Source organism: Tiliqua scincoides, chromosome 4 (genome assembly GCF_035046505.1).
Source record: "Tiliqua scincoides isolate rTilSci1 chromosome 4, rTilSci1.hap2, whole genome shotgun sequence".
NCBI lineage: Eukaryota > Metazoa > Chordata > Lepidosauria > Squamata > Scincidae > Tiliqua > Tiliqua scincoides.
In genome coordinates, this window is record NC_089824.1 from 1438227 (window position 1) to 1499174 (window position 60948).

The 60948-nt window shown below is 49.2% G+C and overlaps 3 protein-coding genes across 3 annotated transcripts in view; 1 reads left to right on the top strand and 2 right to left on the bottom strand.

Annotated features, from left to right (window-relative positions):
• Positions 1-5341, bottom strand: part of LOC136647504 (fucolectin-like) — a 10863-nt gene extending 5522 nt beyond the window's left edge. The window contains exons 1-2 of the mRNA XM_066623081.1: positions 5320-5341; positions 4361-4534 (exon numbers count right to left, since the gene is read on the bottom strand). Coding sequence (XP_066479178.1) covers positions 4361-4534; positions 5320-5341 — 196 coding nt within the window. The remainder of the gene's footprint in view (positions 1-4360; positions 4535-5319) is intronic.
• Positions 5342-29244: 23903 nt separating this feature from the next.
• LOC136647505 (fucolectin-like) lies at positions 29245-44286 on the top strand. The gene is made up of 4 exons (XM_066623083.1): positions 29245-29266; positions 30050-30223; positions 40486-40777; positions 44127-44286. The coding sequence occupies exons 1-4, from the start codon at positions 29245-29247 to the stop codon at positions 44284-44286; spliced, it is 648 nt and encodes a 215-aa protein (XP_066479180.1).
• Positions 44287-52243: 7957 nt separating this feature from the next.
• LOC136647506 (fucolectin-4-like) lies at positions 52244-55075 on the bottom strand. Its single transcript, XM_066623084.1, has 4 exons — positions 54893-55075; positions 54377-54518; positions 52810-53149; positions 52244-52388 (listed from the first exon to the last, which is right to left on the bottom strand). The coding sequence occupies exons 1-4, from the start codon at positions 55073-55075 to the stop codon at positions 52244-52246; spliced, it is 810 nt and encodes a 269-aa protein (XP_066479181.1).
• Positions 55076-60948: the final 5873 nt, after the last annotated feature.

Here is a 60948-nt window from a genome sequence, read left to right on the forward strand (position 1 = left end):
ACTGCCTGGTGCCACTGGCCTTTGGAGTCTCCTTCTCGTGCTACTCTGACGGCAGGTTCCAATGGGAGATGCTGATTGCACCAGGCAGTGCGGGGGGGGGGGCAAATTTCTGGAGGAAAAATCCATCACGGGTCACAAGCCAGGATGCGTATGTGCAGCCTCCTGATTTCAGAAGTGAGTTACCTCAGAAAGCCAGGTGCAAGGAAGGGCACCAGGATGCAGGTCTCTTATTGTCTTGTGTGTTCCCTGAAGCGTTTGCTGGGCCATTGTGAGATACAGGAAGCTGGACTACCTGGGCCTATGGCCTGATCCAGGGGAGCTGTTCTTAGTTTCTTATGTGTGCTGCCCTGGTCTGCTTGCTCACGAGACTTGAGGCCTTCCCAGTGCAAGGCTCTGGGATTTGACAGGGAGGCCGCAAAGACTGCCAAGCCCACAGACCAGCACCCTTCCCCACTCATTCATGTGGGAACAAATGATGCTGCCAGGCTCAGCCATGAGCAGGTCATCTCCGACCACCAGGCTTTGGGTAGGAAGGCAAAGGATCCCGGGGCCCAGGTGGTATTGTCCTCTGTTCTCCTGATGGTTTGGCCCCCATGCGGGGAGAAAAATGGGATGTAAATATCATCAGCAGTATTATCAGTAAACATACAAACAAACAAACAAACAGGCAGAGGACTTCGGCATGTGAGCAGAATACTCTGGAGGTGCCCATCGATCCCTAAACTACAGAAGCAGGAGGAACACCTGGTCCTAATTTCCATTGTTTATGTTGTGCACTTACTAATGTGCAGAGTGTGGGAAATAACAAGATGAGCTTGAATTTCTAGTCTGCCCATGAAGGTACATTTGACTTGATAGTCTAACTGAAACCTGGTGGGAGGACTCTCATGATTGGCATGTGGGACTGGAAGGACATCACTTGGTGAAAAAGAGCAGAGGTGACCGGAGGTGATGGGGTGGCACTGTGTGTCATGGACCCCTGCACAGAAATCCAACCGAAAGGAGAGGGTAGCCTTTCAGAGAGCAGCAGGTTCAGAGTTCGTGGGAAAAGAAAGAAAAGCTACATTTTGGTGGGAGTCTGCTGCAGACCACCAGGCCAAAGGGAGGGTGAGGAGGAGGCCTTCCTGAAGCAACTTACAGATACTACAAGGAAATACAAGTCAGTCTTAAGAAGAGCCCTGCTGGTTCAAGAAGTTCAAGAGTGGGTGTCAGTGAGCAATTTTCACAATGGAGAGAGGTGAAAAGCGGTGTGCCCCAAGGATCTGTCCTGGGACCGGTGCTCTTCAACCTCTTCATAAATGACCTGGAGACAGGGTTGAGCAGTGAGGTGGCTAAGCTTGCAGGCGACACCAAACTTTTCCGAGTGGTGAAGACCAGAAGCGATTGTGAGGAGCTCCAGAAGGATCTCTCCAAACTGGGAAAACTCCATTGCAGCCATGATGGGTATGCACAGTCTGAGATTAGCTGGTCGCTCATCATGAGGGCTGGGTAGGAATTTTTTTCTGTCATCCGAATTGACCGTGCAGGGCAGTTTTTTCACCTACCACAGATTGGTGAGGGAGGGAAGGGTGTTCAGTAGGTTTCATGCATTAAAAATTGGTCACTGTGTTTAATAAAGTAGCGCAAGTTAAACCCAAGTGGTGTCTTCCTTGGGGGGTGTGAAAGTAACTAGAATGCCAGATGCAGGGAGGTGGTAGCGAGATGCAAGGGTCTTGTGGTCTTGTGTGCTGCCTGAGACATCTGGTGGGCCGCTGTGAGGTGCAGGAAGCTGGACTAGATGGGCCTCTGGCCTGATCCAGTGGGGCTATTCTTATGTTCTTAACTACAATTCCCAGGAAGCCTTGCAGGTCTCTTGTTATCTGGTGTGCTCCCTGGGGCATTTGGTGGGCCGCTGTGAGGTGCAGGAAGCTGGACTAGACGGGCCTGGGCCTGATCCAGCAGGGCTCTTCCTTTGTTCTTATGGATCAGGCCAAGGGCTCATCTAGTTCAGCTTCCTCAGCCCACCAAGTGCCTCGGGGAGTGCACAGCAAGATACCTTCTTCCTTGCATTTGACATTCAGATAGAGGGTATCTCTAAAAGCAGGTGTAGAGAGAAACAGGACTGGAGAAGGGTTTAGAGAAGTGGCTAAAGAGTTGAGACTGGAGGCTGTTCCTTTTTTCTTGCTTATCCTAAGGCGCCAGGAGAAGGCAAGAGAAGAGAAAAGGCTGAAAACAGCTGTGAAATATCTACCAGCGTCATGAGATGTGCAGTGCAATCCCATCTTGCGCTGGAACAGGCAGGCCAGGAGGCCGCATGTATCCAGCGCAAGACTGGGGCCAGAAGCGGCTCAGCCACTTCCCCTTAAGGGAAACGTAAGGGGAAAACTCTTCCCCTTACCTCTGGGTAAGTCACCACGGCCCCAATGGGTCTCCTCACTTGTATCAGCTCAGGAGGTGGCACAAGTCTGAGAAGAATAGAGCGGCTTCAAGCCATTCTAGGCTGCTCAGGGAATGGGATTGGGATCCGGCATAATAGCTCCGCCTCTCGCCCGCCCTGGGACTGCCCTCCGCCTGCCCACTACTCTGCCCTGGAATGCCTCCCTCCCTGCCTCCTCCCTGCCCTCCCCAGACCCCTGTGTCAGCCGAGCTCAGCCAACTCAACCCTCCCTCCCTAAGTTGGCACAGAGGCTGGATGCAGCCTCCTTGGGCTGGCACACATCCCTGCACCGGCCCAGCCGACTCCCAACAAAGTGCTAACACGCTTAACAGCATGTTTGCAACCCTCCTGGGCCAGTGCAAAGCACTTGCAGTTAGGATTGCACCCTAAACTAACCTTTACTCTCTCTCTCCTTCTTGCCATTCACCTCCTGGAGCCTGAATTTTCCTAAAGCTGTGCATTAATTTAAAGCTGGAACTTCTGTTAGCAGATCTGTACTGTAGATAGATAGAGCCTTTGTTATTTTCATTGCTGTGTGTTATCCCTTGTATGTTTTATCTTTTGGGAACTTTTGTTCTCCTTATGTAATGTTATGATTTTAAATAAATCTTTTTAAAGTGAGTTCTTGATTAGCTGGGTGAATCCAAAGATATGCTAGAGCCTACAGTCCAGAAGCCTTCGAATGAACTTGGTTAATTTGGGGAATGAACATATCTGTTTAAAGGGTGTGTTGGCTCATTTGCCTGGGGCCAAGATTGGAAGGAGGGGGTGACAGAACTACCAGTACATTAGGGTGATAACAGGTCTGAGGAAGCCTTTTGGAGAGGACAAGCTGGGTTACCAAGAAGTTTAGGAAGGCTGACCCAGACTCTTGGCTACTATTTCAGCTGACGTCTGCTATGTCTTGGGAGACCAAAGCTGCAGTCCTACGCACACTTCCCTGGAAGCAAATGCACCCCAAAACTGCCAGCCTGCCTGGTTGCAATCTGTTGCTGCTATAATCTGCTTCACTTCGCCTAAGGCCGGGCCAGCAGTGGCTGTAGAGAAGATTTTCCTGCCTTGAGCAAGAGGCTGGACTAAATGGCCTTGAAGCCCCCTTCCAACTCTGTGTTTCTATGACACCCCTGAAATAGCCAGCGGCACTCTAATCAGAGTCTTATGACACCATGAGATGAGAGTGCTACCTACTGTCTTAGGCGCGACAGTTCCCTCCTCCCTCCCCCGCCCCAAAAGAGAGATTTAAACAAACTGTGAAGCAATTCAATTTGAGGGAAATGCAGAGATGGTAAGGAAGGATTTGGGAGGCACGTCTTACAGGGAAAGGCTAAAGGAGCAGAATATGTTGAACCTGGATAAAGGAGAGGTGGGTAGCATGGCTGGAGTGGTGCAAAATGGTAAATAGTGCTGGCTCCTGAACACAAGCAGCCCCTCCCGCTTGCCCTTGGAGTCATCCAGGCAGCAAAAGCAATGCGCAGTGAGAGGGGTTGCTTGCGCTTGCATTCAGGAGCCGGCACTATTTACCATTTTGCACCACTCTAGCTATGCTGCTGGGATGGGCTGAGGCTGGATAGGAGGACTGAGGAAGACAAGGGGAAGGTAAAGTCAGTCTTAGCTATTGAGACAGGATGGGAAGCAAGTGGCGACTGAATGACAGGAGGCAGATTCAGGGTAGCCACTGGACTGAGCTTCCCAGACCTGCACCACACATTTAAACTGGGTTCAAACTCGTGTAATGTGCTGGTTCCTAGGCAAGGAATGCTGGGAAGCGTAGTTCTCCAAAGGGCTGGGGATGCCACAGAATCCACATGCCCATAGCCAAAATCACCATGCCTGGACTCTTGAGGGAAGCCTTGACAATTAAACTGGATTCAAACCCATTACGAAGTACACACACAATTGGGGAATCTCTTCATCTGGGGAGACGTGTGGGCCTTCCCAACTCACCTTGACCTGAATTCTTGGACAAGCAGCAGTGCTGGTTGCTTTGAGTCGTCGGCCGGTCGGCAACCACGGTGTCTTCTCCGAAACTGCCACGGAGCCCCCTGTGCTTCACCTGAGTCCCGGCTATCCTGGGGGCAGCTTTATCTCCCTCCCCTGTGAGGGACTCTTCCCTCACCCCTGAAAGCCAACCAATCAGAAAGGTGTTAAGTCCAGGCGAGGGGGCAAAGGCCCAATCAAGAGCAAGTGATGGGCTCATTTCTGGCCACTGGCAGTTTGTGGTCTAGTTGCACAACTGATAGCCTCAGAAGGCACAACGCCCAGAGGGAGAGCCTCAGTGTCGCTTGGCACATGCCAAATGGTGGGAACGCAGTAAAATCTCCAGGCTTCCCCCTAACTCATGTTGAGGACAAAGAATTAAGCAGGTGGGTATTGCCAGTGTCTGAGTGTGAGCTGCCCAAAAGGGCACTGCAGCCTTTCCTAGATTGGGGGGAGCTCAGCTGTCCTCCTGGTGGCAGCAAATCTACAAGGCTTTGTGTGCATCCAAAGGAACCCCCCCCCCCCCGGGGCTGTAGTTGGGATTCTGTGATTTGGCACGTACAGTGGTCCTTTTCCGCACACAAGTGACGCTTACAATGACGTCCATTCTGGCACCCCTCCATGGTGACCCCCCTGCTTCTATGTTGCAGGAGTGCTTGATGGTCAAAGGACAAAGCTGAGTGGGCCTGGCCAGGGCGTCCCCCACCCTCCTCCTTTCCTGCTTATTCTCTCCACCTCGCTGTGGTGGCAGCAGGTCCAGCAAGAGCCTGTGTGCCTTTTCTGCTTGCCCCTTGAAATGCTGGCCAGCCGGACCACAGCTATGTCCCCAGACCTGGCCTGCATTGCCTGTTCCTCTGCTCTCGTCTTCTTTCTCTGCCTTCCACTAGCCCAGGGACCTGGACTCTTTGGATGGCTGAATTCTTTACCTCCAGCAGGCTCTTTTTCCATCTCTGCCAATCTGTCCCGAGATATTTAGAAAGACTGTTAGCTAAATGAGGGAGCTGGGAGCGCAATCCTGCTCAGAGCAGGATCTCTCTGGAGTCTGTTGTGGCTGATTTCTGGGGGTGCCTTGGCAGCCTGAAACTAGCAGCCTCGAGGCTTCGGGTAGAGGGCTGAGGAGGTCAGGTGAGCCTTTTGTTAAGGAGCATAATGTGTGGTTGTGCTGTACAGGGTCCTTATCGTCCCTTGTTTATTGCATTTGGTGATTCTGTGTCGGTTGCTTTGTCAATCTCACTTCTATTTCATGTCTTTGTTGCTCCTTACTCATACATGCCCTGCTATCCTATGTAATTGAATGAACCACTGGATACTTTCAATCTCCGTTGTGAATCTATTCTATGGCTCCGTTTGAGCCCCTGGGGGTAAAAATAGCCCAACTTCCAAATGTTGCCTCAGGGTCTGGCCCTAATGCCACAAGCATTCAGAACATCAGATTCCAACCACCGGATCATTTAGTTTCATGATTATGGACCTGGTTGTGGCACTGCAGATTTGAGACCCAGAAACTTAGTCCAGGGAGGCTCTGTGATGGATTTCCAATGAGCAAGTCTTGATGTAAGACTTAAGGATCCCCAGTCACCTAATCTTGCTCAGCAACCAACTCTCCATTTCTCTGGCAGAGGCAATAACCACAGTCCTTTGTGGTTCCCAGAACTTAATGAACAGCTGGAGGAGACAAGAAATGGCTGACTTGGAAGAAGTTTATTGGGGAGCATTGGGTACTCATTTCGGTCCCCAAAACACACTACTGGAGATCCCCAACCCTGACCAGTACCTGGCTCCCAGAGACACCCACCTCACAGGGTTGCATATAATCTGCCTGACCGGGAATGCTGATGGTCACATAGCTGCCTCTGCACCAGTTGCAAGTTATTGATGGAGACGGGTCTGGTATCTGTGATGGTTTCACAGCTGGGGAGAGACGGAGGCATTAACTGTGAATGAATTGACAGGAGTGGGAATGCATTCCTAGATGTTCCCCCTAAGGTACCTCATATCCAATCATACGAAAGAACTTGATCCCCCACCCCACATCATAGCAGGCCTACTTGAACTTGTGTGCAAAGGCAGCATTGAAATGCCTGAAATCATTCTGTAAATCAATATGATAGTCTGGGACTTCAGGACTGTGTCCTGGGAGAGAGGTTGATCTGATCTGACAAACTGGGGCGTGTTCAGAGGGAAGCTGCAAAGGTGATACAAGGTTTGTGAGGCAAATCCTGTGTCCAGAGCATGGGACAGTGCTGACTGTAAATGATTGGGGGGGGGGGGAACGGGGGACTGAGGTTTGTCGTAATACAGCAGATTTCAACCTGCTTTGAATGGTCAGGCAGCCAGGAGAACTGCAGTCGCCCAAAGGACAGGGATCCGGAGAAGGCCTGTTGACAAGTGCCGCCGCCTAGGGAGGTACGTGGGGCAGCGGCAAGAAACAGGGCCTTCTCAGTAGTGGCACCAACACTATGGAATTCCCTTCCCCTTGACTTAAGAACTGCTCCCTCTCTTGAAGCTTTTTGGCGGGGCCTGAAGACTCTTCTGTTTAGACAAGCCTTCTGCGTTCCTGGCCTTTTTAACATGTTTTAATATTTTTTTAAACATCTGGTTACAGGCCTGATCCTTTTTTAATTTGCTGCGCTATGCTCTTTCACCCAACTACTTTTTAATGTGACTACTGTTTTTATGATATGTCGTTCTGTTTTTATGTTTTTAAATTATGTTTTTTAATTTGTTTTAACTTTGTTTGTAAGCCACCTTGAGTCCCATGCTTTGGCCCACCACAATTCCCAGACATCGAGGTCGAAGCCTTGCAATTCAAACTGCTTGGAAGCCTGTTGAAGACTTCTGTCCTAGCCCAGATGCCACGGACTGGCTCTCCCAAAGCTCCTTGGGACCTGCTTCTGAGTAGAGGTGGCTCAGCTAAGCTTTAGGGCCATTCCGTTACCCTGCACATGCCTGATCGTGTCTGATCTCAGAAGCTAAGCAGCATCAGGCCTGGTTAGTACTTGGATGGGAGACTGCCTGGGAATAGCGGGTGCTGTAGGCTTATACCATAGTCTTTGGAGACTGAAGGTGGCCAACCAGGGCAATGCTGCTACTTAAGGTTCTGGAATGTTTGATGCTGCTGGAGCTTTGGGCATCGTGCAGCAGGTCTCCCCAACTCACTTCGGCTCAGGATCCTGGGACTAGCAGAAGTGTGTGGTGTCCTCCTTGGCAATGGTGAAACTAGAAATCCTGACACCTACGGGGGATCATTTTTAAACTCATAAGAAAGAAGACCCCTGCTGGACCATGCCAAAGGCCCATCTAGTCCAGCTTCCTGTGTCTCACAGTGGCCCACCAAATGCCTTCAGGAGGCACACAAGACAAGAGACTTGCATCCTGGTGCCATCCCTTGCATCTGGTATGCTGAAATAGCCCACTTCTAAAATCAGGAGATTGCACATTGCACATCATGACGTTTCCTCCAGAAATTTGTCCAGTCCCCTTTTTCTGGCCTGTCTAGGCCAGGTGCCATCACCACAAGGAAAGGGGACATGGGCTGACTTTGCACTCCCAACTAGTTTCCCTTGCCTGACACAGAAATGCACTTTCCATCAGCAGGGAAGCACAGAGTATGTGCCACAATTGCCACAAGCAGGAGATCACAGCCTCTTCCACACCGTACAAAGTTCAACCACCTGTCTTGTGCTGTTCCAGATGAGCAGGGTGTCCTGATGGCTGGATGAAGGCCAGCCTCAGTGCAGAGGGTCTCCAGGCATGTGCACTGCTCCATCGTGTTGGGGGAAAAAAGCACCCGTGTGCCACCCACCACTCCGGCAGCCCCACGGAACACCAGGGGGGAGAGAGACCATGGTGGGCGGTCTGTAGCCCTGAGCAGCAGCCCCGCTTCAGGCCAGAAACCACAGGGAGTGGTCAAAGGGAGGGTGGCAGGAAAGCTGTGGTAACTGGGCAGAGCGGGGACTGAGGAAAGGGGAAGCAGCAGACCCCAGGCGCGCCCTTCGTGGCTTTAGGATTGCAACCAGACAGAGGAGGTTGGTGGGGCCTGGAACGCCCTGCAGAGTTACGTGCCAACGACTGGATTTCGCAACCTCCAGGGGGGTTTGGGGTGCTCAGAGTTCTTGGCTCTCGAACCCTAAAGCCCTCAAGGCCCCCTGTTCAGCAGTACTGCCACCACCCTGTACGTGCCAGTGCCTCGGTCCAGGGGCACTGAGACCCCCTAGGCTTAATTCTATCCCTTGCAGGCACTGAGCACGTTCTCCAATTAAAGCCCCAGTCCTCAAGTTACTAGGCCTCAACGAGCACTGGGTAGCTTGCCCAACGGCTCTCACCTGGGTCAGTTACTCTTTGTCCCCAACAGACAACGAAGCAACTGAGTAAAAGAGATTTTAGTTTATTAAGTACCTAAGGCAGCAAATGCTAGAGGCATAAACATATCAGCAATCAAATAACAAAGCTAGCTGGCTATCTCTGTTAATCCCTATCTCTCGCCTGGGTCAGTTACTCTTGTCGATCTCTTAGCTCCAGCCTACCTGTGAGGCCAGGTGCCCATGGTGGACAATGGAGCTCATAGAGTGCAGGATGTTGCACCCAAAAACTCTGCCCAAGAAGAACCGCACACACCCCTTGGGCACTCATGATTATACTTCTTATGCTCATAGTGCTGAGGTGACTTCATGCTTATTTAGACTGTCCAATCAGAAACTTCTGAGGACAGAACCTTCGCGGAGTGGGCCTGGTTGCCAGTCCTCCTAGTTCTTACCCCTCCCAACTGGAGATCCACAGCTGCACTTCACCAGCTGGACAGGGCGCTGTTCTGCCTGCAGAGGTGCTGACATTCCAATGGGTTGCAATTCCTGTTGTCTGTCCTTTCTGGCCAGCAGAGGACAGACAGCAATCTTGGTGTTTGTTTACTCACGTTCTTGCAGCTGGGAACTGTGAGCCACTTCTCCGTTACTGGCTTAGTTTGGTTCAGGCTCCACATGCTAAGCAAGGCCCGACAGCTACATATTCATGACACTGGGGCAACGGCGCTCCTAGTCCTAAGTGCTCGCTTGCTCATGGCGGACCTGGGTCGGGCTTCACGTTGCCTGATGCAGAAGTGCGTTTGGCAGGACAAGGGAATTCCGAGTTGTCTGAACTCCAACTCTCTCGCACATCACTGCGGGTGAGCAGGAAGAGGAAGCTTTCCCAGGCTTGGAGCAAGTTCTCTGCCTCCTCCCTGCAGGTGCAACAAGCAAGTGCTCCTACCCTCTGCCGCAAGGCTCACCACAGAGTCTTGACTTTGCAGCTGGGAGGGCAGGGCTGGCGCCCTCCAAAGATTAGCTTTGTTGTTTTATGCTGATATGTTTCCTAGAAGTTTTTATACCTCTAGCATTTGCTGCCTTTTGTAACTTTTTGTAACCCTATGCACTTAATAAAGTAAAAATCCTTTTACCATGTTGGTTCATTGTCTGTTGGGAACAAAGGTTCAGAACCCTGCCTAGCCGTTCAGCAAGCTACCAAAAATCCTCTTTGTGGACTAGTAACTTGAGGAATGAGACTTTAAGTAAAGAAAGTGCTCAGTGCCTTCAAGGGATATAGTTAAGCCTAGAGGGTCTCGGTGTCCCTGGACTGAGGCACTGGCTCTTACAGGGTGGTGGCAGTACTACCGAACAGGGATCTTTGAGGGCTCTAGGGTTCAGAACCAGCAACTCTGAGCACCCCAAAACCCTGGGAGTGTGAGACCAAGTATACGAAAGGGGGACAAACCAAAAAAGAGGGGTGAGCAAGTCGGATTTAAGTCGGACAATAACGTTGCGTATTCCTGCTCCCAAAGTTTAAGTTTAATGAGATGATGCGCTTTTTGAAGATCCATATCAGCTAAAAGTTCAGGGGAAAGATCTAAAGAAGATCATTTAGCATCAATAAATTTGAACCAATTGGATGAAAAGGGGTCTTTTAATAAATCTGAGAGGATAGAATTTGGATGAATATTAAGATGGAGTCTAAGCCAAAACTTAAAAGTGGAAGTCCAAGCTGTAGTAGTGGGGAGATGTATACCTAATTCCAGAATCATAGTGGACAACCTGATTAAGTTTGGAACTCCAAGAATTCTTCTCAAAAATTTAGCGACTGCCTTGTCTATCTCCTGATTAGCTGCTTCAATCCAAACAGCTACTCCATATAATAATTGAGGGAGAATTTGAATTTGGAGGGCGTGAACGGCAGCAGGAATGTGCTGGTTGCCCTTACAGAAATGGAATCGGGCAATCGCATTTTGAGATAACGAAGCTGAGGAGATAGCAGATCTACAGTGGTACAGCCAGGAATGTCGATAATGAAAAATGATCCCTAAATATCTGAAGGATTTAACTTGCTGGAATATTAGAACATAAGAACAGCCCCCCTGGATCAGGCCATAGGCCCACCTAGTCCAGCTTCCTGTATCTCACAGAGGCCCACCAAATGCCCCAGGGAACACACCAGATAACAAGAGACCTCATCCTGGTGCCCTCCCTTGCATCTGGCATTCTGACATCACCCATTTCTAAAATCAGGAGGTTGTGCATACACCTCATGGCGTGTACCCCGTAATGGATTTTTCCTCCAGAAACTTGTCCAATCCCCTTTTAAAGGCGTCTAGGCTAGACACCAGCACCACATCCTGTGGCAAGGAGTTCCACAGACCGACCACACGCTGAGTAAAGAAATATTTTCTTTTGTCTGTCCTAACCTGCCCAAAACTCAATTTTAGTGGATGTCCCCTGGTTCTGGTATTATGTGAGAGTGTAAAGAGCAGCTCCCTATCCACTCTGTCCATCCCCTAGATGGACATTAGATTATCTGAAGGATTGACAATCCATTAGATTATCATAATCCATTAGATTAGATAATCCATTAGATTATTGATCCTCCAGGAGGACAATGCCCAGGATTTAGAGAAAACTAAGACCTTTGTTTTTTCAGAGTTAATAGACAAAAGATTAGAAAGGCGGTATTCCTGGAAAGAGATCAGCAGTCTACGAAGACCCAGCTTGGTAATGGATAATAAAACAGCATCATCTGCATATAAAAGGATCGAGATAGGGGTACCATTTAAAGAGGGGACAGAAGTTCCTACGGTAGGGAGAAAAGAGGGGAGATCGGCAAGATAAAGATTAAACAAAAAAGGAGCCAGAATGCATCCCTGTCGAACACCCTTATTCACCAGTATGCTATCAGACATAGCACCTGAACAATCCAATTGAATGCGGCAGGCGTTGGAAGAGTGCAATTGTTGGATCAAAAAGAGGAGACGGGGGTCAATCCCCCATTTAATCAGTTTCCTCCACAGAATGTTTCTAGCTATAGAATCAAAGGCACCTCTAAGATCAATAAAAGCAGAGTATAGTTTAGTGCCATGGTGCTCAGAATACTTGCTAGCTAGAAAAGAAAGAGTGAATATATGATCCATTGTAGAGGCTCCTGGTCGGAAACCTATTTGTTGCCTACCCGGGAGACCTATTGAATCAGCCCAGGATGTGAGTTTATTTAGAAGATACCTAGAGTACAACTTCCCAATAAATGAAAGGAGACTAATTGGCCTATAGTTATTAGGGGAAGCCGGGTCTCCTTTTTTAAAGATTGGGACTATTATAGAAGCTTGCCAAGTAGCTGGGATTAAACCAGATTTATTGATGATTGTGAATAAATTAGTCAAAGGAGTGGACCACCATGAAGGATTGTTGGTAAGAAACTCTGTTGGAATTCCATCCGGGCCAGGGGCTTTCCCAGATTTCAAGGAGCTAATAAGCTGCATGATTTCGGAGGGCGAGACAGGTGACCATTCCGGTAAATCAGGGGCATGAAAAATCTGAATTCAAAGCAGAAAAAACTTTAGAGTAATAAGTAGTCCACGTGGAAGGAGAAATAAAAAAAGGGGATATATGACTTGGTTGAGAGTAAGTACGTGAAACCAAAGACCAGAAACGCTTATGATTGTTGGAGTGAATCGCATCGTAAAGAGATTTCCAATTTTGGGGGGCAAATACATGTTCCTTATAATCAAAGAAACTGCCACATGTATTTTTTAATAGGAAAAATGCTTTAAGCATTTCTGGAGAGGGATCACGGGTTACAAGGTGGAAAAATTGCCTGATGTATTTCTTGGCGGCCCAACACTCAGCATCAACCAAGGAGGGGGATGAGAGCGTGTAGTCAGAACCTGAGGCGATTTCAATGACTGGACCAGTGACTGATTGAGCAACTCATAGAGTGCAACGGCCAGAGGAGGCGACCGGATCTCAGATAACTTTGAATTAAGATCCGTGACTTCGCTCATTTTGGTCCAGTTTTGGAAGGCCTCTTCAGATTTGGTGGACCATCTAAGTCCATGAGATTTATAAGTGGAGGGAGAATTTTGTCCCTCAAAAAGCAGCTGTGTGCCACCCTCCACTCCGGCAGCCCCACGGAACACCAGGGGGGAGAGAGACCATGGTGGGCGGTCTGTAGCCCTGAGCAGCAGCCCCGCTTCAGGCCAGAAACCACAGGGAGTGGTCAAAGGGAGGGTGGCAGGAAAGCTGTGGTAACTGGGCAGAGCAGGGACTGAGGAAAGGGGAAGCAGCAGACCCCAGGCGCGCCCTTCGTGGCTTTAGGATTGCAACCAGACAGAGGAGGTTGGTGGGGCCTGGAACGCCCTGCAGAGTTACGTGCCAACGACTGGATTTCGCAACCTCCAGGGGGGTTTGGGGTGCTCAGAGTTCTTGTCTCTCGAACCCTAAAGCCCTCACGTTGCCTGATGCAGAAGTGCGTTTGGCAGGACAAGGGAATTCTGAGTTGTCTGAACTCCAACTTACTTCTCGCACATCACTGCGGGTGAGCAGGAAGAGGAAGCTTTCCCAGGCTTGGAGCAAGTTCTCTGCCTCCTCCCTGCAGGTGCAACAAGCAAGTGCTCCTACCCTCTGCCGCAAGGCTCACCACAGAGTCTTGACTTTGCAGCTGGGAGGGCAGGGCTGGCGCCCTCCAAAGATTAGCACTCAGCTGTATCTCAGTATTTCATCTCCGCCTCGATTCCTGAGAAACTGGAGGTTGCCTTCTTTCTCGTTTTTTTGCACCCGCCAGCGGAAAGGCAGAACTGGGTCTCAATAGACTCCTTTTGCTTGTTTTAACCACACCCTGCATTTTCCCCCAGGAGGGGATTTAAAGCACCTTAAACCAGAAGATCAACTGTGCAGTCCTACACCAGGCCTGGATGGATATCGCATCCTAAGCCTGTCCAGCACAAAGTTGGGTGGAACAAGAGCCCAGGCAATTCCACGCTGGTGCAGACCAGCTACAGCAGCCATGCTACCATTGTCAACTGGGGACATCAACTGAGCCTGCCAGTCACGGGGTGGTAGCCTGAGATTAGCCTAAAAGGGGCTGACATCAGCCTGACACCGAGACGGAGAGCCACTCCTGTTCAGAACCCCTGAGGCCGAACAAAGTTGCCCTTCACCCTGGAGACGGTGGGCAGGATCCATCCTTGTGCTGCTCTGTTTTTCCCATTATATGGGTGCAGAGAGCGACCAGGAGGCAGTGACACCGAGGGCCCAATCCTATCCAGCTTTCCAGTGCTGATGCAGCTGTGCTGACAGTTTGTGCACTGAATCCAGTGGTGAGGGGACTCACAGAGGCCTCTTCAAAGTCAGAGAATGTTTGTTCCCTTGCCTCGGGGCTGCATCAGCGCTGGCAAGTTGGAGAGGATCGGGCCCTGAATCCTGTTACCCTGACGGTGTCCCCAAGACAGATGCCTGCTGGGAGAAGGGAGGCATCAAGCTGGCACCAACGTCTATTTGGATTTGGGTTTTACATCCTTAATCACACAAGGATCTTTGCTCCCTAGAGTCTGCCCAAAGGGAGGGAGCCCATTTTTTCCAAGAGGGATTCCCTTGGAGTTATCCCCACTTCTTTGGAAAAGAACAGAACTGCAGACAACCCAGTTGAGGCAGGGTGCTGAATCGGGCCCCGGGGCATGCATGAGCAAGGGTGCTTCCTGTCCTGGGAAGAGTAAAGCCTTAGGAAGAAACTCCCACTCTATGGATGGGCAGGTGGTGCCAGGGTTTCTGCAGACCCAGGACCTGTGCCATGGGATGGTTGGCAGTGTGGGAAGAGGGGCTGGCATGATTTGTGCATTGTAGCCCGTGTGAGTGGAAACCCACAAGTGTGACCAACAGATGCACCTTCCCACAAAATAGCTGTGCGGTTGGTCTGGGAGATCTTTTTGGGAAAATGATTGGAAAGAGGCTTGTCATTGTGGCCTCCTCCTTTGGCTCCTCCCTTCTCTGCCACTTCTGAAGAACTGGAGCACACCAAAGGGCAGCAGAAGCACAGCTAGCTCATTTGACACCTATTTATTTATTGGCAACCTTCAGTCTCGGAAGACTCTGGTATCGCGCTCTGAAAGGTGGTTCTAGAACAGCGTCTAGTGTGGCTGAAAAGGCCAATCCGGGAGTGACAATCCCTTCCACACTGGGAGCAAGTGCAGTCTGTCCCTGGTCTGTCTCCCTGGCTGTGGGCCTTCCTTCTTTGCCTCAGACTGTTGGCCAAGTGTCCTCTTTCATAACTGGGAAAGGCCATGCTGCACAGCCTGCCTCCAAGCGGGCCGCTCAGAGGCCAGGTTTCCCACTTGTTGAGGTCCACTCCTAAGGCCTTCAGATCCCTCTTGCAGATGTCCTTGTATCGCAGCTGTGGTCTACCTGTAGGGCGCTTTCCTTGCACGAGTTCTCCATAGAGGAGATCCGTTGGGATCCGGCCATCATCCATTCTCAGGACATGACCGAGCCAACGCAGGCGTCTCTGTTTCAGCAGTGCATACATGCTAGGGATTCCAGCACGTTCCAGGACTGTGTTGTTTGGAACTTTCTCCTGCCATGTGATGCTGAGAATGCGTCGGAGGCAGCGCATGTGGAAAGCGTTCAGTTTCCTCTCCTGTTGTGAGCGAAGAGTCCATGACTCACTGCAGTACAGAAGTGTACTCCTCCAGGACACAAGCTCTGTAGACCTGGATCTTGGTATGTTCCGTCACACCTAACATAAGAACAGCCCCACTGGAGCAGGCCATAGGCCCATCTAGTCCAGCTTCCTGTATCTCATGGCAGCCCACCAAATGCCCCAGGGAGCACACCAGATAACAAGAGACCTGCATCCTGGTGCCCTCCCTTGCATTGGCATTCTGACATAGCCCATTTCTAAAATCAGGAGGTTGCACATACACATCATGGCTTGTAACCCGTAATGGATTTTTCCTCCACAAACTTTCCAATCCCCTTTACAAGGCATCAGGGCCCGATGCCATCACCACATCCTGTGGCAAGGAGTTCCACAGACCAACCACACGCTGAGTAAAGAAATATTTTCTTTTGTCTGTCCTAACCCGCCCAACACTCAATTTTAGTGGATGTCCCCTGGTTCTGGTATTATGTGAGAGTGTAAAGAGCATCTCCCTATCCACTCTGTCCATCCCCTGCATAATTTTGTATGTCTCAATCATGTCCCCCCTCAGGCGTCTCTTTTCTAGGCTGAAGAGGCCCAAACGATGTAGCCTTTCCTCATAAGGAAGGTGCCGCAGCCCCGTAATCATCTTAGTTGCTCTCATTTGCACCTTTTCCATTTCCACTATGTCTTTTTTGAGATGCAGCGACCAGAACTGGACACAATACTCCAGGTGTGGCCTTACCATCGATTTGTACAATGGCATTATAATACTAGCCGTTTTGTTCTCAATACCCTTCCTAATGATCCCAAGCATAGAATTGGCCTTCTTCACTGCCGCCGCACATTGTGTGGACACTTTCATCGACCTGTCCACCACCACCCCAAGATCTCTCTCCTGATCTGTCACAGACAGCTCAGAACCCATCAGCCTATATCTAAAGTTTTGATTTTTTTGCCCCAATGTGCATGACTTTACACTTACTGACATTGAAGCGCATCTGCCATTTTGCTGCCCATTCTGCCAGTCTGGAGAGATCCTTCTGGAGCTCCTCACAATCACTTCTGGTCTTCACCACTCGGAAAAGTTTGGTGTCGTCTGCAAACTTAGCCACTTCACTGCTCAACCCTGTCTCCAGGTCATTTATGAAGAGGTTGAAAAGCACCGGTCCCAGGACAGATCCTTGGGGCACACTGCTTTTCACCTCTCTCCATTGTGAAAATTGCCCATTGACACCCACTCTCTGCTTCCTGGCCTCCAACCAGTTCTCAATCCATGAGAGGACCTGTCCTCTAATTCCCTGACTGTGGAGTTTTTTCAGTAGTCTTTGGTGAGGGACCGTGTCAAACACCTTCTGAAAGTCCAGATATATAATGTCCACGGGTTCTCCCGCATCCACATGCCTGTTGACCTTTTCAAAGAATTCTATAAGGTTCGTGAGGCAAGACTTACCCTTACAGAAGCCATGCTGACTCTCCCTCAGCAAGGCCTGTTCGTCTATGTGTTTTGAGATCCTATCTTTGATGAGGCATTCCACCATCTTACCCGGTATGGATGTTAGGCTGACCGGCCTATAGTTTCCCGGGTCCCCCCTCTTTCCCTTTTTAAAAATAGGCGTGACATTTGCTATCCTCCAATCTTCTGGCACCGTGGCCGTTTTGAGGGACAAGTTGCATACCTTAGTCAAGAGGTCTGCAACTTCATTCTTCAATTCCTTAATAACTCTTGGGTGGATGCCATCAGGGCCCGGTGACTTATTGATCTTTAATTTATCAATGAGGTCTGAAACGTCTTCTCTTTTAACCTCTATCTGACTTAACTCCTCGGTCAGGAGGGGCCGTTCGGGCAGCGGTATCTGCCCAAGGTCTTCTGCCGTGAAGACAGATGCAAAGAACTCATTTAATTTCTCTGCCATCTCTAAGTCTCCTTTTATCTCCCCTTTCCCTCCCTCAGCATCCAGAGGGCCAACTGCTTCTCTGGCGGGTTTCCTGCTTCTAACATATTTGAAGAAGCTTTTATTATTCCCCTTAATGTTGCTGGCCATGCATTCCTCATAGTCTCTCTTGGCCTCCCATATCACCTTCTTACATTTCTTTTGCCACAGTTTATGTTCCTTTTTATTCTCCTCATTAGGGCAAGACTTCCATTTACGGAAGGAAGCTTCCTTGCCCTTCACAGCCTCTCTAACTTGGCTGGTTAGCCATGCGGGCACCCTCCTGGATTTAGTGGAACCCTTCTTTCTTTGCGGTATACACCTCTGCTGGGCCTCTATTACTGTTGTTTTAAGCAGCCTCCATGCACTCTGGAGAGATTGGACTCTTTTTACCCTCCCTTTCAACCTCCTTCTAACCAGCCTCCTCATTTGAGGGAAGTCCGCCCGTCGGAAGTCAAGGGTTTTTGTTAGAGATTTGCCTGGTATTCTTCCCCCAACGTGCACGTCAAAACGGATCGCAGCATGATCACTGTTCCCCAATGGATCAGTAACGTTTACATCTCTAACCAGGTCCTGCGTACCGCACAATATTAAATCCAGAGTCACCTGAACTCTGGTGGGCTCCGTGACTAGCTGCTCTAAGCCACAGTCATTTAGCACGTCAAGAAATCCGGTTTCCTTATCGTGACCAGAACACAAATTGACCCAGTCAATATGAGGATAATTGAAGTCCCCCATGATTACAACCCTATCCCTCCTTGTCACCTCCCTGATCTGTTTCCTCATTTCAAGGTCCCCATCCGATTTCTGGTCTGGAGGACGATAGCACGCCCCAAGTATTACATCGCTGCACAAGCCTGGTAATTTAACCCACAGAGATTCTACGGTGGAGTCGGACCCACCTTCAATCTCTACTTTGCTGGATTCTATCCCTTCCTTAACATAAACGGCCACCCCACCTCCAACATGCCCCTGCCTGTCATATCATATCATATCAGCAATAACATATCAGGAAACATATCAGGAAACGTATCAGCAATAAAACAACAAAGCTAGCTGGCTATCTACTCTCACTTCAAAAACCTTTATTGGCATATTAGGAGTTTACAAGAATAAATATAGCATAATAAAATAAATACAGTTTTACAAAGAGATGTTAACTTCTGACTTTATCCTTAGAAACTGCCGCTAAAAATTCCGCCACGAAGTTGGTAATGGGAGGGGAATAATCACTAAGAAGAACTGGGAAAGGATCAACAAGGGAGACGGGAAGGGAAGAAAGAAAAGGGTCAAGTAAATGAGACCTAAGACTGTGATGAGCAGAGCACCAAAGGAGAATATGGCCCAAGGTATCTGGTTCAGCTGAACAAAATAGACATAATCTGTTTTGATGTGCTATGTCCGATAGTATACCGGTGAATAAGGGTGTTCAACAGGGATGCATTCTGGCTCCTTTTTTGTTTAATCTTTATTTTGCCGATCTCCCCTCTTTTCTCCCTACCTTAGGAACTTCTGTCCCCTCTTTAAATGGTACCCCTATCTCGATCCTTTTAATAAGAACATAAGAACAGCCCCACTGGATCAGGCCATAGGCCCATCTAGTCCAGCTTCCTGTATCTCACAGCGGCCCACCAAATGCCCCAGGGAGCACACCAGATAACAAGAGACCTCATCCTGGTGCCCTCCCTTGCATCCAGCATTCTGACATAGCCCATTTCTAAAATCAGGAGGTTGCACATACACATCATGGCTTGTACCCTGAAATGGATATTTCCTCCAGAAACTTGTCCAATCCCCTTTTATATGCAGATGATGCTGTTTTATTATCCATTACCAAGCTGGGTCTTCATAGACTGCTGATCTCTTTCCAGGAATACCGCCTTTCTAATCTTTTGTCTATTAACTCTGAAAAAACAAAGGTCTTAGTTTTCTCTAAATCCTGGGCATTGTCCTCCTGGAGGATCAATAATCTAATATTCCAGCAAGTTAAATCCTTCAGATATTTAGGGATCATTTTTCATTATCGACATTCCTGGCTGTACCACTGTAGAGCTGCTATCTCCTCAGCTTCGTTATCTCAAAATGCGATTGCCCGATTCCATTTCTGTAAGGGCAACCAGCACATTCCTACTGCCATTCACGCCCTCCAAATTCAAATTCTCCCTCAATTATTATATGGAGTAGCTGTTTGGATTGAAGCAGCTAATCAGGAGATAGACAAGGCAGTCGCTAAATTTTTGAGAAGAATTCTTGGAGTTCCAAACTTAATCAGGTTGTCCACTATGATTCTGGAATTAGGTATACATCTCCCCACTACTACAGCTTGGACTTCCACTTTTAAGTTTTGGCTTAGACTCCATCTTAATATTCATCCAAATTCTATCCTCTCAGATTTATTAAAAGACCCCTTTTCATCCAATTGGTTCAAATTTATTGATGCTAAATGATCTTCTTTAGATCTTTCCCCTGAACTTTTAGCTGATATGGATCTTCAAAAAGCGCATCATCTCATTAAACTTAAACTTTGGGAGCAGGAATACGCAACGTTATTGTCCGACTTAAATCCGACTTGCTCACCCCTCTTTTTTGGTTTGTCCCCCTTTCGTATACTTGGTCTCACACTCCCAGGGTTTTGGGGTGCTCAGAGTTGCTGGTTCTGAACCCTAGAGCCCTCAAAGATCCCTGTTCGGTAGTACTGCCACCACCCTGTAAGAGCCAGTGCCTCAGTCCAGGGACACCGAGACCCTCTAGGCTTAACTATATCCCTTGAAGGCACTGAGCACTTTCTTTACTTAAAGTCTCATTCCTCAAGTTACTAGTCCACAAAGAGGATTTTTGGTAGCTTGCTGAACGGCTAGGCAGGGTTCTGAACCTTTGTTCCCAACAGACAATGAACCAACATGGTAAAAGGATTTTTACTTTATTAAGTGCATAGGGTTACAAAAAGTTACAAAAGGCAGCAAATGCTAGAGGTATAAAAACTTCTAGGAAACATATCAGCATAAAACAACAAAGCTAATCTTTGGAGGGCGCCAGCCCTGCCCTCCCAGCTGCAAAGTCAAGACTCTGTGGTGAGCCTTGCGGCAGAGGGTAGGAGCACTTGCTTGTTGCACCTGCAGGGAGGAGGCAGAGAACTTGCTCCAAGCCTGGGAAAGCTTCCTCTTCCTGCTCACCCGCAGTGATGTGCGAGAGAGTTGGAGTTCAGACAACTCGGAATTCCCTTGTCCTGCCCAACGCACTTCTGCATCAGGCAACGTGAAGCCCGACCCAGGTCCGCCAGGAGCAAGCGAGCACTTAGGACTAGGAGCGCCGTTGCCCCAGTGTCATGAATATGTAGCTGTCGGGCCTTGCTTAGCATGTGGAGCCTGAACCAAACTAAGCCAGTAACGGAGAAGTGGCTCGCAGTTCCCAGCTGCAAGAACATGAGTAAACAAACACCAAGATTGCTGTCTGTCCTCTGCTGGCCAGAAAGGACAGGCAACAGGATTTGCAACCCACTGGAATGTCAGCACCTCTGCAGGCAGAACAGCGCCCTGTCCAGCTGGTGAAGTGCAGCTGTGGATCTCCAGTTGGGAGGGGTAAGAACTAGGAGGACTGGCAACCAGGCCCACTCCGCGAAGGTTCTGTCCCCAGAAGTTTCTGATTGGACAGTCTAAATAAGCATGAAGTCACCTCAGCACTATGAGCATAAGAAGTATAATCATGAGTGCCCAAGGGGTGTGTGCGGTTCTTCTTGGGCAGAGTTTTTGGGTGCAACATCCTGCACTCTATGAGCTCCATTGTCCACCATGGGCACCTGGCCTCACAGGTAGGCTGGAGCTAAGAGATCGACAAGAGTAACTGACCCAGGCGAGAGATAGGGATTAACAGAGATAGCCAGCTAGCTTTGTTATTTTATTGCTGATATGTTTATGCCTCTAGCATTTGCTGCCTTAGGTACTTAATAAACTAAAATCTCTTTTACTCAGTTGCTTCATTGTCTGTTGGGGACAAAGAGTAACTGACCCAGGTGAGAGCCGTTGGGCAAGCTACCCAGTGCTCGTTGAGGCCTAGTAACTTGAGGACTGGGGCTTTAACTGGAGAACGTGCTCAGTGCCTGCAAGGGATAGAATTAAGCCTAGGGGGTCTCAGTGTCCCTGGACCGAGGCACTGGCACGTACAGGGTGGTGGCAGTACTGCTGAACAGGGGGCCTTGAGGGCTTTAGGGTTCGAGAGACAAGAACTCTGAGCACCCCAAACCCCCCTGGAGGTTGCGAAATCCAGTCGTTGGCACGTAACTCTGCAGGGCGTTCCAGGCCCCACCAACCTCCTCTGTCTGGTTGCAATCCTAAAGCCACGAAGGGCGCGCCTGGGGTCTGCTGCTTCCCCTTTCCTCAGTCCCCGCTCTGCCCAGTTACCACAGCTTTCCTGCCACCCTCCCTTTGACCACTCCCTGTGGTTTCTGGCCTGAAGCGGGGCTGCTGCTCAGGGCTACAGACCGCCCACCATGGTCTCTCTCCCCCCTGGTGTTCCGTGGGGCTGCCGGAGTGGAGGGTGGCACACAGCTGCTTTTTGAGGGACAAAATTCTCCCTCCACTTATAAATCTCATGGACTTAGATGGTCCACCAAATCTGAAGAGGCCTTCCAAAACTGGACCAAAATGAGCGAAGTCACGGATCTTAATTCAAAGTTATCTGAGATCCGGTCGCCTCCTCTGGCCGTTGCACTCTATGAGTTGCTCAATCAGTCACTGGTCCAGTCATTGAAATCGCCTCAGGTTCTGACTACACGCTCTCATCCCCCTCCTTGGTTTGATGCTGAGTGTTGGGCCGCCAAGAAATACATCAGGCAATTTTTCCACCTTGTAACCCGTGATCCCTCTCCAGAAATGCTTAAAGCATTTTTCCTATTAAAAAAATACATGTGGCAGTTTCTTTGATTATAAGGAACATGTATTTGCCCCCCAAAATTGGAAATCTCTTTACGATGCGATTCACTCCAACAATCATAAGCGTTTCTGGTCTTTGGTTTCACGTACTTACTCTCAACCAAGTCATATATCCCCTTTTTTTATTTCTCCTTCCACGTGGACTACTTATTACTCTAAAGTTTTTTCTGCTTTGAATTCAGATTTTTCATGCCCCCTGATTTACCGGAATGGTCACCTGTCTCGCCCTCCGAAATCATGCAGCTTATTAGCTCCTTGAAATCTGGGAAAGCCCCTGGCCCGGATGGAATTCCAACAGAGTTTCTTACCAACAATCCTTCATGGTGGTCCACTCCTTTGACTAATTTATTCACAATCATCAATAAATCTGGTTTAATCCCAGCTACTTGGCAAGCTTCTATAATAGTCCCAATCTTTAAAAAAAGGAGACCCGGCTTCCCCTAATAACTATAGGCCAATTAGTCTCCTTTCATTTATTGGGAAGTTGTACTCTAGGTATCTTCTAAATAAACTCACATCCTGGGCTGATTCAATAGGTCTCCCGGGTAGGCAACAAATAGGTTTCCGACCAGGAGCCTCTACAATGGATCATATATTCACTCTTTCTTTTCTAGCTAGCAAGTATTCTGAGCACCATGGCACTAAACTATACTCTGCTTTTATTGATCTTAGAGGTGCCTTTGATTCTATAGCTAGAAACATTCTGTGGAGGAAACTGATAAAATGGGGGATTGACCCCCGTCTCCTCTTTTTGATCCAACAATTGCACTCTTCCAACGCCTGCCGCATTCAATTGGATTATTCAGGTGCTATGTCTGATAGCATACTGGTGAATAAGGGTGTTCGACAGGGATGCATTCTGGCTCCTTTTTTGTTTAATCTTTATCTTGCCGATCTCCCCTCTTTTCTCCCTACCGTAGGAACTTCTGTCCCCTCTTTAAATGGTACCCCTATCTCGATCCTTTTATATGCAGATGATGCTGTTTTATTATCCATTACCAAGCTGGGTCTTCGTAGACTGCTGATCTCTTTCCAGGAATACCGCCTTTCTAATCTTTTGTCTATTAACTCTGAAAAAACAAAGGTCTTAGTTTTCTCTAAATCCTGGGCATTGTCCTCCTGGAGGATCAATAATCTAATGGATTATCTAATCTAATGGATTATGATAATCTAATGGATTGTCAATCCTTCAGATAATCTAATGTCCATCTAGGGGATGGACAGAGTGGATAGGGAGCTGCTCTTTACACTCTCACATAATACCAGAACCAGGGGACATCCACTAAAATTGAGTTTTGGGCAAGTTAGGACAGACAAAAGAAAATATTTCTTTACTCAGCGTGTGGTCGGTCTGTGGAACTCCTTGCCACAGGATGTGGTGCTGGTGTCTAGCCTAGACGCCTTTAAAAGGGGATTGGACAAGTTTCTGGAGGAAAAATCCATTACGGGGTACACGCCATGAGGTGTATGCACAACCTCCTGATTTTAGAAATGGGTGATGTCAGAATGCCAGATGCAAGGGAGGGCACCAGGATGAGGTCTCTTGTTATCTGGTGTGTTCCCTGGGGCATTTGGTGGGCCTCTGTGAGATACAGGAAGCTGGACTAGGTGGGCCTATGGCCTGATCCAGGGGGGCTGTTCTTATGTTCTAATATTCCAGCAAGTTAAATCCTTCAGATATTTAGGGATCATTTTTCATTATCGACATTCCTGGCTGTACCACTGTAGATCTGCTATCTCCTCAGCTTCGTTATCTCAAAATGCGATTGCCCGATTCCATTTCTGTAAGGGCAACCAGCACATTCCTGCTGCCGTTCACGCCCTCCAAATTCAAATTCTCCCTCAATTATTATATGGAGTAGCTGTTTGGATTGAAGCAGCTAATCAGGAGATAGACAAGGCAGTCGCTAAATTTTTGAGAAGAATTCTTGGAGTTCCAAACTTAATCAGGTTGTCCACTATGATTCTGGAATTAGGTATACATCTCCCCACTACTACAGCTTGGACTTCCACTTTTAAGTTTTGGCTTAGACTCCATCTTAATATTCATCCAAATTCTATCCTCTCAGATTTATTAAAAGACCCCTTTTCATCCAATTGGTTCAAATTTATTGATGCTAAATGATCTTCTTTAGATCTTTCCCTTGAACTTTTAGCTGATATGGATCTTCAAAAAGCGCATCATCTCATTAAACTTAAACTTTGGGAGCAGGAATACGCAACGTTATTGTCCGACTTAAATCCGACTTGCTCACCCCTCTTTTTTGGTTTGTCCCCCTTTCGTATACTTGGTCTCACACTCCCAGGGTTTTGGGGTGCTCAGAGTTGCTGGTTCTGAACCCTAGAGCCCTCAAAGATCCCTGTTCGGTAGTACTGCCACCACCCTGTAAGAGCCAGTGCCTCAGTCCAGGGACACCGAGACCCTCTAGGCTTAACTATATCCCTTGAAGGCACTGAGCACTTTCTTTACTTAAAGTCTCATTCCTCAAGTTACTAGTCCACAAAGAGGATTTTTGGTAGCTTGCTGAACGGCTAGGCAGGGTTCTGAACCTTTGTTCCCAACAGACAATGAACCAACATGGTAAAAGGATTTTTACTTTATTAAGTGCATAGGGTTACAAAAAGTTACAAAAGGCAGCAAATGCTAGAGGTATAAAAACTTCTAGGAAACATATCAGCATAAAACAACAAAGCTAATCTTTGGAGGGCGCCAGCCCTGCCCTCCCAGCTGCAAAGTCAAGACTCTGTGGTGAGCCTTGCGGCAGAGGGTAGGAGCACTTGCTTGTTGCACCTGCAGGGAGGAGGCAGAGAACTTGCTCCAAGCCTGGGAAAGCTTCCTCTTCCTGCTCACCCGCAGTGATGTGCGAGAGAGTTGGAGTTCAGACAACTCGGAATTCCCTTGTCCTGCCCAACGCACTTCTGCATCAGGCAACGTGAAGCCCGACCCAGGTCCGCCAGGAGCAAGCGAGCACTTAGGACTAGGAGCGCCGTTGCCCCAGTGTCATGAATATGTAGCTGTCGGGCCTTGCTTAGCATGTGGAGCCTGAACCAAACTAAGCCAGTAACGGAGAAGTGGCTCGCAGTTCCCAGCTGCAAGAACGTGAGTAAACAACACCGAGATTGCTGTCTGTCCTCTGCTGGCCAGAAAGGACAGACAACAGGAATTGCAACCCATTGGAATGTCAGCACTTCTGCAGGCAGAACAGCGCCCTGTCCAGCTGGTGAAGTGCAGCTGTGGATCTCCAGTTGGGGGGGGTAAGAGCTAGGAGGACTGGCAACCAGGCCCACTCCGCGAAGGTTCTGTCCCCAGAAGTTTCTGATTGGACAGTCTAAATAAGCATGAAGTCACCTCAGCACTATGAGCATAAGAAGTATAATCATGAGTGCCCAAGGGGTGTGTGCGGTTCTTCTTGGGCAGAGTTTTTGGGTGCAACATCCTGCACTCTGTGAGCTCCATTGTCCACCATGGGCACCTGGCCTCACAGGTAGCCTGGAGCTAAGAGATCGACAAGAGTAACTGACCCAGGCGAGAGATAGGGATTAACAGAGATAGCCAGCTAGCTTTGTTATTTGATTGCTGATATGTTTATGCCTCTAGCATTTGCTGCCTTAGGTACTTAATAAACTAAAATCTCTTTTACTCAGTTGCTTCGTTGTCTGTTGGGGACAAAGAGTAACTGACCCAGGTGAGAGCCGTTGGGCAAGCTGCCCAGTGCTCGTTGAGGCCTAGTAACTTGAGGACTGGGGCTTTAATTGGAGAACGTGCTCAGTGCCTGCAAGGGATAGAATTAAGCCTAGGGGGTCTCAGTGCCCCTGGACCGAGGCACTGGCACGTACAGGGTGGTGGCAGTACTGCTGAACAGGGGGCCTTGAGGGCTTTAGGGTTCGAGAGCCAAGAACTCTGAGCACCCCAAACCCCCCTGGAGGTTGCGAAATCCAGTCGTTGGCACGTAACTCTGCAGGGCGTTCCAGGCCCCACCAACCTCCTCTGTCTGGTTGCAATCCTAAAGCCACGAAGGGCGCGCCTGGGGTCTGCTGCTTCCCCTTTCCTCAGTCCCCGCTCTGCCCAGTTACCACAGCTTTCCTGCCACCCTCCCTTTGACCACTCCCTGTGGTTTCTGGCCTGAAGCGGGGCTGCTGCTCAGGGCTACAGACCGCCCACCATGGTCTCTCTCCCCCCTGGTGTTCCGTGGGGCTGCCGGAGTGGTGGGTGGCACACGGGTGCTTTTTTCCCCCAACACGATGGAGCAGTGCACATGCCTGGAGACCCTCTGCACTGAGGCTGGCCTTCATCCAGCCATCAGGACACCCTGCTCATCTGGAACAGCACAAGACAGGTGGTTGAACTTTGTACGGTGTGGAAGAGGCTGTGATCTCCTGCTTGTGGCAATTGTGGCACATACTCTGTGCTTCCCTGCTGATGGAAAGTGCATTTCTGTGTCAGGCAAGGGAAACTAGTTGGGAGTGCAAAGTCAGCCCATGTCCCCTTTCCTTGTGGTGATGGCACCTGGCCTAGACAGGCCAGAAAAAGGGGACTGGACAAATTTCTGGAGGAAACGTCATGATGTGCAATGTGCAATCTCCTGATTTTAGAAGTGGGCTATTTCAGCATACCAGATGCAAGGGATGGCACCAGGATGCAAGTCTCTTGTCTTGTGTGCCTCCTGAAGGCATTTGGTGGGCCACTGTGAGACACAGGAAGCTGGACTAGATGGGCCTTTGGCATGGTCCAGCAGGGGTCTTCTTTCTTATGAGTTTAAAAATGATCCCCCGTAGGTGTCAGGATTTCTAGTTTCACCATTGCCAAGGAGGACACCACACACTTCTGCTAGTCCCAGGATCCTGAGCCGAAGTGAGTTGGGGAGACCTGCTGCACGATGCCCAAAGCTCCAGCAGCATCAAACATTCCAGAACCTTAAGTAGCAGCATTGCCCTGGTTGGCCACCTTCAGTCTCCAAAGACTATGGTATAAGCCTACAGCACCCGCTATTCCCAGGCAGTCTCCCATCCAAGTACTAACCAGGCCTGATGCTGCTTAGCTTCTGAGATCAGACACGATCAGGCATGTGCAGGGTAACGGAATGGCCCTAAAGCTTAGCTGAGCCACCTCTACTCAGAAGCAGGTCCCAAGGAGCTTTGGGAGAGCCAGTCCGTGGCATCTGGGCTAGGACAGAAGTCTTCAACAGGCTTCCAAGCAGTTTGAATTGCAAGGCTTCGACCTCGATGTCTGGGAATTGTGGTGGGCCAAAGCATGGGACTCAAGGCGGCTTACAAACAAAGTTAAAACAAATTAAAAAACATAATTTAAAAACATAAAAACAGAACGACGTATCATAAAAACAGTAGTCAGATTAAAAAGTAGTTGGGTGAAAGAGCATAGCGCAGCAAATTAAAAAAGGATCAGGCCTGTAACCAGATGTTTAAAAAAATATTAAAACATGTTAAAAAGGCCAGGAACGCAGAAGGCTTGTCTAAACAGAAGAGTCTTCAGGCCCCGCCAAAAAGCTTCAAGAGAGGGAGCAGTTCTTAAGTCAAGGGGAAGGGAATTCCATAGTGTTGGTGCCACTACTGAGAAGGCCCTATTTCTTGCCGCTGCCCCACGTACCTCCCTAGGCGGCGGCACTTGTCAACAGGCCTTCTCCGGATCCCTGTCCTTTGGGCGACTGCAGTTCTCCTGGCTGCCTGACCATTCAAAGCAGGTTGAAATCTGCTGTATTACGACAAACCTCAGTCCCCCGTTCCCCCCCCCCCCAATCATTTACAGTCAGCACTGTCCCATGCTCTGGACACAGGATTTGCCTCACAAACCTTGTATCACCTTTGCAGCTTCCCTCTGAACACGCCCCAGTTTGTCAGATCAGATCAACCTCTCTCCCAGGACACAGTCCTGAAGTCCCAGACTATCATATTGATTTACAGAATGATTTCAGGCATTTCAATGCTGCCTTTGCACACAAGTTCAAGTAGGCCTGCTATGATGTGGGGTGGGGGATCAAGTTCTTTCGTATGATTGGATATGAGGTACCTTAGGGGGAACATCTAGGAATGCATTCCCACTCCTGTCAATTCATTCACAGTTAATGCCTCCGTCTCTCCCCAGCTGTGAAACCATCGCAGATACCAGACCCGTCTCCATCAATAACTTGCAACTGGTGCAGAGGCAGCTATGTGACCATCAGCATTCCCGGTCAGGCAGATTATATGCAACCCTGTGAGGTGGGTGTCTCTGGGAGCCAGGTACTGGTCAGGGTTGGGGATCTCCAGTAGTGTGTTTTGGGGACCGAAATGAGTACCCAATGCTCCCCAATAAACTTCTTCCAAGTCAGCCATTTCTTGTCTCCTCCAGCTGTTCATTAAGTTCTGGGAACCACAAAGGACTGTGGTTATTGCCTCTGCCAGAGAAATGGACAGTTGGTTGCTGAGCAAGATTAGGTGACTGGGGATCCTTAAGTCTTACATCAAGACTTGCTCATTGGAAATCCATCACAGAGCCTCCCTGGACTAAGTTTCTGGGTCTCAAATCTGCAGTGCCACAACCAGGTCCATAATCATGAAACTAAATGATCCGGTGGTTGGAATCTGATGTTCTGAATGCTTGTGGCATTAGGGCCAGACCCTGAGGCAACATTTGGAAGTTGGGCTATTTTTACCCCCAGGGGCTCAAACGGAGCCATAGAATAGATTCACAACGGAGATTGAAAGTATCCAGTGGTTCATTCAATTACATAGGATAGCAGGGCATGTATGAGTAAGGAGCAACAAAGACATGAAATAGAAGTGAGATTGACAAAGCAACCGACACAGAATCACCAAATGCAATAAACAAGGGACGATAAGGACCCTGTACAGCACAACCACACATTATGCTCCTTAACAAAAGGCTCACCTGACCTCCTCAGCCCTCTACCCGAAGCCTCGAGGCTGCTAGTTTCAGGCTGCCAAGGCATCCCCAGAAATCAGCCAGAACAGACTCCAGAGAGATCCTGCTCTGAGCAGGATTGCGCTCCCAGCTCCCTCATTTAGCTAACAGTCTTTCTAAATATCTCGGGACAGATTGGCAGAGATGGAAAAAGAGCCTGCTGGAGGTAAAGAATTCAGCCATCCAAAGAGTCCAGGTCCCTGGGCTAGTGGAAGGCAGAGAAAGAAGACGAGAGCAGAGGAACAGGCAATGCAGGCCAGGTCTGGGGACATAGCTGTGGTCCGGCTGGCCAGCATTTCAAGGGGCAAGCAGAAAAGGCACACAGGCTCTTGCTGGACCTGCTGCCACCACAGCGAGGTGGAGAGAATAAGCAGGAAAGGAGGAGGGTGGGGGACGCCCTGGCCAGGCCCACTCAGCTTTGTCCTTTGACCATCAAGCACTCCTGCAACACAGAAGCAGGGGGGTCACCATGGAGGGGTGCCAGAATGGACGTCATTGTAAGCGTCACTTGTGTGCGGAAAAGGACCACTGTACGTGCCAAATCACAGAATCCCAACTACAGCCCCGGGGGGGGGGGTTCCTTTGGATGCACACAAAGCCTTGTAGATTTGCTGCCACCAGGAGGACAGCTGAGCTCCCCCCAAACCAGGAAAGGCTGCAGTGCCCTTTTGGGCAGCTCACACTCAGACACTGGCAATACCCACCTGCTTAATTCTTTGTCCTCAACATGAGTTAGGGGGAAGCCTGGAGATTTTACTGCGTTCCCACCATTTGGCATGTGCCAAGCGACACTGAGGCTCTCCCTCTGGGCGTTGTGCCTTCTGAGGCTATCAGTTGTGCAACTAGACCACAAACTGCCAGGGGCCAGAGATGAGCCCATCACTTGCTCTTGATTGGGCCTTTGCCCCCTCGCCTGGACTTAACACCTTTCTGATTGGTTGGCTTTCAGGGGTGAGGGAAGAGTCCCTCACAGGGGAGGGAGATAAAGCTGCCCCCAGGATAGCCGGGGCTCAGGTGAAGCACAGGGGGCTCCGTGGCAGTTTCGGAGAAGACACCGTGGTTGCCGACCGGCCGACGACTCAGAGCAACCAGCACTGCTGCTTGTCCAAGAATTCAGGTCAAGGTGAGTTGGGAAGGCCCACACGTCTCCCCAGATGAAGAGATTCCCCAATTGTGTGTGTACTTCGTAATGGGTTTGAATCCAGTTTAATTGTCAAGGCTTCCCTCAAGAGCCCAGGCATGGTGATTTTGGCTATGGGCATGTGGATTCTGTGGCATCCCCAGCCCTTTGGAGAACTACGCTTCCCAGCATTCCTTGCCTAGGAACCAGCACATTAAACGAGTTTGAACCCAGTTTAAATGTGTGGTGCAGGTCTGGGAAGCTCAGTCCAGTGGCTACCCTGAATCTGCCTCCTGTCATTCAGTCGCTGCTTGCTTCCCATCCTGTCTCAATAGCTAAGACTGACTTTACCTTCCCCTTGTCTTCCTCAGTCCTCCTGTCCAGCCTCAGCCCATCCCAGCAGCATAGCTAGAGTGGTGCAAAATGGTAAATAGTGCCGGCTCCTGAATGCAAGCGCAAGCAACCCCTCTCACTGCGCATTGCTTTTGCTGCCTGGATGACTCCAAGGGCAAGCGGGAGGGGCTGCTTGTGTTCAGGAGCCAGCACTACTTACCATTTTGCACCACTCCAGCCATGCTACCCACCTCTCCTTTATCCAGGTTCAACATATTCTGCTCCTTTAGCCTTTCCCTGTAAGACGTGCCTCCCAAATCCTTCCTTACCATCTCTGCATTTCCCTCAAATTGAATCGCTTCACAGTTTGTTTAAATCTCTCTTTTGGGGCGGGGGAGGGAGGAGGGAACTGTCGCGCCTAAGACAGTAGGTAGCACTCTCATCTCATGGTGTCGTAAGACTCTGATTAGAGTGCCGCTGGCTATTTCAGGGGTGTCATAGAAACACAGAGTTGGAAGGGGGCTTCGAGGCCATTTAGTCCAGCCTCTTGCTCAAGGCAGGAAAATCTTCTCTACAGCCACTGCTGGCCCGGCCTTAGGGAGAAGCGAAGCAGATTTTGCAGCAACAGATTGCAACCAGGCAGGCTGGCAGTTTTGGGGTGCATTTGCTTCCAGGGAAGTGTGCAGGATTGCAGCCTTGGCCTCCCAAGAGATAGCAGACGTCAGCTGAAATAGTAGCCAAGAGTCTGGGTCAGCCTTCCTAAACTTCTTGGTAACCCAGCTTGTCCTCTCCAAAAGGCTTCCTCAGACCTGTTATCACCCTAATGTACTGGTAGTTCTGTCACCCCCTCCTTCCAATCTTGGCCCCAGGCAAATGAGCCAACACACCCTTTAAACAGATATGTTCATTCCCCAAATTAACCAAGTTCATTCGAAGGCTTCTGGACTGTAGGCTCTAGCATATCTTTGGATTCACCCAGCTAATCAAGAACTCACTTTAAAAAGATTTATTTAAAATCATAACATTACATAAGGAGAACAAAAGTTCCCAAAAGATAAAACGTACAAGGGATAACACACAGCAATGAAAATAACAAAGGCTCTATCTATCTACAGTACAGATCTGCTAACAGAAGTTCCAGCTTTAAATTAATGCACAGCTTTAGGAAAATTCAGGCTCCAGGAGGTGAATGGCAAGAAGGAGAGAGAGAGTAAAGGTTAGTTTAGGGTGCAATCCTAACTGCAAGTGCTTTGCACTGGCCCAGGAGGGTTGCAAACATGCTGTTAAGCGTGTTTGTACTTTGTTGGGAGTCGGCTGGGCCGGTGCAGGGATGTGTGCCAGCCCAAGGAGGCTGCATCCAGCCTCTGTGCCAACTTAGGGAGGGAGGGTTGAGTTGGCTGAGCTCGGCTGACGCAGGGGTCTGGGGAGGGCGGGGAGGAGGCAGGGAGGGAGGCATTCCAGGGCAGAGTAGAGGGCAGGCGGAGGGCAGTCCCAGGGCGGGCGAGAGGCGGAGCTGTTATGCCGGATCCCAATCCCATTCCCTGAGCAGCCTAGAATGGCTTGAAGCCGCTCTATTCTTCTCAGACTTGTGCCACCTCCTGAGCTGATACAAGTGAGGAGACCCATTGGGGCCGTGGTGACTTACCCAGAGGTAAGGGGAAGAGTTTTCCCCTTACGTTTCCCTTAAGGGGAAGTGGCTGAGCCGCTTCTGGCCCTAGTCTTGCGCTGGATACATGCGGCCTCCTGGCCTGCCTGTTCCAGCGCAAGATGGGATTGCACTGCACATCTCATGACGCTGGTAGATATTTCACAGCTGTTTTCAGCCTTTTCTCTTCTCTTGCCTTCTCCTGGCGCCTTAGGATAAGCAAGAAAAAAGGAACAGCCTCCAGTCTCAACTCTTTAGCCACTTCTCTAAACCCTTCTCCAGTCCTGTTTCTCTCTACACCTGCTTTTAGAGATACCCTCTATCTGAATGTCAAATGCAAGGAAGCAGGTATCTTGCTGTGCACTCCCCGAGGCACTTGGTGGGCTGTGGAAGCTGAACTAGACGAGCCCTTGGCCTGATCCATAAGAACAAAGGAAGAGCCCGGCTGGATCAGGCCCAGGCCCGTCTAGTCCAGCTTCCTGCACCTCACAGCGGCCCACCAGATGCCTCAGGCAGCACACAAGACCCTTGCATTTCGCTACCACCTCCCTGCATCTGGCATTCTAGTTACTTTCACACCCCCCAAGGAAGACACCACTTGGGTTTAACTTGCGCTACTTTATTAAACAGTGACCAATTTTTAATGCATGAAACCTACTGAACACCCTTCCCTCCCTCACCAATCTGTGGTAGGTGAAAAAACTGCCCTGCACGGTCAATTCGGATGGCAGAAAAAAATTCCTACCCAGCCCTCATGATGAGCGACCAGCTAATCTCAGACTGTGCATACCCATCATGGCTTGTAACCTGCAATGGAGTTTTCCCAGTTTGGAGAGATCCTTCTGGAGCTCCTCACAATCGCTTCTGGTCTTCACCACTCGGAAAAGTTTGGTGTCGTCTGCAAACTTAGCCACTTCACTGCTCACCCCTGTCTCCAGATCATTTATGAAGAGGTTGAAAAGCACCAGTCCCAGGACAGATCCTTGGGGCACACCGCTTTTCACCTCTCTCCATTGTGAAAATTGCTCACTGACACCCACTCTTGAACTTCTTGAACCAGCAGGGCTCTTCTTAAGACTGACTTGTATTTCCTCGTAATATCTGTAAGTTGCTTCAGAAAGGCCTCCTGCTCATCCTCCCTTTGGCCTGGTGGTCTGCAGCAGACTCCCATCACAATGTAGCTTTTCTTTCTTTTCCCACTAACTCTGAGCCTGCTGCTCCCTGAAAGGCTACCCTCTCCTTTCGGTTGGATTTCTGTGCAGGGGTCCATGACACACAGTGCCACCCCATCACCTCCGGTCACCTCTGCTCTTTTTCACCAAGTGATGTCCTTCCAGTCCCACATGCCAATCATGAGAGTCCTCCCACCAGGTTTCGGTTAGACTATCAAGTCAAATGTACCTTCATGAGCAGACTAGAAATTCAAGCTCATCTTGTTATTTCCCACACTCTGCACATTAGTAAGTGCACAACATCAGCCCTGGAAATTAGGATCTAATATTGGCTGTTGTAGTTGAGGGATTGCTGGGCAACTCCAGAGTATTCTGCTCATGTGCTGAAGTCCTCTGCCTACTTACTTACTTACTTACTTACTTACTTACTTACTTACTTACTTAGGGCACAATCCTACCCTTTGCTGGAACAAGCAAGCCAAGAGGCTTGCAATGTATCCAGCGTGGGACAGGGGCCCAGAGCACCTCAGTCGGAAGTAAGGGGAAACGTTTCCCCTTGCCCATATAGGCCTCCTCAGACTTGTGCCACCTCCTGAGGAGCAAAGCCGCACCAAACTCCCTGGGAATGGGTGTTGGGATCCAGCATAAGTGCTGGATCCCAGCCCCGCCTCCCGCTCCCCATCCGTCTGCCCCCGGGGCCGCCCACCACCCGCCTGTCTTGTCACAGCTTCTCCCCACTGGGCCTCGTGCCCGCTTAAGGCTGATTAGTTTCCCTTGTTTTTCACTCACCAGTGCAGCTAGCAAAAGTCAGAGTCAGGTCCCAGTCCACAGATTCCCAGTAAGCCAGTCTGATCAATGAGAGTTGCCAAATCAGAGTCCAGAGCCAATATGCCAAGTCACAGTCCGCAGTCAGATTCCAGGTCAGCCTAGCCTCCTCTCCTCCTACAACCCACGAGCTTTCCTGCCTCAGGTGCTCCTTATATTACTAGGGACAGTGCTTTTTTTGTAAATAAAAAGGTGCAGGAACTCACAACTTGTTAATCTTATTTATTTATTTATTTTCAAACCATTTTTTTATTGGACAAATAAAAAAATTTTTATGTGTTTCTCCCCTAAACATGAACTTACTTCTGAGTAGACATGCATAGGATTGGGCTGTCAATCTCCACATCCCCTTCCTCCTAGCTATTTTTTCTACACATGGGGAAAAGTACTGTACAGGTGCACTTGTAGCGTGTAGTGTGGCACTACTTCGAGGAGAGGAAGCAGTGAATGGATTCCAAAAAATGGCTTACATGAGTTCCATGTAGTAAAATTACTCTAAGCAACTGTGGGAGTAAGAACAAAAAAGGAATTCTTACACAAGAGGGGTCCTTAGGTGCACATAGAAACAGCTACATTTGCAAACAAGCGATTAAATATGGTTTAATTCAGGTATCAGAATAGTCTGTGTCTTTGGGAAGGCGCTTGGCATGCAATTGTATGTTCTCTGCTGCCCTGAGCAGCTGCTGTGCATTGCTGGAGAGGAGCTGCAAACGCTGGCTGGCGGAAGACATGCTTGTGGGGGAAGGATGAGGAGGATCTCTGGCAAGGCTGGACAGCACGTTGTACACACGTAGAATCCCTTTTCACCTGCCCTTAGCATGTGAAAACAGGTGCAGATATATATCTCTGCCAGGATTAAGAGCCCAATCCTAGGTATGTCTACTCTGAAGTGAGGCTCGTTCTAGTCAATGGAGCTTACTCCCAGGAAAGTGCCTAGGATTGCAGCCTAAGAGCCCAATCCTATGCATGTCTACTCAGAAGTCCACTTTAGTGAATGGGGCTTACTGTGGATAGGATGGCAGCCTTAGAGTCCAATCCTGTGCCTGTCTACTCAGAAGTAAGTTCCATTATAGTGAATAGGGCTTACTGTGGATAGGATAGCAGCCTCAGGGCCCAATCCAGTGCCTGTCTACTCAGAAGTCAGTCCCATTAGAGTCAATGGGGCTTCCTCCCAGGAAGGTGTGGAGAGGACTGCAGCCTCAGAGCTCTTCCTCTGCCTGTCTACTCAGGCTGCAAGGCTATGACACTTTCCCAGGAGTAAGCCCCATTGAACACAATGGAACTTACTTCTGAGTAGACATGCATAGGCTTGGGCTCTCAGGCTGCAAGGCTATGCACCCTTTCCCAGGAGCAAGCCCAATTGAGCATAATGAGACTTACTTCTGAGTAGACACACCTAGGCTCGTGCTGCAGATTGGCACGGGGCTGCACCAGCCAGCTTCCTTCCCCAACTCCTCCGCCAAGCCAGTACCTGGGCGTTCCGTGGGTGCTGCAGCCCGTCTCCCTGGCTGGCTGGCTGTCCGTCCTCCTCCTCAGTGTTGGCGCGTGTCCCCCACTGGCTTGGAAGCTGCACTGGGAAGCAGAGCGTGGGGGGAGGGGAGGGGAGGCAGGCTGGGCTCAGGCAAGAGCTTGGAGATGGGGACAGGAGGGGGTCGTTGTGCGGTCAGGCAGGGGCCAGGTGCCCGCCCACCCTGCACCCACCAGCACCCACCCAGCGAATGCCTCTATTTTGCTCCCCCCTCCTGGAATGCCTCCAAAGGGGAGGGGCCCCTGCAAAAAGGTGCCGGAACTCCGTCCCCCGCGTTCCATTAGAAAAAAAGCCCTGACTAGGGACCTCATTGCCTCTAGTGGCTGCAGCTGTGCAGCACACCCTTCACTGAAAGCCCAGGCCTTAACTCTTAAAGGGGCCACTGCAGACACCACATTCTACCTCCTGCCCAGATCTTCTGCAATTCCAATACACCGCCCTCCCCAGCCCAGGAACTCCTCCCTCCCGCCTCCTCCCCACCTTCTCTCCGCCCACTCCAGCTGGGCCCGCCCCAGCCGGGCAAACACAAGGCTCACAAGCTATGGCAGAAGCTGCCATAGAGGCTGGATTCAGCCTCTGTGCGCCAGATCGGCTTACTCCCAAGGAGGCACAAACGTGCTTTATGTTTGCGACCCTCCTGGGCCGGCACAAGGGACTTGCGTTGGCCCAAGTGAAGGGCAGGATTGTGCCCTTACTTACTTACTTACTTACTGTATTTATATTTATATCCTGCTTTTCTCCCTACCTGGGGACCACAACATCACAAGGAGAACAGAGGAGAATACCACCTGGGCCTCGGGATCCTTTGCCTTCCTAACCAAAGCCTCGTAGTTGGAGATGCCCTGCTCATGGCTGAGCCTGGCAGTGTAATTAGTTTCCTCATGAATGTGCAGGAAAGGGCACTGGTCTGTGGGTTTGACCAGAATTTGCAGTCCCTGTCGCTTCCCAGATCTTTGCGGTGGGAAGACCACACGTCTCACGATCAAACTGGCCAGGGCAGCACACTGTAGCTTCCTTGCCTGGTTGCAGGGAACCCCCAACCACTGGCTAGCATCTTCCTCCTCCACCTCCTGTAGGGTCAAGAGTCTCCCCCACTGGCTGGTGAAATCAGCTGTCAGTGTTGCAAGGTGCAAAAATCAAATCCAGGCCTTTATTGTAATCCATCAGCAAAAGGTGGTAAATCCATCCACGTCTCCAAAGGAGACTGCAAGCATCAGAAGTGGGAAGGAAAAAGCGCAGAACACCCCCTTCAGCTGACTTTTATTACAATCTGGGGTTCCCTCCTTGAATCACATACATAGAGACAATTCATTGGTCTGTTACACATCGCCAGATGTTCACTTCGTACATCTCATTATTTGAGCAGGCCGTAGGTGGTACTGCAACCCCTTAGTTCGAAAGCTGACCTCACTCATAACCATCGCATGACTTTACTGTGGCCTCCGTTTGCAGCCCGTGAAATGCAACATACTTGCCATTGACGTCACGGCGTGTGTTCAACTAAAAACTGCTGCAAAATGATTTTCTCTGGGAATCTGACCTGTGAACCTGGAAATGACTTTGCTGTGTTCTCTTTTAAACCCTAAAATATAGTTAGACTACCACAACTTATTTAGGCTAACGTTAGTTACATGTGTTAATGCACCAAAACTGGTTTTAAAAAGAACAAAATATAAAGAGAGCTATGCTTAAAACTGTGATCCTCTATACTGTATCTGGGGGATCTGGTGTCTTATACTGTTCCCAGTATACGTGTGTGCAGCCTAGTGCTCCAAAAGTCTTCAAACTGAACGTTTCTGAACTTAAAGCAATGTTATAACTTCAAACCGAATTTCAAACTGCAGAAATATATTTTTTTCTGTGCTCTGAAAACAAAGGAACATTCACTGTGCTTGCATTCTTATCTGTTGTGAGAGAACACTGCGGCACGCTGCCAAATCCAGCAAACTGTTTGTGAGAACCATTTTTTTTACTCAAGTTGAACATTCAAAGATGGACCATGCTGTTTACGTTTCAGGTAAGCATCCTATACCATAACTACCAGGCTTACCTTGCATCAGTCAGTATCTCCCATCAGGATCTTCAGGGGCTGCACTAGAAGGAGACTTGGGGGGTAATCCTATCCAACTTTCCCATATGGGTGCAACCGCAACACAGCCCCAAGGTAAGGGAACAAGAGACATTTAGTTATTTGATTTTTCTCTGTAAACCGCTTTGTGAGCTTTTAGTTGAAAAGCGGTATATAAATACTGTTAAATAAATAATTTATTTTGTTAAATAAATAAATGATAAATAATAATAATGATGATACCTTGAGGAGGCCTCTGTGACTCCCCCTCCCCCAACAGGATGCAGTGCATGCCCCACTGGCAGCCTGCACTGGCACTGGAAAATTGGATAGGATTCGGTCCTCAGACAGTTGATTGCACCAGGTAGTGGGGAAGACTCTCCACCTGTCATCCATCTCTGCTCTGTTGTCCCCTCTTCCAGGATGACCACCATCTGGACTTCGTTGCTGGCTCTGGCCCTACTGTCAAGTCAAGGGGAAACCTGGAGTTGTCGGCCAGAGCTGCAAGGCATAGGTGAGTACAGGAACCAGGTGGGGGGAGAGAGGCACTGCCTCTGGAGCAAGAAGAAATGCAAATGGGTCCCTCCCAAGGCAGTGGCATACCTAGAGAGGGAGTGGCAGACCACACTAGGTGACACCCTCTAGGGGGTTGACACCACTAGTGGCTAAAATTTTGGAAACCTTGGAATTGATGAATAATACCATCATGTTATATATCATTCAATGAGTAATTTAATGCAGAATGCAATGGAACACATCATTTTTAAATATCTGTATTCCATCAAACATGGTAGAAAAAAATCAGAAAAAGCACAACTACCTCACATAACAAAAAGTTGATTTCTTTAACTCAAACCTGACTGATGAGACTGATTGTTCTGAGAGTCCATGTTATTATGGCGCTGCAGGGAACCAGTGAAGTGTTAGTATGAGTCAGCTCTCATTTCCATGGATCAGAGCTAATAACTGAACTCCTATTCAGTTGTGTGAGTGTCATCAAGTTGGTCACTGTTTTTTTGCTGGTTACCGATTTGTTGGCTGACCTGGACTGTTGTATAGTAAAATACATAAAGTTAATGGGGTGACCCCCTGAGTCAGGTACTGGGTGACGCCTACACTAGTGACGCCACTGGTGGGAAGTTCAGTCATTGGCTTAGACGACTTTGACAGTCGACCCCAGAACCTGGAGGGGGGTGGGGTCATGGAGAGGGGGACACGTGGGGGGCTAATATTGGGGTGGTAGCAGAAAGTTTATGTTGGAAGGAGGGAGATGAGTAGGGGCACTTTGTGGAAGGATTCATGTTGCAGGGTTGTAAAGTGAATTGTGATTTCTGGTGGGAATGGGGACTGGGAACAGGAGGAGGGGATTAGAATGATTCTGTGAAAATCTAACTATTTCCAGTTTGTGATAAAAGCAGAAGAAAAATGCTCTCATGGGTTTTGCAAAGTCTTTCTGGTCACACAGAATTCCTGCAGTTTGCTGAACAGGAGGAGGAGGTTGGACATTAATGTGGGGGGTGGGTGGGAAGTTTGGCTATTGTTGGTCACTGGCTTAGACGACTTTTCAAGTGGATTCTCATAATTAATGGTGGACTAGTCTATTAGTGGTTCTTCAACATGATGGCTACACTGGACCTCCAGATGCAGGGGCAGTATGTCACTAAGTACTACATGGAGCAACAGCAGGGGAGGGCCACACTGACTTTGATCTCCTGCTTGTGGGGACACGTTCACCAGGTTTATTTTTTGGCCATTATTTTTATTCATTTCATGTCATGAGTATTACTGAAAATAATTTTGTCGTGTGTGTGTGTGTGTGTGTGTGTGTGTGTGTGTGTGTGTGTGTGTGTGTGTAAAAATGTGCCCAGAGGAAGCCGCTGGTTCCTGAAACATCCCCGTGGGCCACATAGGTGCACTGAGAGTTTGGAGCCAGGTGTATGCCTCCATTTGCTCCCCCTGCCTGGAATGACTCTGAAGGGAAGGGGGAGGGGCCCCTTGCACACCATGGTGAGACTCCCTGCAAAACTTAGTGCTTTGCCTCCCCTCTAACTATGCCCGGTGCAGAGGAGAGACCTCTGCCTTCGTTTTGCTGTCCCGACTGGCTCTGGCAGCGAGGAGGAGGGAGGGGCTGCTTACGCTGCTCGCTCAGGCACCATGACAGGCTTTGGGTTTGGACCCCTCTAGCTATGCCACTGGGTGGTCCCTCAGATAACCTGGTCCCAAGTAACGAAGGGCTTGAAAAGGCAAAACCAGCTCCTTGAGTTATGCCTGGAAACAAACCAGCAAGAACTGTGGGCACCATTAAGTAATGGAGAACCCATGACTCATTACTGCAATACCAATAGCACTTCTCCCTTGCATATTGGGAGGGGAGGGAGGGGAGGCTGTGGGCTTCCCACCATTGCAGTGGGGGAAGCAGCACAGCTTGGCTTGGTCTCCCATCACCTTTCCCTGCAACCTCCTTTGAAGGGAGATGATGTCCCAGTTGCTCCGCATGTTCTCTCCTGACACAGGTCTGGTGCTCCCTGGGCTTGCCCAATAAAAGGAGGGGCCTCCTGTGGGAGCCATGCAATGAGGAGTCATTCTCTCCCTTCCACCCATCGCCTCCCTCCTTCACGCCCTTCTTAACTTGATACTGACCAGTGTTTCTCCCCCTCCATTCTCCATTCTCACTCCCCATCATTGTGGCTCCAGCAACAAACTTGGCCAGGGGTCGCCCAGCCTTTCAGTCCTCCACCTACCCAGATGTGATCTCTGGAATAGCACACAAAGCTGTGGATGGGAATTGCGATGGGAACTTCCATCATGCCTCCTGCACTCACACCGACCAGGAAACGGAGCCCTGGTGGTATGTGGACTTGGGCGAACAGTACGCCATCTCTGCCGTGGTGGTGAAAAACCGAGGGGACTGCTGTGGCTCAAGACTCTGGGGCGCCGAGGTCCACGTGGGAGATTCTACAGGCAGCTCTAGCAAATTCAATCCAGTGTAAGTTTCACTACCCTCCCCGATCACTCCGGTAACAAATGTCTCTAAGGGTGCAGTTTTTCATTGCAAAGCTCAATGGGGCACTAGAGAAGTGGCTTTAAGTCCAGTGATAGCACCAGAAGCCCACAAGGCTGGGCACTGGCCCCAGCCTGCCTCAGTTCCCCCCCAACCCAGCATTGCCAAAGGCCTGTCTTTGTTCCAGCAGCTTCAGCAGCTAACACCCTTGACTCCTTAAGGGAATTGCCAGTTCCCCAACCAACAGCTCTTTGCTCACTCTCATCCAAGAACTGATGTACAAAGAGAGCCCATCAGGAACTTGGAAGCCGTCTCTCTCTATCTACTCTATCCTTCCCGTGCATAATTTTGAATGTCTCAATCAATTCCCACCTCAGTCGCCTCTTTTCTAGACTGAAGAGCCCCAAACGCTGTAACCTTTCCTCATAAGGAAGGTGCCCCAGCCCAGTAATCATCTTAGTCACTCTCTTTTGCACCTTTTCCATTTCCACTATGTCCTTCTTGAGATGAGGCGACCAGAACTGGACGCAATACACCAGGTGTGGCCTTACCATCGATTTGTTCAATGGCATTACAATATTAGCTGTCTTATTCTCAGTGCCTTTCCTAATGATCCCAAGCATGGAATTAGCCTTCTTCCCTGCCACCGCACATTGGGTTGACACTTTCATCGACCTGTCCAGCACCACCCCAAGATCTCTCACAGACAGCTCAGAACCCATTAGCTTATATGTGAAGTTTTGATTCTTTGCCCCAATGTGCAGGACTTTACAATTACTTACATTGAAACGCATCTACCATTTTGCTGTCCAGTCTCCCAGTTTGGAGAGATTCTTCTGGAGCTCTTCGCAATCTCTTATGGTCTTCACAACTCAGAAAAGTTTGTTGTCAGCTGCAAACTTGGCCACCTTGCTGCTCACCCCTGTCTCCAGGTCATATATGAAGAGGTTGAAAAGCACCGGTCCCAGGACAGATCCTTGGGGCACACCGCTTTTCACCTCTCTCCATTGTGAAAACTGGCCTTTAACACCCACTCTCTGCTTCCTGGACCTCAACCAGTTCCTAATCCAGGAGTGGACCTGCCCTCTAATTCCCTGACTGTGGAGCTTCCTCAGCAGCCTTTTGTGAGGGACCGTGTCAAACGCCTTCTGAAAGTCCAGATATACAATGTCCACGGGTTCTCCCACATCCACATGTCTGTTGATCTTGTCAAAGAATTCTAAAAGGTTCAAGAGGCAAGACTTACCCTTACAGAAGCCATGCTGATTCTCCCTCAGCAAGGCCTGTTCATCTATGTGTTTTGAGAGTCTATCTTTGATGAGGCATTCTACCATCTTACCTGGTATAGATGTTAGGTTAGGCTGACTGGCCTATAGTTTCCTGGGTCCCTCCTCCTTCCCTTTTTAAAGATCAGTGTGATATTTTCTATCCTCCAGTCCTCTGGCACAAGGGACAAGTTGCATATTTGAGTCAAGAGATTGGCAGTCTTTAGTTCCTTAATAACCCTTGGGTGGATGCCAACTGAGCCCGGTAACTTACTGATTGTCATCGTTCAGGCAGCAGTATCTGCCTGAAGTCTTCTGCCGTGAAGACAGATGTAAAGAGCTCATTTAATTTCTCTGCCATCGCCAAGTCTCCTTTTATCTCTGCTTTCCCTCCCTCGCCATCTAGCAGGTCAACCGCTTCTCTAGCAGGCTTCCTGCTTCTAACATATTTGAAAATGCTTTTATTATTCCCCTTTATGCTACTGGCCATTTGTTACTCATAGTCTCTCTTGGCCTTCCGTATCACCTTCTTACATTTCTTTTGCCACCGTTTATGTTCCTTTTCATTCTCCTCATTCAGGCAGGACTTCCATTTACGGAAGGAAGCTTCCTTGCCCTGAACAGCCTCTCTAACTTGGCTCGATAGCCATGCTGGCATCCTCCTAGACTTAATCGAACCCTTCCTCCTTTTCAGTACACACTTCCACTGGGCCTCTGTTGTTTTATACATCTTCTACTGCACTCTGGAGAGATTGGATCCTCTTTACCTTCCCTTTCAACTTCTTCCGAACCAGCCTCCTCATTTGAGGGAAGTCTGCCCTTCGGAAGTCAAGGGTTTTTGTGTCAGATTTGTTTGGCACTCTTCCCCGACATGCATGGTGAAATGGATCATAGCCTGATCACTGTTCCCCAATGGCTCAGTAACATTTACATATCTAACCAGGTCCTGAGTGCCACACAGTATTAAATCCAGAGTCGCCTGTCCTCTGGTGGGCTCCATGACTAGTTGCTCTAAGGCACAGTCATGTAGCATGTCAAGAATCCTTGAAGAATCCTCCTTGAAGAATCATAGAGTTTGGAGGGACCTTATAGGCCAATCTAGTCCAACCTCCTGACTATAGCAGGAAATCCGCCTAGAGCATCTCTAGCAGGTGCTTGTCAAGCCTGTGTTTGAAGATCTCCAGTGACAGAGAGTTCACCACCCCTCAGCAATCTGTTCCACTGCCAACCTTTACATTCCTCTTCCTTGGGGCATACATAAATTTTTGTTGTTCTTGACATCCCTGGCCAGCCTCATGGGTTACAAGCCATGATGGGTATGTGCCACCTCCTGATTTTAGAAATGGGCTATGTCAGAATCCCAGATGCAAGGGAGGGCACCAGGATGAGGTCTCTTGTTACCTGGTGTGCTCCCTGGGGCATTTGGTGGGCCGCTGTGATACAGGAAGCTGGACTAGGTAGGCCTATTGCCTGATCCAGTGGGGCTGTTCTGATGTTCTCAACTCATACTGAGCTTTAGCATTCCCGACCCTCACTATACAAGGCTACTTGACTGTACTCCTTCCTGGTGATCAGTCCCATTTTCCATACCCTATACGTCTCTTTTAATCTTCAACTCGCCTCACCATCCTAGCTTTTTGAGGTGTCTTCCCCCTTTCTTTCTGACAGGAATTGTTTCTGACTGGGCCTTCTTAAGGAACTCCCACCCACCTTGGGCCCCTTTCCCCAAGATTTCATCAACCCGTGGGATCCTATCTAATATTTCTCTGAGTTTGTTAAAATGTTCCTCTCTTAGGGAGGGGCAGGAAAGGGCTGGATCCTGCCCACCCGTTCAAAGTGTGCTTCTGGCTGGAAATAGTCTGATCCACATCAAGGACCATGAACAGGGATGGCAGGAGCGGGTGATCCTTCCTGCAGACAGTGCCTCCAGGGCAGAGGGGCAGGTGGCAACAGGTGCCAGGAAGACTGGAGGAACATCTAGCAAGTCATGCCTTGTTCCTGCAAAGTGACCAAAGAGATCTGAATGCAACCACCATTGCTGACCCTCTTTCTCTCCCCCCCCCCCACAGCTGTGATTCCTTCCAAGACACCAGTGATGGCTCCCTCAGCACCATCTACTGCAACGGGCTCATTGGCCGCTATGTCAGCATCGTCATTCGTGGTCGAGCAGACTACCTGCATGTGTGTGAGGTGGAGGTCTATGGCACCAAGCTGGAGAGAGAATGTTGAGGGCATTGGATGCTCAGCCTGGGTGCTTTTCCTAGTCGACCGTAGGCTGGAGGTGACATGAAGCCTTTGTGGTGTGCGGTGATGGAGCCAGGAAGGTGCCCAGTTTTGCTTCCCAGGATGCATTTTTTCCAGCTTGCTTCACTATTGCCTCTTAAACCTTTGCCCTCTCCCTGCGTCCATTTTGCCAAGAGAGCCCTGCTTTATTCCCTTTCCCGCTGCCAAGTTCCCATCTCTTGTAACCCCTGACAATAAACACTGTAGAGCTCACTGGTTCTTCTGCTTTGTCCAAGTCAACTTGGGAGGGAGCATTCGCCAAGGCTCTCTGGGTCCTGTTGGGGAGCTCCTAGGGAGTTAAATGCATCCAAAAACAGGCATTGTGAAGCAACTCCTGGTCAGACTATCTGAACTGGCAAAAGGTTGACCCTGTTGCCACTGCCTTGCACCTGGCCTTCTGAGGAAGCCTACTTCTAAAACCAGGAGGCTGCACATGTCCAGCATGACCTATAACCTGTGACAGAAGTTTCCTCCATAAATCTGTGCAATCCTGCTCAGGTGACAGTGTCAGGTGGGGAGTTTGACTGGGGTGGTACACCTGTCAAACCGTAACACAGGTGTCCTAAGGCGAGCTCAGGGAGGACAGAAACCTCCCTTGGAGCAGAAGGGCAAAAGCTCGCTTGATCTTGATTTTCAGTATGAATACAGACCGTGAAAGCGGGGCCTCACGATCCTTCTGACTTTTTGGGTTTTAAGGAGGAGGTGTCAGACAAGTTACCATAAGTCCAGGAGGAGCCCGCATGGCTAACAAGCAAAGTTATATCTATACCGGGTAAGATGGTAACATCTGTACCAGGTAAGATGGTGGAATGCCTCATCAAAGAAAGGATCTCAAAACACATAGATGAACAGGCCTTGCTGAGGGAGAGTCAGCATGGCTTCTATAAGGGTAAGTCTTGCCTCACGAACCTTATAGAATTCTTTGAAAAGGTCAACAGGCATGTGGATGCGGGAGAACCCGTGGACATTATATATCTGGACTTTCAGAAGGCGTTCGACACGGTCCCTCACAAAAGGCTACTGAAAAAACTCCACAGTCAGGGAATTAGAGGGCAGGTCCTCTTCTGGATTGAGAACCGGTTGGAGGCCAGGAGGCAGAGAGTGGGTGTCAATGGGCAATTTTCACAATGGAGAGAGGTGAAAAGCGGTGTGCCCCAAGGATCTGTCCTGGGACTGGTGCTTTTCAACCTCTTCATAAATGACCTGGAGACAGGGGTGAGCAGTGAGGTGGCTAAGTTTGCAGATGACACCAAACTTTTCTGAGTGGTGAAGACCAGAAGTGATTGTGAGGAGCTCCAGTAGGATCTCTCCAGACTGGCAGAATGGGCAGCAAAATGGCAGATGCGCTTCAATGTCAGTAAGTGTAAGGTCATGCACATTGGGGCAAAAAATCAAAACTTTAGATATAGGCTGATGGGTTCTGAGCTGTCTGTGACAGATCAGGAGAGAGATCTTGGGGTGGTGGTGGACAGGTTGATGAAAGTGTCGACCCAATGTGCAGTGGCAGTGAAGAAGGCCAATTCTATGCTTGGGATCATTAGGAAAGGTATCGAGAACAAAACGGCTAATATTATAATGCTGTTGTACAAATCTATGGTAAGGCCACACCTGGAGTATTGTGTCCAGTTCTGGTCGCCGCATCTCAAAAAAGACATAGTGGAAATGGAAAAGGTGCAAAAGAGAGCGACTAAGATGATTAGGGGCGGGGCACCTTCCTTATGAGGAAAGGCTATGGCATTTGGGCCTCTTCAGCCTGGAAAAGAGACGCCTGAGGGGGGACATGATTGAGACATACAAAATTATGCAGGGGATGGACAGAGTGGATAGAGAGATGCTCTTTACACTCTCACAGAACACCACAACCAGGGGACATCCACTAAAATTGAGTGTTGGGAGAGTTAGGACAGACAAGAGAAAATATTTCTTTACTCAGCGTGTGGTTGGTCTGTGGAACTCCTTGCCACAGGATGTGGTGATGGCGTCTGGCCTGGATGCCTTTAAAAGGGGATTGGACAAGTTTCTGGAGGAAAAATCCATTACGGGTTACAAGCCATGATGTGTATGCGCAACCTCCTGATTTTAGAAATGGGCTATGTCAGAATGCCAGATGCAAGGGAGGCACCAGGATGAGGTCTCTTGTTATCTGGTGTGCTTCCTGGGGCATTTGGTGGGCCGCTGTGAGATACAGGAAGCTGAACTAGATGGGACTATGGCCTGATCCTGTGGGGCTGTTCTTATGTTCTTATCCTGAAAGGGAGTCTTCTTCCGAGGCAATGGCTCTGGCTTCAGGTAGGAGTGCCTCCCAGGAGTTTATCAGGCGCTGTTGTGTTTGCACGAATGATTCCAAATACTTGATTATAAAGGTTTTGAAGTCGTTCACTTGGTTGAATTATCTGTATTCTATCAAACATTATAGCCAAAAACCAGAAAAGGAAAACACAACTGCCTTATGCAACACAAAGTGAGTTTTTTCTACTCAAATCTAATGTGATGCTTTGTGGCCTCCAGAAAGCCTTACGAGGGCCTGGAGGTCACACGCCTTCCCTGGCTCTCAGAACACCTCTGGAGGCAGCCTTCGGGGGGTGGCCCTCAGATTGGCGTGATGGACCATGACCTTCTGTCTCAAGGGCAGAAGGGCAACTCTGCTCTGCCTCAGGAGAGGTGAACGGGGTGGCTGTCACTCTCTTTTTCAGTCCGAGGTCAGTCCCCTGTTGGGCTGATATCAGGCCACCACCCCCTGACTGGTGAGCTCTGTTGAGGTTCCCAACTGACAGTGGTGACATTGCTGAGAGGCAGAAGCCTACCAGAAGCGTATTGCCCATGATTCATGCCATAGGTGCTGAGGAGAGGAGGCGCCGGAGCATGCGCTCCAACTGGATTTGCTGTTGGCGAGCCAGTCAGGTGAAATCGCCTGGCCTGCTGCTGTATGCGCGCTTGCCCTCCAACTACTTCCCTGTCAGGAAACAGTTGGAGCGCGAGCACGCTGATGATGTCACGACACTGCGTGGTGTCAGGTGATGCCCTGGGCACCAGACATGCTTGATACGAACCGCTGGGAGGTCTGCACCAGCATGGAGTTGCCTGGGCTCTTGTTCCCTCCAACTTTGTGCTGGACAGGCTTAGGGTGTGATGGCTGTAGGTCTGGTGTGTCGATCTTCAGATTTAAGGTGCTCTGAATCCCCTCATGGGAGAAAATACAGGGTGGAGTTAAAACAAACAAAAGCAGTATTCTGAGACCCAGTTCTGCCTTTCCGCTAGCGGGTGCCAACAAGCAAGCAAGAAAGCACTGATATAAACCACAAGTGCTGATCTTCAGAGGGTGTTGCACCTACAGAGAACTTGATCCAAGCCTGGGAAAGCTTCCTCTTCCTGCTTGAACCAAAATGCAACCAGACTGCTGGCACATAACATTAAAAAGGGGGCAGAGTAGCTTATAAACTGACTCCTGGGGGAAAGCCAACAGGAGCTGAGGGGCATCCGGCTCAGGACTCCTCATCCCTATGGGACAAGGATGGGGAGGTTAGAGAACAACAAGGTAGTGACAGAATTGGAACTGGGAGTGGAGGCATGATGAGAAGTGATAACCGGTCCAGCAGAATGAAAGGCTGCAGGGACAAAGGAGCAAATAAGCAGCCCATCTTAGGGGATTCCATGTACAAGTACCTTTATGCAAATGCCCAGAGCCTCTGAGCAAAGATGAGAGAATTGGAATGCTTAATGGCTAGGGAAAACATTGATATAGTGGGCATAATGAAAACCTGGTGGAATGAGGAGAAACAGTGGGATACCGCAATTATATATAGGAGGGACAGGGAGGGAGCATGTTGGCAGTGGGGTGGCCATAAGAACATAAGAAGAGCCCCACTAGATCAGGCCAAGGGCCCATCAAGTCCAGCTTCCTGTATCTCACAATGGCCCACCAAATGCTTCAGGGAACACACATGATAACAGACACAGTCTGCGTCCTGGTGCCCTCCCCTGCGTCTGGCAATCAGAGTCAGCCTACCTCTACCATGCACATACCCAGTGCTTTTTTTGTAAAAAAAAAAAAAAAAAAAAAAAAAAAGGTGCAGGAACTCACAACTTGTTTATCTTTTTTTATTTATTTATTTTTAAACCATTTTTTATTGGACAAATAAAATATTTTTATGTGCTTCCCCCCTAAAGATGAACTTACTTCTGAGTAGACATGCATAGGATTGGGCTGTCAATCTCCACATCCCCTTCCCCCTAGCTACTTTTTCTACACAAGGGGAAAAATACTTACAGGTGCACTTGTAGCATGTAGTATGTAGTGTGGCACTACTTTGAGGAGAGGAAGTAGTGAATGGATTCCGAAAAATGGCTTACATGAGTTCCATGTAGTAAAATTACTCTAAGCAACTATGGGAGTAAGAACAAAAAAGGAATTCTTCACGAGAGGGGTCCTTAGGTGCACATAGAAACAGCTACGTTTGCAAACAAGCGATTAAATATGGTTTAATTCAGGTATCAGAATAGTCTGTGTCTTTGGGAAGGCGCTTGGCATGCAATTGTATGTTCTCTGCTGCCCTGAGCAGCTGCTGTGCATTGCTGGAGAGGAGCTGCAAACGCTGGCTGGTGGAGGGCATGCTTGTGGGGGAAGGATGAGGAGGATCTCTGGCAAGGCTGGACAGCACGTTGTACAGACGTAGAATCCCTTTTCACCTGCCCTTAGCATGTGAAAACGGGTGCAGATATATATCTCTGCCAGGATCAACAGCCCAGTCCTAGGTATGTCTACTCTGAAGTAAGTCTCGTTCTAGTCAATGGAGCTTACTCCCAGGAAAGTGCCTAGGATTGCAGCCTAAGGGCCCAATCCTATGCCTGTCTACTCAGAAGTCCACTTTAGTGAATGGGGCTTACTGTGGATAGGATGGCAGCCTTAGAGTCCAATCCTGTGCCTGTCTACTCAGAAGTAAGTTCCATTATAGTGAATAGGGCTTACTGTGGATAGGATAGCAGCCTCAGGGCCCAATCCAGTGCCTGTCTACTCAGAAGTCAGTCCCATTAGAGTCAATGGGGCTTCCTCCCAGGAAGGTGTGGAGAGGACTGCAGCCTCAGAGCTCTTCCTCTGCCTGTCTACTCAGGCTGCAAGGCTATGACACTTTCCCAGGAGTAAGCCCCATTGAACACAATGGAACTTACTTCTGAGTAGACATGCATAGGCTTGGGCTCTCAGGCTGCAAGGCTATGTACCCTTTCCCAGGAGCAAGCCCCATTGAGCACAATGAGACTTACTTCTGAGTAGACACACCTAGGCTTGTACTGCAGATGGGCAAGGGGGCTGCACCAGCCAGCTTCCTTCCCCTCCTCCTCCACCAAGCCAGTACCTGGGTATTCTGTGGGTGCCGCAGCCCGTCTCTCTGGCTGGCTGGCTGGCTATCCATCCTCCTCCTCCTCCTCGGCGTTGGCGCGTGTCCCCCACGCCCTCCACCGGCTTGGAAGCTGCGTGGGGAAGCAGAGCATGGGGGGAGGGGAGGCGGGCTGGGCTCAGGTGAGAGCTTGGAGATGGGGCAGGAGGGGGTTGTTGTGCGGTCAGGCAGGGGCCAGGCGCCCGCCCACCCTGCACCCCGCAGCACCCACCCAGCAAATGCCTCTTTTGCTCCCCCCTCCTGGAATGCATCCGAAGGGGAGGGGCCCCTGCAAAAAGGTGCCGGAACTCCGTCCGTCCCCCCCGCGTTCCATTAGAACAAAAGCCCTGCACATACCTACCATGATTTGTAACCTGTAATGAACTTTTCCTCCAGAAACTTGTCCAATCCCCTTTTAAAGGCGTCCAGGCCAGATGCCGTCACCACATCCTGTGGCAAGGAGTTCCACAGACCGACCACACGCTGAGTAAAGAAATATTTTCTTTTGTCTGTCCTAACCCTCCCAACACTCAATTTTAGTGGATGTCCCCTGGTTCTGGTGTTATGTGAGAGTGTAAAGAGCATCTCTCTATCCATTCTGTCGATCCCTGCATAATTTTGTATGTCTCAATCATGTCCCCCCTCAGGCGTCTCTTTTCTAGGCTGAAGAGGCCCAAACGCCGTAGCCTTTCCTCATAAAGAAGGTGCCCCAGCCCAGTAATCATCTTAGTCGCTCTCTTTTGCACCTTTTCCATTTACACTATGCCCTTTTTGAGATGTGTTGACCAGAACTGGACACAATTCTAAGACTAATGATCCCAAGCATAGAATTAGCCCTCTTCATTGCCGCCACACATTTAGTAAACCCTTTCATTGAGCTGTCCACCACCACACAGCTCCAGAAGGATCTCTCCAAACTGAGAGACTGGGTAGCAAAATGGCAGATGCGTTTCAATGTAAGTAAGTGTAATGTAATGCACGTGGGACAAAGAATCAAAACTTTACATATAGGCTTATGGGTTCTGAGCTGTCTGTGACAGATCAGGAGAGGGATCTAGCGGTAAGAACATAAGAACAGCTCCACTGGATCAGGCCATAGGCCCATCTAGTCCAACTTCCTGTATCTCACAGTGGCCAACCAAATGCCCCAGGGAGCACACCAGATAACGAGAGACCTCATTCTGGTGCCCTCCCTTGCATCTGACATAGCTTTACCTAGCATGTAGTTAGTCTGTGGAACTCCTTGGCACATGATGTGGTGACGGCATCTGGCCTAGATGCCTTTAATAGGAGTTTGGATACATTTCTGGAGGAAAAGTCCAACACAGGTTACAAGCCACGTGCAACCTCCTGGTTTTAGAAGTAGGTTACCTCAGGATGCAGGTTTCGTATTGACTTGTGTGCTCTCTGAGGCACTTGGTGAGCCACTGTGAGACCCAGGAAGCTGGACTAGATGGGTCTATGGTCTGATCCGGTGGGTCCTTCTTGTGGTCTATAAATGCCCTTTGCTACATTCCTCCCGAGTACATTCCAGGGAAGCCCAATGGGCCAGTGACAGAAATATCTCAGCACTTCCTGGGGGAAAATGTCCCTAAGCAAGACCCAGGATGCCTCCTCCTGGATGAGGAGAGGGAGGCTTGGAGATGGAGTTGTTAAGGGATACTTATCTTGCAGCCAAGGGAGATCAACACACCTGATAGTTTTTTAGAGGATCTCTCTCTCTCTCTCTTTGTGTGTGTGTGTGTGTGTGTGTGTGTGTGTGTGTGTGTGTGTGTGACTGTTTCAAGTTTGTCTCTGCTCCTGACCAATTTCACTCCCCTTTAGTTTCCCTGGCATTTTTCAAGCAGGAATGAGCCTGGCAGCCCAGAGCAAATCCCTTTTCCTAGTGGCAATGAAAGTCACCTTTGCAGACCCTTCTAGATCCCCCTGCCACAACCTTCATTCCTTGGCACGCTGAGGCAGGCCCTGCTGACCAGAGCGACTGTTACAAGAGCCAGCAGTGCCCTGAGCCAAGCCAAATGTCCCACTCCCTACTCTAGGATGAACCACTAGGATGAACCATTCAGCAGCCTCAGAGCTGGGCTCTGGGAAACTGCTTTGTGCTCTCATGGAGGGAATGTGGACAAATTCAAAGAGTCAGGTAGGTGGCTTGTTTTCTAATGAATCATATGTATTAGGTAACTGATTTCTTTTCCTGGTGGATCAGGGTGGCAGTGTGGGAACACAAGGGAGGGTTCCCCAGGCTGCTACCCTCATCCACCACACGAGGGAAGGGTCAGGGAAGTCTTTTTGTGATGAACCTCCAATGCATGCTAGGTCTTAATCAAAGGTTATTGCCCCCCCCATTCCATCACCAAACCTCACTTGGCCAGCAGCAGCTGCCCTGACACTGTGGCACAAGAACAGCACCTCTGGGGTCTCAGGACTTGACCAAAAATGGGGTACAAAAAGAGCCGTTTGCAGGAAATTTATTGGAATTCTTTTCCTGGCCGCTGCCTCTGCATATGCCAAGGATGCCTGACCCGATTGCCCTACTTGCTGCCGTAGACCTCCACTTCACACAGTGTCAGGTATTCTGCCCGCCCAGGGATGGAAATGCTCACATAGCGGCCCTCCTGCCCGTTGCAGTGGATGGTGGAGATGGAGCCGGGAGAGGGGTTTGCGATTCTGCCACAGCTGCAGGAAGAGAAGCAAATCAGCACAGGGGGACGTTAAGAATGAGGAATTGGTCCATCTCTTACAGAAACAGGGATGGGGGGATCCCGCAAACGTGCAAGTAGAGAGCACCAGCAGCCCTCCACTGTTGCCAACACCACTGAGGATGCTGGCTCCCCTGGAAACATCCCCAGGACAGGCATATTCTTCAGGCCTGAGTTAATCGAAAAGAGCTCTCACTCACTGGCTCCGTCCCTGTTCACAGTCTCTGATGAGGACCAGACCTGCCCTTGCTCCCATGAGATGGGGGAGGCAGAATCCATCCTGTTTTTTCCCCATAGTGATGAAGGCAAAACAGACATCAAAAGGCAGCACAGATCGATCTCAAGTCCTAGTGACTGGATACATTTCTGCAAGGAAATGGGAGGCACCTGGAACTTACACTGGGTTGGATTTCCCATGGTTGGCCAAGGAATTTCCCACTTGGATCTCGGCCCCCTTGAGTCTCTCACTGCAGCAGTCCTCTCGGTTTTTCACTACCACGGTGGAGATGAAGAACTGGTCGCCCAAGTCCACGTACCACCAGGGCTCCATGTCCAGGTTGGTGTGGGTGCAGGAGGCTTGTTCAAAATCCCCATCGCAATTGCCGTTCACAGCTTTGCATGCCTTTCCAATGATCTCATACGGGAAGATGGAGGACTGACGGGCACAGCGACCCAAAGCCAAGTTCCTCGCTGGAGTTACAGCATGGCAGAAAGACGGGGGGGGGGGGGTTTGAAATGCTCATCAATGTGTGGATTCTACTAGAAACTAGACCCACTGGAAAAGGACAGGGAGTACCAGAGCCTTTCCTGCAGTCAGAGGGAACCTGGATCCCTCTTGGGAAACCCCTTTTCAGAGCAGCACCCCATTAGAGCAGGGCCTGGCCTGGCCTGGCCTGGCCTGGCCCCCAGAACAGGCCTCACTCCAGCCCCCCACTTCCCCCTGTTCTTACCCCTAGTTGGCTTGCAGCTCTGGGTGTCCCCACACCTTGCCAGCAGTGCCAGGAGAAGCAGCAAAGTAGTCCAGATGATGACCATCCTGTAAGGGGGCAGTGGCAGTGTGGGGGAGGAGAGATGGTGATCCATTGAGAAGAATTTGGAGGGAGCTGCAAGGAGACCAGTAGGTCTGAAAGGGAACATCACGACAAAAGGACAGCAGAGTGCAGTGGATGCAGGGCCTAGGAGAGGGGAGTAATTTGTACCCGGCCCAGGGTGCAAAGGGGGGCCCAGGAGCCAAAGTAGGGGGCCTAGAAATTTCCTGGGATCTGACATTTTCCTATCTACTTAGACTTGTTGCCCATAAGGGATGCTGGGGACATGACCATGACTGGGGATGCTGGAATATTACTGATGCCGCATGGTTGGGTAGACTTGGGCTCCAAGACTTTTCCGGTTGTCTCTACCCTCCCCTCACCCTGCTTCCCCCTCCCGGCCCCTATTCTGCTCACCCATCACCACCCTCCCCCACTCTGTTTCACCCCTCCCCCTTTGCAAAGGGGCCCAAAAGAAACTTTGTACCCCCTGATAAAATTCCTCTCAGAGACCCTGGATGACCAAGACAAAATATGAGATGACAGTTTAAAGAGTCCTCCAGAAGAAAAGAGGGAAGTCGGGGTTCAAGCAGGACAGAGGGCAGTGATCATAAACCACAGGGAAGCAGGTTTGGGGAAGCTTCCGGGGACGCTGGGGCTACTCACTTAGACTGGTTTCAAAGTAGTTTTGACTGCTGTGGCTCCTCGGATAACCAAATTTGGAGAATTGTCATTCTCCAAAAGGCTCAAAACCAACCCTGACTGACTTCTACTTGCCTTGAGAGAACCACATTTCCCAGTAATTGAAGACTTGACATGAAACTGGTTTGGGACCAGTTTAAATGTGTAGTGTGAAAATGCCTTTAACATTTGGGGATGTCTTTCTGGCAGGTGTCCTGGGCTCTAAGTAGCAGGTTCTGTGGCTGGCCCAACTCACCTTGGCTGAAGTTCTGGAGATGGGTGCTGGTGCCAGCTGTCCTCCCTTCACTGTTGAGCTTCCACTCCAGCTTCACTCCAGCTTCACTCCAGAGCTTCCACCCAAGTCTTGGAGGTCCTCCGGCCAGCCGCAGTTTTATGTCCTTCCCAACAGGCAGCCCTCACCTGCTGCAGAAAAGCCAAACCAATCTGAAAGGTGGTCAGCCCCAGCTGAGGCAGGACGAGGTGCACCTCCTTACCACTGGCAGCTGGCTGCAAAGCTCAGGACACACTGAGGTACGATTTCCACCCCAGTCCCAGGCCACACTTCTTGGCAGGTGGCCTGGCAGGAAACTCTCCAGTTCCTCATTAAGCACATATTGCAATCAAGCAAACACTGGCAAGAACAACAAGGGTTGGTTGGGGCAGGAGAGGACTGTGTGTTGCAGGCTGGGCAGCCTGCAAAAATGGTGCCTTCCTCCTCACCTGGAGTCCTGTTCGGCTGCTAAGGCCCCAGTTCGGGTGGCCTGGTTCCTACCTCGTCTGCCGGTGGGGGGGGGGAAGGGTCAAGCTTGAACTGAGCACTGCGAAGGACTGCTGACCCTGTTGTCCTCAACTTGCTGAATGGTCCGTTGTTGCTGCCCTCCCCAGTTGCCCTGGACTCAGAGCTCAGGGTGAAAGCTGGAGCACTCCAAGGAACAGAGACCAGGTCTGCACTCATGCAGACTGGGGGAAGCCACGGGGCAGCTCAGCCTGCAGGGTGAAGGTGCTCTGGCTCTCCAGTGCAGGGCAGGCACAGGGCACGCAGGAGCGTCTGCAGCCACTTCTGCAGCTGTGCATTGGTATGCAAATGTCATTCCAATCTTTAAAAAGGGAAAGAGGGGGGACCCAGGAAACTATAGGCCAGTGAACCTAACATCTATACCGGGTAAGATGGTGGAATGCCTCATCAAAGATAGAATCTCAAAACACATAGACGAACAGGCCTTGCTGAGGGAGAGTCAGCCTGGCTTCTGTAAGGGTAAGTCTTGCCTCACGAACCTTATAGAATTCTTTGAAAAGGTCAACAGGCATGTGGATGCGGGAGAACCCGTGGACATTATATATCTGGACTTTCAGAAGGCGTTTGACACGGTCCCTCACCAAAGGCTACTGAAAAAACTCCACAGTCAGGGAATTAGAGGACAGGTCCTCTCCTGGATTGAGAACTGGTTGGAGGCCAGGAAGCAGAGAGTGGGTGTCAATGGGCAATTTTCACAATGGAGAGAGGTGAAAAGCGGTGTGCCCCAAGGATATGTCCTGGGACCGGTGCTCTTCAACCTCTTCATAAATGACCTGGAGACAGGGGTGAGCAGTGAGGTGGCTAAGTTTGCAGACGACACCAAACTTTTCCGAGTGGTGAAGACCAGAAGTGATTGTGAGGAGCTCCAGAAGGATCTCTCCAGACTGGCAGAATGGGCAGCAAAATGGCAGATGCACTTCAATGTCAGTAAGTGTAAAGTCATGCACATTGGGGCAAAAAATCAAAACTTTAGATATAGGCTGATGGGTTCTGAGCTGTCTGTGACAGATCAGGAGAGAGATCTTGGGGTGGTGGTGGACAGGTCGATGAAAGTGTCAACTCAATGTGCGGCGGCAGTAAAGAAGGCTAATTCTGTGCTTCGGATCATTAGAAAAGGTATTAGAACATAAGAACAGCCCCACTGGATCAGGCCATGGCCCATCTAGTCCAGCTTCCTGTATCTCACAGCGGCCCACCAAATGTCCCAGGGAGCACCCCAGATAAAAAGAGACCTCATTCTGGTGCCCTCCCTTGCATCTGGCATTCTGACATAGCCAATTACTAAAATCGGGAGGTTGCACATGCACATCATGGCTTGTAACCCGTAATGGATTTTTCCTCCAGAAACTTGTCCAATCCCCTTTTAAAGGCATCCGGAATCCTGGGTGCTGTAGGCTTATACCATAGTCTTTCGAGACTGAAGTTTGCCAACCAGGCCAGACGCCATCACCACATCCTGTGGCAAGGAGTTCCATAGACCAACCACATACTGAGTAAAGAAATTTTCTTTGGTCTGTCCTAACCCTCCCAACACTCAATTTTAGTGAATGTCCCCTGGTTCTGGTGTTATGTGAGAGTGTAAAGAGAATCTCCCTATCCACTCTGTCCATCCCCTGCATAATTTTGTATGTCTCAATCTTGTCCCCCCTCAGATGTCTCTTTTCTAGGCTGAAGAGGCCCAAACGCCGTAGCCTTTCCTCATAAGGAAGGTGCCCCAGCCCAGTAATCATCTCAGAGCCCAATCCTATGCATGTCTACTCAGACGTCCCATTAAAGAGTGTTTCTCTATCCACTCTGTCCATCCCCTGCATGATTTTTTATGTCTCAATCCTGGTGTTGTGTGAGAGGGAAAAGACCTTCTCTCTGTCCATTCCCTGCATAATTTTGTATGTCTCAATCATGTCCCCCCTCAAGCGTCTCTTTTCTAGGCTGAAGAGGCCCAAACGCCGTAGCCTTTCCTCATAAGGAAGGTGCCCCAGCCCCGAAATCATCTTAGTCGCTCTCTTTTGCACCTTTTCCATTTCCACTATGTCTTTTTTGAGATGCGGCGACCAGAACTGGACACAATACTCCAGGTGTGGCCTTACCATCGATTTGTACAACGGCATTATAATACTAGCCGTTTTGTTCTCAATACCCTTCCTAATGATCCCAAGCATAGAACTGGCCTTCTTCACTGCCGCCGCACATTGGGTCAACACTTTCATCGACCTGTCCACCACCACCCCAAGATCTCTCTCCTGATCTGTCACAGACAGCTCAGAACCCATCAGCCTATATCTAAAGTTTTGATTTTTTGCCCCAGTGTGCATGACTTTACACTTACTGACATTGAAGCGCATCTGCCATTTTGCTGCCCATTCTGCCAGTCTGGAGAGATCCTTCTGGAGCTGACCGGCCTGTTAGTTTCCCGGGTCCCCCCTCTTTCCCTTTTTAAAAATAGGCGTGACATTTGCTATCCTCCAATCTTCTGGCACCGTGGCCGTTTTGAGGGACAAGTTGCATACCTTAGTCAAGAGGTCTGCAACTTCATTCTTCAATTCCTTAATAACCCTTGGGTGGATGCCATCAGGGCCGGGTGACCCTGAGGCATCCTCATTTATCAATGAGGTCTGAAACATCTTCTCTTTTAACTTCTATCTGACTTAACTCCTCAGTTAGGAGGGGCCGTTCGGGCAGCGGTATCTGCCCGAGGTCTTCTGCCGTGAAGACAGATGCAAAGAACTCATTTAATTTCTCTGCCATCTCTAAGTCTCCTTTTATCTCCCCTTTCCCTCCCTCACCATCCAGAGTGCCAACCGCTTCTCTGGCGGGTTTCCTGCTTCTAACATATTTGAAGAAGCTTTTATTATTCCCCTTAATGCTGCTGGCCATGCGTTCCTCATAGTCTCGCTTGGCCTCCCCTATCACCTTCTTACATTTCTTTTGCCACAGTTTATGTTCCTTTTTATTCTCCTCATTAGGGCAAGACTTCCATTTACGGAAGGAAGCTTCCTTGCCCTTCACAGCCTCTCTAACTTGGCTGGTTAGCCATGCGGGCACTCTCCTGGATTTAGTGGAACCCTTCTTTCTTTGCGGTATACACCTCTGCTGGGCCTCTATTACTGTTGTTTTAAGCAGCCTCCATGCACTCTGGAGAGACTGGACTCTTTTTACCCTCCCTTTCAACCTCCTCCTAACCAGCCTCCTCATTTGAGGGAAGTCCGCCCGTCGGAAGTCAAGGGTTTTTGTTAGAGATTTGCCTGGTATTCTTCCCCCAACGTGCACGTCAAAACAGATCGCAGCATGATCACTGTTCCCCAATGGCTCAGTAACGTTTACATCTCTAACCAGGTCCTGCGTACCGCACAATATTAAATCCAGAGTCACCTGTCCTCTGGTGGGCTCTGTGACTAGCTGATCTAAGCCACAGTCATTTAGCACGTCAAGAAATTATGAATGTGTAGTGCTGCTTGTTTGAACTTGGAACGTTGAGGTTCTTTTTTTATTATTATTATTTTAAGAATTATTTACTTAAATTACTTTGCTCTTGCATTTGCAAATTTTTTTAAATTTTCTTTTATATATACTTGATAAGCATGTTATTATTCATGGTAGATAATAAAAGAAAATACTAACAAAAACACACATATGCTAAATGGCAAAACACAGCAAAATTAATTACTTTATGTAATACTTAATCAACTTTATACTGCCAGCAGAAGCGTCCTTCTGATGGCAGCATCATAAACAACATAACAGCACAGTGGCACACTAATAGAATAGGCTACCCAGGTACTAGAAGAGAAGGGGTTACAATTTAAACTTTGAGATGACAATAAAGTAGCATAGCAAAGAAATTTTTTTTCTTTAAGAGATTATTACTTTTTTAATTATTATTTCAATTCTTATACTAAGAATGAATAAGTTAATCATGCTTATTCATTTCTAATTTATATCACAATTTGGATGTGCTTTTAAAAAAAATTTCCTGTAGTTAGCTTACACAGACACTGTTAACACATATTTATACTGTTGTGCACTTTTAACACAAAGGTAACTTTTAATAGAAATTGCAAAAGGGATTTAAAAACTTTAAGAATAGACCTCAACACATAGGAAACCCTGGCCTCCAAGTGGCCCGCCTGGAGACAGGCTACACAGCATGGCCTCTCTCAGTTTGAAGAGACACCCTGCTAACAGACCGAGGCAAAAAGACAAAGAAGGAAGACTTATAACTAGGGAGACAGACCAAGGACGGACTACACTTGCTCTCAGTGTGAAAGAGACAGCCACTCCCGAATTGGCTTTTTGGTCACACTAGACACTGTTCTAGAACCACCCTTCAGAATGCGATATCATAGTCTTTTAAGACTGAAGGTTGCTATAGTAGTAACTAAACATACAAACTATTTAAGCTTTGCATTTTTGCAACATTAGCTTTACACATTCAAATGCACACAAATTAATTCACCCTTTCTTAAAATCAGCACCTGAGCAACTGGCAAAGACTAGATGTGGGGCTGATTTAACAAGGATACACACAACAGAGACACAGCTAGAAATCAAGGGATAAAAATTTCAAGGGATAAGAAAGGAAGTAGGACTGTCTTTGGGGACTGGGTACAGAACTCAGGTTCGGAATGCAGCTAAAAAAGAAGCTGCTATGGGATCAGACACACGCTCTGAAAGGATTGATTTAGTGTTCCTGGAGCACAAAGGCGTTCTAGAGGTCTCCTCGCTGCCACCTCCTCTCTATGCTAAGAAAGGGCTTTGGAGCTACAAGGGTCTCTAGACTGCTGGGCGTGTGCGGTGCTGGTCTCAGTTCAGAATCTACTGGTGGGACTCCTCACCCTCCTTTTGGTGGGGGTTACTTTTGGAGCTATCTTGCTTTCTGTAGGGATCATGTTGGGATTTTGATTCTTATGTCATTCTAAGTTTTTGCACACTTAGGCATACTACTGCACAGCCCACTTGCACAATGTTGCATCAATCGCACTGCTAGTGGCTGGCTTCACCTTGCTGGTGAAGGCTTTACCTTGCCTCTCCTAGTTTTTATACTGGCTGTCTACTGCTATTTGACTCGCTATCTCTAGCTGGGCTACTACTTTATCCTTACAACAAAGCTATCTACAAGAACTTGCTAGCAATTTGCTACCACAGTTCTGGCTGCTGCTGTGCTCAGGACAGTGACGCTGTAGAAAAATCTGGGTTTGAGGACCGGGGTATAAAGAGACAGTTCTGGGACTCAGGCACAGAAATAATAGGGCAGAGGTTGGGACTGAGAAACATTAGCTGAGCTAGCTAAGCTAACCAACTTTAGGGGACTAGCGTTGTTGTTTTTTTTAATCGCAATGTAGATACTTCATTGCAGAGGTATGCAATTGCACATCAGGCTCTTCTAGAATACAGACTCACTGGCATGTACTGCAGCTTTAAATCCTATCAGTAACTAGGTTAGGTACAAAGATGCATTCAGGAAGAAAGAAAACCAGTGCCATCACCCACTTAGCAACATAGCTCACCTACACTGACACTTCCTACTTAAGATCACGGTTGTAGGAAAGCTAGAAGAGATGCAGCCACTTGCAAGGCAGGCAGGGGCTACAACAGTCTGTGTTCCAAGGTAAAGACAAAGCAGATCTTACTGCAGCACTGCAAACAACTATGAGATTCATTTAGGTTCAGCATTGCAAAGCCTGAACCAAAATAACTTAGCAACCCAGAGGGGCTTGCATTCCTAGCTGCAAGGAACCTACAACCCACAGAAGGTGGCAAGGTGGCACTTCTGTAGACTGCCAAGAACCTACCAGAGTGGAATGCAACTGTAGACCTCCAATGGGAAGGGGAAACCAAGGGGATAGCTTTGCAAATTGTTTTTAGCCCTACTGAGGGAAGACTTTGTCTTCAAGGGTTTCAGACACTTCATCAACTGCTGCCCTTGCAACTTCCTGCAACTTAGGTACTCAACAAGTAAAATCTCTTTTTACCATGTTGGTTCATTGTTTATTGGGAACAAAAGTTCAGAATCTTGCCTTGCCGTTCAGCAAGCT

Excerpts from the sequence above, each read along its gene's own strand:
- LOC136647505 (XM_066623083.1), top strand. The coding sequence starts at position 29,245 with ATGGAAAAAGAGCCTGCTGGAG. Across the intron at positions 29,267-30,049 it reads GGAAAAAGAGCCTGCTGGAG|GGGTGAGGGAAGAGTCCCTC; the intron begins GTAAAGAATTCA and ends GTTGGCTTTCAG. Across the intron at positions 40,778-44,126 it reads TCTAGCAAATTCAATCCAGT|CTGTGATTCCTTCCAAGACA; the intron begins GTAAGTTTCACT and ends CCCCCCCCACAG.
- LOC136647506 (XM_066623084.1), bottom strand. The coding sequence starts at position 55,075 with ATGAGTGCAGACCTGGTCTCTGTTCCTTGGAGTGCTCCAGCTTTCACC. Across the intron at positions 54,519-54,892 it reads CCCCCCCACCGGCAGACGAG|GACATAAAACTGCGGCTGGC; the intron begins GTAGGAACCAGG and ends CCTGTTGGGAAG. Across the intron at positions 52,389-52,809 it reads CATGGGAAATCCAACCCAGT|CTGTGGCAGAATCGCAAACC; the intron begins GTAAGTTCCAGG and ends CTCTTCCTGCAG.